Source organism: Mixophyes fleayi, chromosome 8 (genome assembly GCF_038048845.1).
Source record: "Mixophyes fleayi isolate aMixFle1 chromosome 8, aMixFle1.hap1, whole genome shotgun sequence".
Lineage (NCBI taxonomy): Eukaryota > Metazoa > Chordata > Amphibia > Anura > Limnodynastidae > Mixophyes > Mixophyes fleayi.
In genome coordinates this window covers 11321700-11381791 of record NC_134409.1, presented here as the reverse complement: position 1 = coordinate 11381791, position 60092 = coordinate 11321700, and the positions used below count along the sequence as shown (strand labels likewise).

Here is a 60092-nt window from a genome sequence, read left to right as displayed (position 1 = left end):
GGTTATTACACATTGGGACAATGATTTACGTAAGCTGGCATTGTCAGCCTAAACATGCGTATTCAGGATCTGTGAATTACTGATTCAGTGCATGGATTCTCAGGAGTATTGGTGCAGCCCTCCTTCCTCTGCGATGACCTTTTCTTTCAAATACCGGACTTCCTCCAGGTGTTCAGGAGCCTTACACTTGGTCATTGGGATGTTTGTAGTTTCACTTCAACCATGGTTGTACAATCATGAAATGTTGACAGAAAAGGAATGGGACCATGCAAAGAGCTATAACCAGAAAGATTTACCTAATGTTGATGACAAGTGATGAACAAATACAAGTGTGTACAACCGGTTAAAAACAAAATTGCAGACTGGGGTCAGTCTCATGATGCACACACCCTGACATTTTGTAGCTAAAGGGTACCAGGACAGTTCTACTCTTAGTCCAGCGGAGAGATCCCTGCACTGGTTCTAGACTCTTGTGTCTGTTTGATAACCTGTAAATTGTAATTATGTATATATTGTATTCTTTATAATTCTGTCTGCACCTATCCATTAAAATGTAAGTGGAAGGTAAAATAACAGTAAAGAACCCCCCCAAATCGGACACATGACGTGCAGAAAAACGGTGATCAACCGCGTCCAAAGGGCTCGCGAATGAAAGGCCTGAGCACTGGTTTATTTAATACTGGCTTTTTCCATCCTCCTTTATTTCCTCCTATGGGCAACTATACCACATTTGACTATGGGCATCCTATATCCCATATATGTAGCCATCAATAATTTCAAGGATGGTATGTATACATCTTTGATAACTGTCACTTATTAGTATGCGCATCTCCTTTATTTATACAAAAGGATTTGACATTTGTTTCTAATCTGGTCCTTTCCTGCAGTTGTAACCATTCTACGGTATTTAGCTATCTTTAATGGGAAAACAATCTCCACATCAGCGTGTACTACAAAGCACCGCCCATCCTAATCCCTCAAGATGTCAATCTCTTATAGGAACCAAGGATGCCATGGTTACCTCCTTTAAAAAGGACTGAGGAAACTCACTTTTTGTATATCAATTCATCCCTGATGAAGCCCACGAGGGCGAAACGTGTAGGATACATTAATTTTTTTTACTGATTGCTAGCTCATGAGCTTATTCTCTATACATCTCTATTTATCGTGCTTCTGCGCATGCGCACTGCATTCTCCATCTTCCTGCAGATGCAATCTACACATCTGCCAGGACACTGGGACGGTTGGACAGGACCTCCCTCCCCACAGAGACAGGACTGCGGGGCGGTTGTGTGCACACACGTGGACCACTTACCGCCGGACAAGGACTTCTCTGGGCATATTCTCCGGCCATCAGGTTAGTTTTGACTCTTCACCATATATATACTTTCACTAGAATGGATTTACCTCTTCTAACCATCATTTTTCTATACATTCTGAATGGACTTAGACTACACTTGATTGTTTCTCAGCAGAACTGTTTAAACATATACACACATTTATTCCAACCAAAACAGCAGTCTTCGAGTGTGTCTTCACTGGTTTTTATTCATTACACCATTTATTGAACTTGCTCACATACTATATCTACTCATTGCTGAGCCGAGACTGCATTTATTTGAAACTTTGGGTTTGTTTGCTTTTCTCTCTGTAACTCCGTTTGCATTAGAATATTGAACTTTATTTTCATCTATTTCTGGACTTATCTATGTTTACCGACATCCAGTGCACTGGGATATTTATCATTGTCTAGACATTACTTGTGACAAGAATAAATATTGGCAATAAGCCACTTTATGCAACACCAGCTATATCTATCTCGCTACATACATTTACATTTGCGTCTGGGAGCCAACCACTCTTTACAGCTATTACCTATTGGGGATTAGGACGAGCCCTGTCATACTCCTATTGGCAGCAACATACATTTAGGTAGAGAAACGCGGACCCCATAATCTCTTTTTGTGGTTTAGATGGTCCGCTTGCCAGTTCTGAATTCCTGGAATTAAGACTGCTGACAGCGCAGAAACGTATATTTTGGCCCAAGCTAAAATCTGAAATGTTACTTCCATTGCTCCTGCACTCTTGGTACCTCCTTGCCTGTTTATGTACGACACTGTTGTGGCATTGTCGGATTGAATATGAATCGGCAATCCCTGCAGGACACACTGTGCTCCCTGCAATGCCCTCACCATGGCCATCGGTTCTAGAACATTTATGTGAAGAGCACACTCCTGCACTGACCAAAGTCCCTGTAGTGTCAAGGTGAAGGGCCACTGCTCCCTACCCTCTGAGACTGGCGTCCGTGGATACTAAGATCCAAGACCACAGAGCAAAAGACCTGCCTCCCATCAGATTGTCTCACTAGCCACCATCTGAGAGTGTCGTCTCCAAGGAGAACACCACCAGCTGACGATCTAACTTCAGATGAAACCCTGTCCATTTCTACAACATGTCCCATTGAAAACACAGAGAGTGGATTCTGCCGTAAGGGAGAGTCTCGAAAAACGCCACCATCTTTCCTAACAGTTTCATGCACAGAAGGACCGACGGCCTCCTGCAGGACAGAACCCTGCTCGTCATCTCTCGCAGAGATCTTATCTTGACCTCTGGAAGAAAAACGCGGGTCTAAAATTTGTACCAGCAGCTGTAAAGACCGACTTCAAAAAGGTTTTCAACGTACGATCAGTCGGCTCCTGTAAAGAAGCTGCGCCTGGTACCGGCAATGTAGATTGGCGGACTAACCGCGCCACTGGAGTATCTACGTTCACCACCTGTTCCCAGCAAGCCATAGCCTCCTGCAGAGGATATAATGACCCATACCTTTTAGGCACAGCAAACTTTTCGTCTGGCTGTTTCCAGGAAGCCTCTGCAATCTCTCTCAACTCTGTTTAAGAAGGCTTCAAGACAGGCGATTCGTTTCCCTCCCTCTGCAGAGACCGGTCCCACAGACCTAGTCTCTTCCACGTCTACAAAACTCAAGGTCTGATGTACTGCTTTAACCAGATCATCCATACCTTGATATCTAGCACTCTCCTCTGATTCCACTAATGAGGGATCAGAGTCCTCTGACAATTCACCTTCCTCCTCAGAGGATCCCTCGGAGTCAGACAAGAGAAAAAGCGGATCTGTTGATCTATATCTTTTATTCTTAGGTAAATGGCTAGGCTTCTCTAACAAATGGTTTAACCGATCCAAACCTTTTGCCACTGCAGACCAACCAGGCTCCCCCGAAGGGGGTGATAACTGAGATGCCAAGGAAAGAACTTGTCATCTCCGTAGAAACACCTGAACTAATGGAGGCTAGCGTTCCCGAGGTAGAAGGTAACACCGCAGCTGCCGCTGGAATTTCAGTTGGCTTAGATAATAGCTTGACCAGGGTACCAACCCCCTGTGTCAAAGCAGCCACCCACTCAGGAGGATCTGCTACCGGAACGGAACTGGCCCTAGGCTGCGGCGCAACTGACGCCACAGCGCATTCACCACAAAGTACCCCTGGGTCCTGATGTTCACCAGATAATTTGGTTTTAAATTTGTAACAGGTATAAAACTTGGCACGTGTTGCTTTATTTTTCTCAGACATTTTTTTTTTTTTTTTTTACAAAAAACAGCCATCACACAGTAAAAAGTATAGTTACATACACACAAGATATTTACACAGAAAATACTAATCTATGACCTAGTAAAAAGATTGTATTTCTGCCAAATATAAGAGCTACAATCTCTAATAAATATTATGCCCTCACAAATATGTACCCAGAAAGTCTATACTTCCCTATCTTACATAGAGTATATAAAATGTACTGAGCCAGGGTGAAGCCTGGCAGCAGCAGTCTCCTTCCCCTCAACCACTATTGGCGCCACTTGGACCATCCAACTGGTCTGTCAGCAGGGAGGGGAGGGGAGGGGAGGGGGGGGTCGGTCTATTATTAACCGCCCCATTCACTGTGCTCCACATTCTCTCCGCAATGTGTCGGCAATATTCTACTTCATCAAGTAGAATAGCCTGTGCACTGTTTTCCTGGTGTCCCTTGCAAAATTATATTCTAAAATTAATTTTTTTTTGCAATGTGTTTTTGCATACATTATTTTCCTGTCTTGACTTTGTGAGACTGTACCTTTATCTTAAAGGCAATCATGAGAGGTCACGGTGCGACATATTGCATTGTTTGGCTTGGCAAGAGGAGAGGCAGCATGGGGAGTCCGGAGAGTCAAATTGAAGCAAGAAAACAAGAGCAAGAATTCCCCCTGTAAAAGTACCACAACTATCACCTGTGAGCCCACTTGTCAGCCTCACACTATTACTGTTAATATTGGTGTGTGGTCTCGCTTCAAGCCCTAAACAGCAGAATTCACTGCCAAGGATCCTGTAATACTAAGATGTTTGGATGTATGACCACATATCCTGCTGTCTCCAAGCTATTAACCAGCGGTCTGCAGATGTGTAGCTGTTGAAAAGGGGCATATCTTCTATCTTTTCTAATCCCTTTTTATTTATTTCTTTTGAAAGGCAATGCTGTTTTATGGCATAGATTTGCGAATACTTTACATTTTAAAGGCTTGCACTGATTTTCGAAAGGAGTTATTTTTAATCAACTTGACCATATTGGGTCTTCACCATCAATTCTGTAAGTCCACATTCGGTCCCCTCGGCTATGTCATCTCCACCATACCAGTTTTATTTTCTATCCACTCACCAGACATCGGAGTCTCTCACAATTTGCTTTGTGTAGCCACTGAGCAGCAAGAAACTTGTGACCATCTTCACCAATACATAGTAATGTTCCGATAGTAGAGAATATACAATGTCCAAATCAGGCCGTTCAATAAAGCTGCAGCAAACACCTGAGTTTATATATTTTATTATCAAAGTTTCTTGTAAAACAAAAAAATTCAGGAACTGTACATCGAGATGGCACAGATTGGAACCTACGTTTGCTTGTTAATTAACAAAACTGAAGCTTTGGAAATTCTGAAACTAATGCACCAACTACTCTCCATAAGACAGAATGGACTCACTATCAGATTACTACTGCACCAATAGTGAACACAAAAAGTCTGACAAGAAAAAAAAATAAAAAAGAAATATGGGACTCTCTCAAAAGCATACAAAATACCCAATTAAAATTCATTTACAAAGCAAAAAAAGGACAAAATATTCAATTGAACATTCAGACGTGAGTGTAAAAACACTAAGCAACTGGAAAAACCTGTGGTTTTTATATCATACTATCGAATATATTCTGAAGATCACAAAACAAAACAGCGAAGCAAAACGTTGAGGGATCATCACAGTTTAAAAAAAACAAAAAAAGTTAGTACATTTTTTATTGAAGTCTCAAAGCATAAACAAAACCCACAAAATATTAATCTGTACGGCTAGCAATCTACCTACAATAGGAGGATGCGCTTTGAAATGTGTATTTTCCAATTTACCGCGTAGGAGACCATTAGTTGCGGACAGCGGTGTTCTGGCTGCAGTGAACATGTAATCCGTGTATTATTCCGCTATAAGTATTGCAGCGATGACTCGGTCTAGCACACAAGGAAACTGGGCAACTAAATAGCAAATTATACAACCCATGCGAGGTGTCGGACGCATGCAACATATTCATTAAGTTGCGTCACACTATAGAGAATTGGGGGATTTTTTTTTTTCTATACCAAAATAAGACTGTCTATCCACGTCAAAGCTTTAGACGAACCCTCTAGTACGGAGCTACCGACTTATGAAAGTTTACATTCACCAATAGCTCAGTATTATGCATACAACCAAATTAGAACATTTTAAATAGAAAATGAAAATCACATAGGAAGGACCAGTTGGTCTGTAGGGGCTTCCGGCTGCTCTCAATCGCTCATATCCATGTCTTCCTCGTGGTGATCGTCCCCGTTCACTTTGGAGTCCTTTACTGAAGATTCTCCGCTCACTCTCTCGGCGGTCGCCTCGCTCTCTAGTGGGGGGCTGGCCTCCGTCACCATATATTCTTCTCTCTTGTCTTTCTCGCTGTCGTAACCTTGCTCCTCCTCATCGTAATCCCGTGTAACCTGCTTTGCACGTGGAAGAACCAGGTAAAGCTTGCAGCCAGAGACCAGTGACCACTAAGAAGTAATCTCACAGAAGCGCTGGAACGGTTTCTGTGAGTAAACTTACTTTCACATCCTTCTCGCTCTCCGATCGGCGCTCTCGCTCCTTCTCTTTGTCTTTGCTTTTCTTCTTTTTACTGGAAGATCTCTCTCTTTCATCTCTGTTCTTTTCTCTGTCTTTATCCTTCTTCTTTTCCTTTTTATGCCTAGAGAAAATTAAACTAAAGTCAGCAGCAGTCGGGACATCTATAAAAACTGGGACATCTATAACAACTGGGACATCCGCTACACCTGCACTTCTCACACAAGTTCCCAAACTTTTATTGTTTTAAACTTAAACTTTGTGTATAAATGTGACCGTATTAAACCACTGATTGTACACCTGCTACTTACTGCCGTTATTAGTAAGATAGAGAGATATATTTACCATATAAACATTTATCTAAACCTGTATTTCTTACAACGTTCTGCTACAACAGTAACGAGGTATTGTCTGGTTCCACGCTCAGTATTAGGTGATATGTTTAACCAGCTGATACAAGTAACGCACCTGTGCTGCTTTCAGAATATAACTACAGATACACGACTAATGTAACTGGTCATTTACAATGGCCGCCCCATACATACAGACCTATCATTGTGCTAATGCATACATGGAATATTGAACTGATTTTAAACAGTTGGGAGTATAATTTTCCCTTTATTTACAATAAAACATACAATGTTTATTCTTCATAAATGGTATTTCTGTATATTTGCTTTTACCAACAAATTAATACTGCTTATTAAATATAAAATTAAATATAAGCCACAGACATCAATCGTATAATATTCTCAGCAGCTCAATATGGAACACTTGGCTTTTCTAGGCAAATAACTCAACTTCCAGCAACAGGTAATCATTCACACAAAAAAATGACAAATATTCCACTATACTGTCCCTTGAAAGCCAACTGATATTACAGGTGTGTTGTCCGTAAAAATAATAAATGCAAATGATAACACATACAAAATAGATTATAACACACACTTCTGGTACCACTGTGGAGGGAGGGGAGCAGTGTGCGCGCGCACGTACATATAATGTTCAACTGCACATGCATAGTACATAAAGTGCATGGACACTCCTACTGCGCATTCGCCAAAAAAACCCCACTGTGTGAGCTGACTCAAGTCGGCGCACACACTGTGGGGAAAGACGCCAGGGGTGGTGACATCAACCCTGGCCCACACACAGCGTCTACACACACGTTGCCGCTGGGGAGGGCTGGGAGTTTCCCAATCTGGACTATAAAAGCCAGACCTGGAACTCCTCCTCCTCCTCCGCCCCCCCCCGGTTCTCTGCAGCCTTCTTGCCCCCTGGACATCGAGCACACACTACACTACAGAAAACATACACTACAGAAAAGGGTATACTATAGGAATACACTACACTACTGAAAATATATATACTACAGAAAAGGATAGGAATACTACTACAGAAAATATACATTACAGAAAATAATTGTATACTACAGGAACGTTACCTACACTGCAGACAAAGAATTGGATCCAGGATACAAGGATTTGATAAGCATCATTGATAATATATATCTATATAGCTAGGTGTTTGTAATGTTGGTTTAACTATTTATATACATATAATGGTGTAATTATTGTTTTATATCTGTGATAGTTAAAATCAATATTATAAATACTAATCCTTATTAAAGATACATATGTAAAGAAAATAGAGCAAGGACAGTGTAAGGAATAAACGTGGTGAACCTAGGGTTAAGTTTATATTGATATATTATAACATTGTTCAACATAACATAGTATATTTGTGAACTGTGAATAAAGGGTTTTCTGTGTTAATAGTAAAATACTTTAATTTGAACACATATATAGATTGTGAAGTACTGCTGAGATACAGTGGTTATTGGATAAATAATTCTGTAAAGCTTAAGTGTTATTTAGTGTGGTCAAAAGACTGAGTAAGGCAACATTGTTTAAAGAAAAGTGTGAGTTTTATAAGGGGTGTATCTGAGAACAGAATCAGAGGATAGCACAGGTCCTTTTACAACCACAATACAACTTTGTTACATAAATACCTTCTAGGTGATGGGGAGCGAGATGCTTTCCTTTTAGGCGACCGCTGTTTTTTAGTAGGGGATCGAGATGCACTTCGACTCTTCCTGCGCCTTCTGTCTCTGTTAATGTTTTTTTTTTTAAAAAAAAGTTAATAATCTGACAACCAATATACAACATAAAATATACCAAGCTGGTGTAATATAGCAGTGTTGTTGGTTAGCAGTGTTGTTGGTTAGCAGTGTTGTTGGTTAGCAGTGTTGTTGGTTAGCAGTGTTGCGTTGAGATATCCGACAAGTTTTGCGTTTCATACAGCTAAATCTTGTACCTGCTTGTGCTTCTAGACCGCCTGCTTGTGCTGTAGCTTTTGGGTGGGGTTTTAGAGCGCTTCTTTTCTTTCTCTTCCCGCTTCTTCTCTCTAAAACAAGCAACATCAGGTTGAGATTTCAGAATGCTGGAGATGGCACATTTGTGGTTTTATAAAAACACATGAAATATGTCAAAGCAAAACAGATATCTGGTGTGGATGACTGATACAAGCAGTTAGGACCATGGTGATGGCAGAGGAAGAACAAAATTACCTAGATTTAGATCGAGAACGCCGGGGTCTCTCTCTCGAATGAGATCGCCGCCTCCTGGGGCTCTTGGATCGCCGCCTGCTTCTAGACTTTGAATGAGATCTCCTACGCGATCTACTTCTAGAGCGTCTAAACACAAAATAGAGAATCATTGAGCTTTAGATCATGATCACTATTTCAGCAATAGTTTCTTACCTCCATAGGGCTCATTTGCATCAAACCATAACAACAAATCACAGACTTGCTTTCATTGTCTAACGTGCACAAGACAGAAGCACTGATTGGTTGCTCTGGTTCAGTGCAAGTTTTGCACCAATAGTAAATAAGCCCTTTTTGTTCTACACTTAGAAAAATGCAATTAGTTTAGTAAAGTACATGTATGACAATTCATACATCCACAAGACTGAAAAATGCCACCAGCTGGCACAATGATCCATCCGCCTGGTTTTCCCACTTCCTGTTAGATAATTTATGATTAAGACAACGGGAGAGTGTCTGTACCTTAATGGAGGCCCAGACAACCCTGCTGCAAAAAGTAACCCCTCGACTGAAAGAGCAACGCGAAGAGGAGAAAATGCAACCAGTGCAAACATACAAAGCAGAAACCAGGATCAGAGCTGCACTGACATTACTGAAGAACGGTACTAACTGTAAGTGGATGGTTTCTTGTTTCGCCGTTAGTCACACAGACAAGCTGGATAAGGACCAGTTAATATGCAATAAATAGCCGAGAACAATGACCTCTGCTGGAACTCTACTAGCAGTACATCAGCCGCCCATAGGACGTTTAGCATTGGTAACAGAATACCTGGGGCTGTAATAACAACCAGCAACGTATCAGCTCACAGAACTTAGGAGTAAGAGTCAAGACAGCCCAACGTGGCACAATACATTACCTCCAGGAAGGGGGGAGGACTACTCCTGACAGACTGCTATACCCTAGGCATGGACTCACGTTAAATTTCTTCATGCTGTATTGACACTCAATGGTGAAGAAACCCGTCATCCACAGCCATAGGGCCGGTCCAAAAAACTAAGTTTAACTAAACCTTAGTTAAGTGGGGGGGGGGGGGGGGGGGGAAATCACACCCATAGACATTTTATGGACTGGGATGTCTATGGGGAAGGGCGGGACTGGGCCAAGAAACATTTCTCACCTGTGCCTGGAAGATGAAGGTGTTCTCCTCCGTCTGGAACGGGAACGTGACCGTGAATGCTTTTTTGATTTCTCGTCCTTCTTATCTAAATATAAAGACATTTGGGTCAGATGACATTTCGGTTACTATTAGCAGCATTATAAAACGTATGACCAGTAATTTACCTGGCTCGATGGCAGCAGAAATCAAGGACTGGGCCTCCCGGACTCTCTTCATAGCTTCCTCGATATCTTTGTTAGAGGCATCAGACTTCAGACTTGGAGACACGAGCCCGGCGGTTACATGATTCAGTCTAGCAAACAAATCAATTATACAGTTCAGTCAATGATACAGAGACCAAATACTGTATATCTTTTATGAAGGTGAATAGACGGTTACAATGTATAATGAATATTACTTACTTTGGATCAACAGTGCTCATAAGTTTTAAAAGTTGATCTGCTGCAAGAGACTAGGGGAAAGTAAAAAAAAATAAAAAATAAATAATACATTAACCCCAGCATTACAGTAGTTATATCCAAACGCACCCATACATTAAAAGACAAGGATGACTGTCCAGAGATATCAACCACCCCCTTACTGGAGACACCCCCTCTTCTCCCAGCTTACTTTTCTGACACCTTACAAAGAAGTTCAATATAGGTTATAGTTACTTTAGAATTAACAAAAAAAAGGTCAAAAGGGATGCATGGCCAATACCAGTATACTGACGTGCTATGCTCTGTCATTTAAGCTTGTTGTCCGATACTTTTATTGACAACAGACTACAGGAATCTTAAAGTACGACACAGCCATGGACCAGGGCTGAGTTACCAGACTCACGGATAGATTTTGGCTGAAAGTTATTACAGCAATTAAAATACAACCTAGCCCAAATATTCAACTCAGACACCAGTGTTCTCTCCCAAAAAAATTGCCAGCTGGGTGGCATTAAGAAGTAGCCAGGTAGGGGCAGTCGTAAAACTTTGCAAAAATATTGGAAACTTTTGGAGGTTATTGTCCACACCTGCCAGGACTGGTCTAACACACACCAGTGGCTGTAGTGCTCACATAGTGCTTGTTCTAATTGGACAAACAATGGTCTATTGTATTATAATACAGTGTTCTTCCCAGAAAATTTTGTAAGCCTGGTGGCATTAAGAAGTAGCCAGGCGGGTGCAGATTTAATAATATTGATAAATGTTGGAGGTTATTGCCCACACCTGCCAGGACTGGTGGTCAGTGGTCTAACACACACTGAGCTGTAGTCCTCACATAGTGCCTGTTATACTAGAGGAAACAATGGTTTATTCTATTATAAAAGGAATTTGTTGGGCAGCCAGAGCCGGATGGCAAGTAAAAATAGACAGGTTAAGCACCCAGGAAATAGGTGCTGGGGAGAACACTGGAAAATCATTCCTTCTTCTTCCAGTTATTCAATCTCTTGGTTTATTATTATAAAAATATAATATCACTCCATACACCGCTTCAATTCTACAGCATATCAATACAGTTAATATCATTCACAAAGTATATCAATGCCAAGTGATAACTGGTGCACATCACTGCATCTTCACTGGACACTGCGGCTCCTATTATTCCACCTTCCATATAACCCAATGATTAGTTGGGCGTGTCTTCCCCGAGATAAATGTAATTCAGCAGTGGCACTAGCTAGCCAATAAGGTAACTGTACCTGAGAGTTGAGATTAGCTCCTGGAAGAGTTAGGGCCGCGAGAGTTGGATCAAGTGTAGGAGCTCCCAGGGCAGAGAGAGGAACAGCGCCAATCTAGTGAGAACAAGCAAAGACTTAGTAATCTACAGAAACACAACACATCAAAACTTGTATCGCTCATATGGAGACATAGAAGAGCTAAAACAGAAATGAAGGACTCGCAAAGATTTGGGAAAGAAAGCATATTGAAAATGTTACAGGTGTAACGCGATACACAGGCAGCAATAAAATACGGGGGAAAGTGCCATTCAGTTTTCATGGATGCAGTGCGTCTTTCTTCTTCCTTCCGCCTGCATCCCAAACCTGGCAATGTGCTCAGCTGGAGGTGCCGAAAAGAGGGTTGGATTTTAAAGAGCCCTGTAGCTGGTCAGGGTATAACTCTCTCTGCATTCACTATATGTCATTTCAATTATTAGCAACTATATTTTACCCAAGGTAAACGGCTGAATGAGACACATGGCTGCTTGCTCTGGTTATAGGAGTTGTTTCCAAAATTAAACTTTTTTAAACAGCCTCAACTCAAATGTGTACAGTTCTGTAACACAGCCTCTAGTGAGCCTCCTGCCTCTCAAAGGGGCCTCCAGAAGAGCAGATTGAGGCACTAGAGAAGCTTGAAATCTTCCAGACAGAACAATATGGACATAAAACAAGCAAGGTTTGAAAGTGGTGCCATTCTAAAAACTCCGAACTTATAGCAAGCTCCAAAGGCATTCTCAAATAGCCAGGCTAAACGGACAACCAACCAACATGGGAAGCTGAACATGCCCCTTCACCAATTTTGGAGTGTTTCAAGGGCAATGTCTCCCATTAGTCATATAATGAATGCCATGCTTGCTGCTACTGGCGATATTCAAGACTCCAGCATCTTCTTAACCGGTTGCTGCCTTGAGTAGCACCAAACCAGTTACTCTGCCCAATTCTGCTGCCGATCAGGAGGCAGCGGCCGTTCTGGAGGGAAGGACAGCTCCAACTACTGGCTGCCAAGAATCTTCAACACTTTTACAACAGAGTATGAGATTTATCCAAAGCTTCTCGGTACGATGTCACCCTATGGCAGGCTTGGCTAACCTGTGACACTCCAGGTGTTGTGAAACTACAAGTCAAAGCATACACTTACAGCAATAAGCTTCTATATATTGGCAAAGCATGCTGGGGTTTGTAGTTTCACAACACTTGGAGTGCCACAGGTTAGCCAAGCTTACCCTATGGTATTTATGCCCAAAATGCTAAATATCCGAGACCGTAATGTAGCCCTCAACTACTTATATCTATATACTAAGATTACTAATGACCTAAAAATTCCCTCTCAATTTACACATGCAGGGAATTTGTCAGCGCTGACTGGGAATTTTAGTCATCGTCTCCCTCCTGTAGTAGATTTGGCACAGACTTATAGGGGTTTTGCACTTTATAAAAAAATACTTACTACTAAATCCCCTACCTTCCCAATAATAGTACTTTGGTGAGCGTCACTCCCCTGTCTATTTAGCAGTCACCTCAAGCCAGGACCCCTCAAAGCTACTTTGCTCTCTACGTAGCAGGAAGATCAGACACAGGAGCGGTAAAGCTTTCACCCAGAAGCCCCTGCATCACCCAGAAGCCCCTGCTACGGAGATTCTACTGACAGACTCAGTACAGACTTTTACTCCCCATCTTTTGCATAATGTCCTTTGTAGCTATTCTCCAATACTTTCTCAACTCAAAAGGGAAATGCCAATCATTATCCCTTCTGCACTGCACGTTCTATACTCGCTTATTCAGAGGCACTGAATTCCATTCCTCCTCTGGTTACTGTAAGGTATGTGGACTGCTTATATTGGCCACAAAATCAGTCAGGAGAATCCTACTCGCATAGCCCCCTATGTTACCATGTCGCACAGAAATGTATCATACACAAGACCGTTCAGACTGAAAATCTCTCTCTCGGCTCACTATCGTCTTACCAGTCAATGCCTCTAGGATGTAAGCTCTAATGAGCAGAGCCCTTCTCCCTCCTGTCTCTCTACCTTCTCTTCTGCTCCAACCTCAATATTCTTGGAGCATCTGAAGTCTCGGTATTACTCGTTTATTGTTCTGTACTGTTATTCCCTGTACTGTCCATTGTTTGTACTGTGTTCGGCGCTGCGGAAACCTTGTGGCGCCTTATAAATAAATAATAATAATAATAATAATAATAATGCCTCAGGGCTTTCAAATATTAAATTGCTAAGTGTCTGTATGACCTTATGGGATTCTCTAGTACCAACAAACCTTAAAAAATTACCTTCTGGGCTACTTAAGAGCATTTTATTTCTTCATCACTATCATCTTCTGCAATATTTTAATAATTTGCTGGCGCTATATAAATATATGTTGATGATGATGATGAATATTTATATCTTTGAGAAAAGTTCAAAACAAGTCAGAAGATATTTCCATTATACAATGGTTGTGTTCTCATCATTCATATAGCGCAATAACTCCCATATCATTAGAGCAGCAGGTCAGTATAATACGCACATTTATCACCTTATTGTCTATGAATAAAACATCCGCGTATAAGAAAGTAAAGGATGTAGAAGAGCAATGTTTTGAATTACCATAAAGAGCTACTTATGATCTATGGGCAGCACGGTGGCTCAGTGGTTAGCACTTCTGCCTTATAGCACTGGGGTCATGAGTTCAATACCCAACCATGGCCTTATCTCTGAGGAGTTTGTATGTTCTCCCCGTGTTTGCGTGGGTTTCCTCTGGGTGCTCCAGTTTCCTCCCACACTCCAAAAACATACTGGTAGATTAATTGGCTGCTAACAAATTGACCCTAGAATGTATGTGTGTTAGCGAATTTAGACTGTAAGCCCCAATGGGGCAGGGACTGGTGTGAGTGAGTTCTCTGTACAGTGCTGCAGAATTAGTGGCGCTATATAAATAATTGGTGATAATGATTAACACTAGATTGATTTATTTTCCATCCTACCACAATATTCCCTCCATGCCTCCTTTACCTTCGGTGCTGCTATGCAGAAAATATCAGACACTAGTAGGAGTGAAAATGAACAAAACACTGTTTGGATTTAGTCCCCCTTCTTCCCTGCATGTGTAGTAGTTTTACTAAACAAGCAGAGAGTGCAGCAATTGTAACACATGGCAGTGATTTCTATACGTCTGTCTGACTGCACTGTACACCTGGTGTGTAGGACAATTCCTCAGTAGTATGATGAAACAGATGCACTATGACATAATTCCATTGTTACTATGAGTGTTCAGGTTTTATCTGAAAGTGACTATATTCATTAAATGTTACATATTATTCTAAGTAATGTTGGACACCTAGCTTTGTGGCACCAGAATGTGCATTAACAAGGGATCATGTGACATATTATACTGCCTGGCCTCTCGAAGTGCCTTGTAGAATAAGCAGTAACAAAGAGGTAAACATTGGAATATCGTTTCAGATAAACTATCGAGGTGGTGAAGGGTTAAGATTGGGTCAAGGGTATTTAAACACCAATGTAACTGACCCAATTTACTCCCCCAGTAGTTAACTCCCAAAAAAGGCAGGCTAAGTTTGCTGGTATTTGTAGTTCCGCAACAGATTGAGAGCCATAGAGGCACCTAAAGCTGATGTTCTACATATACCAAGAATGTTCTGGGACTTGTAATTCCTGGAGACACACAGTTTCCGCCAGGTCGGCACTATCCCCCCAGCGTTACTCTGCACGGACTTACCTGACTCAGTGGATTTGGAGTGGGAAGAAGTCCTCCTCCCGGCAGCAGGCCTGTGACTGCGTTAGCTGGGGCCACCAGAGACAGCGCTTTAGACTCATCAGGAATTATTCCTGTAGAAAAACACATCTGCATTAGACACCATGTCTAGTGGAGAACATTTAAAACACACACAAAACAAAAAGAAAAATTCAAAAAACAAAACAAAAAAGAAAAACACCCAGTAATGCTGCCACTGTTCCAACCACTCGAACTTGCTGATAGTACTTATTCTGGCTGCCATATTCTAAGCTCTATACAGTTTACCATTAAGCGAAAAGAAATCATTTGACTTTTTTTTTTTTGTCTCTACAAATGGTTAAAGATTCTAGAGAAAGGAAGATACTGCACAATACACACTACTTTTGTTTGGTGTTAACACTGCCGAGATTTCATCACCTGTACTCGATTTTTAATTCATGAATCAAACGTAAGCAAGCACAGTCGGTTCTCCGGGGGTGTGCTCTCAACTTTCAAAAGCTGTTTAATGAACAACGACTCGTGTCGGCTGCTTCACTATAAAGCACACAGAAAAATCAAGATACACAAGACAAAAAAAAAAGGTTGATTTAGGAGTTATTCATATGGAACAGTTCACTAGCTCTTTAGCATACCTACCATACAATGGTGTGAGAGAGTTTGTTATGTGGTGTAAGAGGATGTCTGGGGGTTTAATAAAAGCCCAGTGACATTTCCCAGCTGAAGGCAGAATAGCACTTCCCTTACCTGGAGAGCAAAGACTGTAGGCTTATGGGACCTATGAAATGCCACAATCTACTGTAGCCAGTCCATCCAAATGAGCATTATGTCTGTGCACCACTCGCCTACACACAATAAAGGCAGCCATCGTATTGGATTAACCAATCCAGAACCAGTCTATTCACTCCCTAGGGCGCTACTGCCTAATGCCCTTATCCTAGTGAACGGATAGGCTGCGATCATTGGTTCCGCCCACAATCGCTGCCTCCCCTGTGTGCGACAGGTACACGTCAAAGAAAGCTAAACCAGGACTTCAAAGATGGGTACGCTACATTATTCATAGGCTTTACAGATTGATCTGCCCCTATGCCCGTACCCCTCCCCCAAATCAGAGTGTGAGCAAAACAAAGAAATGAAAAACAAAATGTAACTAGAGAGTTTCAAATACCAGTGATTTGTCTTGGATTAACAAACTGCATGTCAGCATAAAACATACAACATGTACAGGGCACTTAAGAGAAACTGGACAAGCTGGAGAAGAAAACGGTTGAGTGGTATTTTCAGCAGGGCCTGGTAAATAGTTCAGGCTGAACCAGGGAAAAGAACTGTAAAACACAACAACAAAAAAGAAAAACCACTGTTAAATAAAGGTCATGGTTCCTTCCACCTAAGCTGCGAGCTGTAGTTCTTACACAGATTGCTATTACATGTGTCAAGATAGCTGCTCTCTGAGGAAGGGGAGAGGGGCGGAGGACTTAGTGGTCTCTGTGCGTCTCACCATACATCACACATATCTATGGTACATCTCCTGGGACAGTCATGCATATGTCCAGAGACAAACTACGTTGGTCATAATTATTAGTTAAATATAGAAAGTTCTTATCGAGACAGCATCTACCATATATCATGCACTGGATATACCAGTTAGGGTATTAAAACATTTTTTTTTCTTTTTTTTTTTTTTTATAAAAAAGCAATAAAAAAATAAAAATCTTAAACTAAAAATTAAAACAAAAAGAAAAACTAAAATTAAAAAGCAATGAGGACCCTCACCAGGTATTTTTCATGCGTCATGGTTTAAATTTTTACACTGCCGCTTTGTTAGAACCATGAAATACTGCGTGGATATGTTGAAATGAAAGAAAAAAAAGAAACAGACAAAAGAAACAAACATTAACCAGTACACCTGAAATCCTGCCAAACGTCTACTTTATATTTATGGAAAAAAGACCTACAGTGATAAGTCTATTCAATTCCCCCCTGCCAAGCAAAAACACCAAATTACCACGAGCACAGAAAGGGTGCAATGTTACCGTTTGTTTTTGTTTTAGTGTTCAGCATCATATAGGATCTTAATTAATAACATGGTGCAAAAAAGCAACGGTGGTGTAACCAAGAGCAACCAGTTTTCAGTATTCTCGCCTTCATTACTAGGACTACGGTAATATGTCCGGATGGTTGTCGTGTGTTACAGCACCTGTTCCTCCTGCACTTTTTATTAAACAAGAAGCATTGTTTCAGTAACCTGTCCTTATACTCTACCACTACCGCTTGTCTAAAATGTCAGTGTGAGTATTTACAGCTGTCCTCAAAGTAGTAAGGTCTACAGCGACTTGATGGACATAAAACACATTACCCTTGATTGTTAAAAAATTCCACAAGTGGAAACAAACGAATGCATGTTATGCAGCATTAAAGCATTCAATCAAGGGAAGGAAGAGATTATGTGCTTTTAAATCTGAATTTTCCAACCCCAAGTCCCACTGTGTGACATTGCATCTGCCCTATAAACACCCTCACACTTCCCAGAGAATTAGCTTCCACTTTTAGGGTAGTAGACTTGATTTAAAGTACATCAAGTAACATTGTAACTGAGCAGTAACTAAAGATCATTCCTACGTACAGAATGTAAACTATGTTTTGTGGTCTAACAAGCTATTTCAGTTTCAGAGATAAGGAATAAATCTTATAATCCAGCCCTAAGATTCCCCTCAGTGCTTTAGTAAGTGACCAGGACTTGATGGGAAGTGTAAAGAAAGCTAAAAACAGAAAAGCTATTTTTAATGTCACGTGAGCTCAACCAACCCAAAGAACTGCACTTCCATCCTGAACATTCCATGTTCAATGTAAACACATTTAAGACAATGGGCTGGATTATATCACATGAGAAATGTGCCTCCTAGTTTCCTTACATAACAAGACTCATAGGGGGGTATTCAATTGTTAGCGTTAACGCTCTCAAACGAGCGCTCAAAAAATCTTAGCGTTAATACGGTAATTACTCGCGGAATTTCAGCTCGCAGCCCTCTGAGCGGCGAGCTGAAATTCCGCGAGTAAACTACTGTATTAACGCTTTTCGAGCGCAATATTACCGTATAAACGGTAATATTTTTTGAGCGCTCGTTTTTTAGCTTTAACAATTGAATACCCCCCATAGTATGTATATATATATATGTATGTATGTATGATAAAGATATATATTTATATATAGATAGATATATATCTATATAAAAGGGTCCTTCCAGTAATGCTACGTTTAGAAAACATGAATTTCAGAAAGGAAAAACAATTATGCTTACATATATTTTGTGTTTTCCTTAGTTTCCCCAATACTTGTTTCTAATCATTTTCAAGAAGCTGGATATTAACAACATGGAATCAAAAGTAAACTAAATGCAACATAGATGTTTCCTTTAACGGTTAAGTGTTATTGTGCAGACCAAAGGTTTTATGTTTTGCAGTGTGTATAAAATATATTTATTAGTACTTTCCCCCCCAACTTTTGTAGAGATGGGGCGGTTATAAGGAGGAGTCTGTTCTAGTTTTTCATTCTAGTGCTCTGCCGCCTTCTAGAGGTAAAACATCACACACCTACAGTGTCCCCTACTTCTGGACAAGAAAATCCCTTTATTACACATGAAATGTTACTTTTAATTTCCTATATATTAGATTTATACAATACATCCACCTCCCAATCAGTGTTAAAGTTCCTTCCCAAAAAAACTATTATTTTTGTGAAGACAAACCATTGGGCAGAATTATACATACATTTAGTGAGTGTGTCATCCATATATTAATAGCAGCACAATCTATATTTTATGCTAGTGAATATATGATGCAGCCGTCTCTGCATAATGATTTCTGCTGCAGCACAAACAATGTCATTTGCTTGTAGTTCCATAAGTCAGAATGGATTTAATGATCTAACTCTTTTCCCCTCAATCTTCAAGTCTTTGCTCCAGCATCTCCAAGCACCATTCTTCAATGTAAGTTATAGAGGCAGGCTATCACCTCTCCGGGAAGAGGATTTAAATATAACCCATTCCCCAAATTAGCAGCGGAGTGATGGGACACCTGGCAGGCGTTAGATCTGCATTTGGCAGGCTGCAGTGTGGAGAATGTGGCAGGGGACAGCTGCGCTCTACTGGCCCATTACATTCTTAGTGAATAGAGCGGTCTAGTACAAGACTAGATGCAAACACTCATATATAATACAAGCTGAGCTGGGGAGAGCTGGTGGCCAGTGCAGAGCCCAAACATTTCTGCCATTTTGCAACATATACAAAATAAAACTCAGGTTTTATTCCCATAACAAATGATTATTTATGGCGGATTTTACCATTTAATAAAAAAAAAAAAATTAGAAACTATGTAATGCAAGAAAAAGTTCTCATTGCTGTTAATGTTACTGTAAATACAACTGGAGAAAAATTAAATCAGTGGAAAACCGTGCCCCCCCCCCATCATTTAACACAGAAATAAAAACAACTAACAGGCCAAGTTAACAATACATAAAGCCATACGCGTGAGTCGTTAACGAGTAGTTACACCATGAAAAACACTTGGGGACGCGAGAGCTTGCTGGCGTCTAGTTAATGTCTAGAATCCCCTGAAGCAGAAGAGGAACCAGTTTTTCTGCCATCAGGAAGGGCTTTGCAAATGCCTTCTCCACTACAAAAATCACACACACAAATAACAGAGAAAAGAGTTCATTATTTTGCAAATACTGTGAGGCATAGAACGATGCAAACTTGAGAGGGAGAGAAGAGAATTGAAATACCCTACGCCCATCCAGCACCTTTGAAAAGTTACTGACTTACAGGCACACCACAACTGATCCATGGTACACATGACTTTCATTTTAAGCATCAATGGTAGAATACTTTGATTGCAATGCATATATTGTAGACAGAAGAGATCGTTCTGAATTAGATGATGCCCAAGTATAGAAACGTGGCATTCACAGACAATGATTTTAAATATTCCACTGGACAACAGGGATAAGAAGGTGGCCTTTGGTTACTTCAGAATTAAACGTTCATAGTATACCAGGGATCTCAAGTAAAACAAAGCAGTTGACGCATGCAAACTGTGCTCACTTAAAACCTAACAGACACCCTCTACCCCTTGTCCTGTAGCGATGTGAATAATAAAGCCGTGTACAAACCTTCTGCATAGGGCACCACTATCAACGCTCTGTCCACGAACACTGTGTTAGTCAGGTGCTGAGCGACCACTGCCGAGTCTGGATCATGGAACTTTACAAAACAGACACGAGATGTTACAGGCAAAGGAGAATCACTAAAAAAAGGAAAAGGAAAAACCGAGGTGAAACACATGAATATTATAGCAACGCACTTCATTTGGGGAGCTAAAAAATAAAAAGATTGGAGTTCTTGTTAAATATAGTGCACCAAATTAGGCGTACATTTACTTACAGTGTGTTGTGCGGTGCAATACTCACCTCCGGACACTGCTTTGTACCTTACAGACCCCCCCCCCCACCACCTCAGTAAAGAAAAAGGCCCAATGCTGACCTCTAAGCTCACTATATAGCTGTAAATATCAGCAAATCCAGCCAGAATTGTCACGTGTGCTCAAAGTACATGGCATGCACAAAACAATTCAAACAAAAACCAAATCATTCCTTGGCATACCGTAAAACAGGTAGGCAAATGCTATTTATTTGCCTGTGTCTTTCAATCACAATAGCAGGGCCCGAAAACGTTTAAGGGATGCATTTTTTTTCTTTACCTTTTTGCTATAAAAGTCATGACGAGACAGCGCATGCGATAAGAGGCTGTCCCAGCGATGACTACGCACAGACAGCGATGAAAGAAGGATTGTCTGAGTACTCTTACTGCATGGCCATAGGTCAGTGCATTTTCAGAGATACATTAGAGAAGGGAGGGATTAGACCACCCCTCTCTGGCCATGCTACAGCTTTAGGGTAGACTTGCTAATATCATCAGATTAGCGTTCGGAGACAAGCATCCAAAAGTTAAGCTTTTCAGAACTTGATAAATAGCTCCTTTTCCCTGTCCCAATTGCGAATTAACTGTGGTATTCTGCATAAGTTCGCCTAACGCAGGAGATCTTTCTTACATACTACTATTGTTAAATAAGCCCGATACAAAGATTACAATGAACCATGTGGAAACATCATCCACATGAATTAAGGCTGGATAAAAAGGCCCAATGGTCACTTAGCTCTACAGGATACGCCAGAGAGCCAATGCCTATACTAGTAGTCAGAAGGACACACCAGTCTCTGCAAGAACTACATTGTCTTTATTGTACAAGGCTATTTTAATAGGATCTCTGCCATTAAGAAATTGGACAGAATTCATATTTCACATTTCTTTTAGTATCGTTCAAACACAACTAAGTATTCAGCACAAAACAATAGCAAACAGAGTAAGACTAAATGAAAGCCTTGCTGTCCATTGAGAGGTGCTTACTGTATTAACAAAATCTCAGCATAAGCGGATTAAAGCTTCTTCAGTGCATGGTATGTTGTAACACAGCACAAGAATCAGCAACACTGATCAGCCAGATCAAACATCACTGGAATTGTTGTTCAAAACCTGCCAGCAGCACCTGTTTAGCCATTTAATCTAAAACACTAAGGCCATGTACAAACGGGCATTTAAACATGTTGCCACTTAGTCAAAAAAAATTATGTAAGCCAATAAATCTGTATACACACACGCATCCTGACAAGCATTCATTTCATGACAATTTCAACATTGCTCCGGGAGTTTGGAAACATTAAGGGGCATATTCAATTGTTGTTTTTCCGTGCCACGGAAAAACAACTACAGTTAATACAGTAATTTGTAGCTGGATTTCAGCTCGCGGCTCAGGGAGCTGCGAGCTGAAATCCAGCGAGTAAATTACCGTATAAACTGTTTTTCTGCGCACGATTACCGTAATAACGGTAATCGTGCGCGGACCGCGGGATTTTCGGCGATCCCGCCGACAATTGAATATGCCCCTAAAGGTCCAAAAAAAATGACAGTATATTTTTACAGGAACGCCCACTAAATCCATAGAATGCCGCAGGGAAGCTTTGAGAACAGGCTTCTAAAGAGGAAAAAGTACAAGGGTCCATCTACATTTTTAACTAGCGTTTTTAATGACCGTGTGTTAATAGTCCTAATTTCGCACCACATTTCACAAAGACACCATTTATCGCAGCTAAAATACATGAAATGAAGCAACAGTTTTTTTTCATTGGTCACTGTGTCCAGAAAATAACCCAATACATCAAAATTTTTGTCGGAACCTATAAAATAAGGCCGTTCCGTTTCCAAAGCAGGAGCCTATTTTACACTTCACTAGATTCAGAACATAGTGTAAAATAATGTTTGACATTATTCACTTAAGCATAATAGAGAACAAACTCTAACCTTAACCCACTGATGACCACACAAACCCTTTACATGTCGGGCACACACGGGCTTTAAACTTATGCTCCATGTTTTCACAGTGTGTAAGAATGAAGGCCACACCAAGCTATTTACAGCCCATAGTAAAAATAGTTCTAAAAAATTAATCTAAAAAAAAAAAGAACTCCCAAAAAAAGATGCGATTTTTGTTCCTAAAACAACCCCTCTTGCTGCTGCCCTCATACCTTTCATGAAACTAGGAAAATTTACATATATTAGGTATCCAAATAAGAGAAATAGAGGAACACATTAATGGACATATTTCCAGGGGCGCTACAAGGGTACTATTTCCCACTAATTTATTATTCTAATATGGAACACCAAAAATAAGACTTTTTAAATTTAGATACACTCACATACTTAAACAAATAAGACTGTTGTTAAACCAGCACTTAGTAAAAATGCAAAGGGGTGTATGGTTATGAAGCTAGAGAGATCCTTGGGTAAAAACTATTTTTCTGGTTTTACGTATATACAATGTAATATGTTGGCATTATATAAAAAAAATATTAAAATTTGTTGAGAGATATTTCAAAATATTAAATAAAGTTAAGCAACGGTACCTCTCCAATTCAAGATTATATAGATATTGTTGATATGAGATCTTGTACCAAAATAGATAAATATTCCTATATATGTTTGTAACACATTTCAACGGAAGTGCCACACGGTCACATAGCAGATTATTTAAAGCTCAAATGGTCTTTCTTCCACATTGATAAGTACAAATCTCCACCTAATTTAACAGCAAGTGCTGTTCTGATAAACACAAACTAATTAATTTAAGAAGTGGTATTCTGCTTCCCAGAACAAATTTGCACGATAAGGAAAAAAAAAGTGACAATTATATTAAAAGTACAGAAACAAATGCAAAAAATAAAAAAAAGCACTAATCGTTTCCTAAATAGAATAAGAAAATATAAAAAAAAATTATAACACAAGTCAAAGCCACAAATGAGAAAAGCCAGTAACTATGGAGTCTGCACTGCATTATTGACAACATTTAAATCTTACAGCAGCAAGTGCTGTACAAACCCTGCTGAAAACAGATCTTATTAAGTGCAACAGTCACCTTATCCCCAATATAAATAAACTACCAGTGCAAGTTATTTAACCCTTACAAATGGCTGTGCGGCTTAATCACAAACATCCCTCTTAAGAAACACTGACATCTGTTGCCCAGAAGACATCTAAGTAATCATCTTGGCTATTTAAAAATACTTAACATGTTTAAATGCCAAGAGCTATTCCTATAACACGTACTAGGTTACTTGCACACAAAAAAAAAAATAATAATAATACAAAACAGTGGGTCTATCCCAAAAATTTATAAGAACACCGATTGATTTTCTTTCCAGACACAAGACCTAAAGGATAAATATTACACAGTATCTACAATCCTTGCAAAATAGATAACCTCTCTATTTACTACTTAGGACCTCTCTGGAGAAGAGTGTTAGCTGGGAGTTAAAGTGATGATACTCTGTAGCTCTAAAATGGTTACATAATGCCAGTGATACAGCCTACACACACAAGGCAGAGAAGACATTTGCATTGCATGTGAAACTAGCATGGTATATAGGTCACACAAGAAGGAAACATATGTTCACCTGCACTGTTCAAAACACAAACATGTCATTTATAAAAGAGCTAAAACAAAAACCTTCACAAATCAGTCAAGACAGCAAAACCTGATATGACCATAATAAAAAGTCTGCAAAAACAAAGTAAACATTGATTTTAAATAAGGCAAGATCAGAGATTAGGAACATTATTTCATCAACTGTTGTGGAGCCAGAGGGACCATAAACCTGTACTAGACGGATATTTTAATCTATACACTACTCAGACTGATTATTTTCCCAAGGAGGCTGCAGAAGCTCCAAAGGAAAACCAGGGGTTGGGAGGGGAACTCCCTCTACCATTTAAAGATGGTAAGCGTTATTGATTTTCCAGTTGTATATAGGCTCCAGATAGGCGGTCCCTTATAAAAATATTTCCCAAAGACGTTTTGCAACTTTAAATTTATTGCAGTAGTTGAAAATACTTCACTCCTAACGGTACCCCGGCTACACAAGTTTCCCTCCTTGCAATATATATATTTCCATCATTACGCTACACTGTGTATATATTTCCAGCATTACACGCGCGTGTATATATATCTCATTACGCTACACTGTAATAATAGATTTTATATATATCCAGCATTACGCTACAGTGTGTATTATATATTTACACATCCATCATTGCGCTACGCTGTACATATTTCCGCATTGCGATACGCTGTACATATGCATTTCAATCTATCATTGCGCTACGCCGCACATCCGTATTTCCGCATTGCGCTACGCCGCACATCCGTATTTCCGCATTGCGCTACGCCGCACATCCGTATTTCCGCATTGCGCTACGCCGCACATCCGTATTTCCGCATTGCGCTACGCCGCACATCCGTATTTCCGCATTGCGCTACGCCGTACATCCGTATTTCCGCATTGCGCTACGCCGTACATCCGTATTTCCGCATTGCGCTACGCCGTACATCCGTATTTCCGCATTGCGCTACGCCGTACATCCGTATTTCCGCATTGCGCTACGCCGTACATCCGTATTTCCGCATTGCGCTACGCCGTACATCCGTATTTCCGCATTGCGCTACGCCGTACATCCGTATTTCCGCATTGCGCTACGATGTACATCCGTATTTCCGCATTGCGCTACGCTGTACATCCGTATTTCCGCATTGCGCTACGCTGTACATCCGTATTTTCGCATTGCGCTACGCTGTACATCCGTATTTCCGCATTGCGCTACGCTGTACATCCGTATTTCCGCATTGCGCTACGCTGTACATACGTATTTCCGCATTGCGCTACGCTGTACATACGCATTTTTGCATTGCGCTACGCTGTACATACGCATTTTTGCATTGCGCTACGCTGTACATATGCATTTCCATCTTGCGCTACGCTGTACATATATATCCATCTTACGCTACGCTGTACATATATAACCATCTTACGCTACGCTGTACATATATATCCATCTTACGCTACGCTGTACATATATATCCATCTTACGCTACGCTGTACATATATATCCATCTTACGCTACGCTGTACATATATATCCATCTTACGCTACGCTGTACATATATATCCATCTTACGCTACCCTGTACATATATATCCATCTTACGCTACACTGTACATATATATCCATCTTACGCTACACTGTACATATATATCCATCTTACTACACTGTACATATATCTCCATCATACGCTACACTGTACATAAATATATATATCTCCATCATTACGCTACACTGTACATAAATATATATATCTCCATCATTACGCTACACTGTACATAAATATATATATCTCCATCATTACGCTACACTGTACATATAGATTTTCATACTACGCTATATAAATATATATATATATATATATATATATATATATATATATATATATCCCCATCATTACCCCATAAACATCTGAAATGGCTCTTTTTGCTCTCCACCTGATGAGGATGCTCAGGACATGCAGTTGCACAGCAGCTGGAAATCACGGGTCACCAACTATTAACTTAAATGCTACTAACAGAATATTCCAGGAGCCCACACAGGGTGTACACCGATATTTACCACCACATCTGGCGGTGATGGGGATTAGGAAGGGGCACGTGTTGAGGTAACTACCACAGAGCAATGAGCCCGGTACCCCCAGCCCCCCGCAGCCAGGGCCCCAGCCGCCATCTTGTCCCCGCCATGCTCGCCCCATACCCCCTCAGATCACTTACTCGGGCGGGAAGAGTCGCAGTTCGTCGATTTTCCCCAGGAACCCGAAGAGGGTTTTCATCTGCTCGGTGCTGGCGCTGGGGGACACGTTCGTCACCTGGATCACGTCGGTGCTGGAAGTCATTGTGGAGCCTCCTGCTTTAACACATTAAATACGGAAAGAGAAAGAGTAACACACAGAGGATTAGTAATCTGACGAGTCAGGGCCCCGGCAGGACTGGCGGGAGAGAGACCGACTACAGCGAGCAGGACGGAGCCGCCGCCATGAAACAACGACAGGAACCTGACTGGGCCGCAGTATCCCACAATGCACTGCGGGCGCCTGCGCACTGCGCGCCAGAATCCCCTTCTCCTGGAGCGCGCCACCTAGCTGCCTTCCTGTGTAATGACAGACAGCGGTTCTGACCAATGCTTGGTCATATGCAGATTCCTCTGTAATAACATAACATGGTAGGGTCTGCAGAAGTTCTCATGGAAGCCACAGGGGGCGCTGCAATTATTGCTGCATAACCATTCCTCTTCTACTATCCAGGTATCACACCAAGGGGCCTATTTATCAAAGATCTTCCCCCTGTAATTTAGAGGTAAATCCCCGAGAACTGTTTAACCGATAAATTACTATCTATTATTGAAGCATCGCAGCAGATATCTGCTGCTTTGCATTTCTTGTTTTACTGAGCACTCACCATAACAGTGTATGGCAGTGGTTCCCAAACTTTTGCAGTTCGCAGCACCCTAAGAGTCTCCATAATTTTTTCAAGGCACCCCTCCTAAATAATTACTGAGCAGTCCTGTTTTAGAAGTAGTTGTGTCAAAAAATTGTAATAAGTATTTAGGTCAGGACAAAAATACTTATTTAGTTGTATGCAAAAGAGCCCCCTCTGCATCCAGACTCTCTCACGCTGTCCCCCTCCTCTGCCCTCTCTCATGCTTCACCCTCCTCTGCCCTCTCTCACGCTGTCCCCCTCCTCTGCCCTCTCTCACGCTGTCCCCCTCCTCTGCCCTCTCTCACGCTGGTCCCCCCTCATCTGCAATCTCTCACGCTGGTCCCCCCTTCTCTGCCCTCTCTCACGCTGTCCCCCTCCTCTGCCCTCTCTCACGCTGTCCCCCTCCTCTGCCCTCTCTCACGCTGTCCCCCTCCTCTGCCCTCTCTCACGCTGGTCCCCCCTCATCTGCAATCTCTCACGCTGGTCCCCCCTTCTCTGCCCTCTCTCGCGCTGGTCCCCCCTCCTCTGCCCTCTCTCGCGCTGGTCCCCCCTCCTCTGCCCTCTCTCGCGCTGGTCCCCCCTCCTCTGCCCTCTCTCCCGCTGGTCCCCCCTCCTCTGCCAGGCTGGTCCCCCCTCCTCTGTCCCCTCTGCCACGCTGGTCCCCCCTACTCTGTCCCCTCTCTCACGCTGGTCCCCCCTCCTCTGTCCCCTCTCGTCACGCTGGTCCCCCCTTCTCTGTCCCCTCTGCCGCGCGCCAGCCATAGGAGAAACAAAACAACACAAAAACTTACCAATCCGCGCGGCGCCGGGACCCAGCATCCACCTCTCTCACGCAGCGTGTGTCATTCAGTGACAGCTGCGTGAGAGAGGTGGATGCTGAGTCCCGGCGCCGCGCGGATTGGTAGGTTTTTGTGTTGTTTTGTTTCTCCTATGGCTGCCCCACGGCACCCCTGGGAGCCGTGGTGCACACTTTGGGAACCGCCGGTGTATGGGAAGTGCCTAGTAACGCTATCTATTAAAGTCTAACTAGAGAAAATGTTCTCTTTTTCTACATGTTAATGTACGCCATCTGAAGCTGCCATACATTAACATATCTGAAATCTTTCTCAGCTGTCAGCTCTGCTCTGAAGACAGCTGGACAGCGCATGTGTGGAGGGATCATGTGATCCCTCCCTGTCACATATCGTACCTTTTGCCTTCCAGGATGTTAGTGCGCATGCACCAAGATTTCAGTCGGCGCATGCGCACTAACAAAAAGAAGAAGAAAAAGAAAGAGAAGATCACAGTAGCTTTCAAAACTGAGAAGAGACTGCAATGAACAGGCGAGTCACTTCTCAGGGACAGCAGACATCGGCACTGCTGTCCCTGAGAAGTTTTTTCATACATTGCCGTTACTTTTCAATCCTTATCAAGGAGATAAGGATTGAAAAGTTTCAATTGAAAAAAAACAAAGGTTCATAAATAGACCCCCTGTGTACACGCTACAGAAAATTTCTCCAGATGCGATATCATTAACGATTTTACCGACTGAATAAAAAAAAAATCACGATCAGCAGCCGATTCATGTGTACATACTATAAACATCTCACAAGCTTTACCTTCAAATCTGTGCTCTTCATCTGTCCTAACCATTGGCTGAAATGATCATGAATTAGTAGTGCTATATAAATAAATAAATGATGATGATGATGATCTATGGACACTGCCGGTCGTACAGAATTGGAACGACATTATTCCATTGTTGATAGATATATTTGGTCTGGTTTAAAAAAATCAAATAAAATGATACATTGTACTTTGGAACAATAATCGTTCATCGTTGGAGAATATACACATAATAATATCTGCCTGAACGGTCATTTATTGTGTGATTGGCTCGATAATCAGCTGAAAACCCTGTAAAGTGTACTCAGCCTTATTATTAACCTTTATATACAGGGGCTGGCTGGCAAATTTTAACCAGAGGGGGGGGAACTCAACAACCTACTAGCAACATTTTACAGGAAAAAAAATACAGGTAGCCCAGCCCAAAATAGCACATTTAGGGACCAGCCGGGGCCACTACCTCTGTTTGTGTACATGTTGTTATATAACACTGCACCTCTCTGTGTACAAGGTGATATAACTTATATATAAGAGCATCTCCCTGTCTGTGTACATGTGGTTATATAACACTGCACCTCTCTGTGTACAAGTTGATATAATATACCTTACATATAAGAGCATCTCCCTGTCTATGTACATGTGGTTATATAACACTGCACCTCTCTGTGTACAAGGTGATGTAATATAACTTACATATAAGAGCATCTCCCTGTCTATGTACATGTGGTTATATAACACTGCACCTCTCTGTGTACAAGGTGATGTAATATAACTTACATATAAGAGCATCTCCCTGTCTATGTACATGTGGTTATATAACACTGCACCTCTCTGTGTACAAGGTGATGTAATATAACTTACATATAAGAGCATCTCCCTGTCTGTGTACATGTGGTTATATAACACTGCACCTCTGTGTACAAGGTGATATAATATAACATATATAAGAACACCTCTATATCTGTACAGAAGGTGCTAAATAAACCCGCACATTACTCTGTCAGTGCAGGATTACAGACCCTGCACCTTGAGGACAGCACCGAGTACATATAATTGTTATCGCAGCCAGAGAGCCCGCGGCCGCCATGTTGGGACTCCGGCTCTCTGGCGCCATCTTGCGACACCCTGGGCAGCGGCAGCGTTGGGCGGGTTCCCTGAGTTTGAATTGAGACGTCTGGGTACCTGCTCGGATCCCGGATATCATGTCTCGGTTCAAGAGGGGAGGGATAGTCCCGCAGTCCCGGGCCGGCTTCATAGACCAGAGAGACAGAGAACCGGCGGTGCCACAGGGGCTGATCAAGGCGGCCAGGAAGAGTGGTCAGCTGAACCTGTCAGCCAGAGGCCTGACCGAAGGTGACAACACGGGGGAAGGGGGGGTGTCTGTGGGTGACAGGAGGGGGACTGGGGGTCTGTGGGTGACAGCAGGGGGACTGTGGGTGACAGGAGGGGACGGGGAGGAGTCTGTGGGTGACAGGAGGGGGATGGGGGGGATGTCTGTGGGTGACAGGAGGGGGATGGGGGGGATGTCTGTGGGTGACAGGAGGGGGATGGGGGGGGGGTCTGTGGGTTACAGGAGGGGGACGGGGGGGGTCTGTGGGGGACGGGGGATGTCTGTGGGGGACGGGGGGATGTCTGTGGGTGACAGGTGGGGGACGGGGGGATGTCTGTGGGTGACAGGAGGGGGATGGGGGGATGTCTGTGGGTGACAGGAGGGGGATGGGGGGGGTGTCTGTGGGTGACAGGAGGGGGATGGGGGGGATGTCTGTGGGTGACAGGAGGGGGATGGGGGGATGTCTGGGTGACAGGAGGGGGATGGGGGGGGGTCTGTGGGTGACAGGAGGGGGTCTGGGGGTCTGTGGGTGACAGGAGGGGGACGGGGAGGGTCTGTGTGTGACAGGAGGGGGACTGGGGGGGGGTCTGTGGGTGACAGGAGGGGATGGGGGGGTCTGTGGGTGACAGGAGGGGAACTGGGGGGGGGGGTCTGTGTGTGACAGGAGGGGGACTGGGGATCTGTGTGTATGACATTATCATCCAACTGCAGCAAATGTTTTTATTTTTCTCTTTTTTTTCTTTCTAATTTTCGGAACTTTTTGGAAAATGGGGCTCATGTATGTGTGATTATTCATGAAGAAAAAGAGAGACAGTATTGAAAAAAAAAAAGAGTATTATTTACATAAAAACCATTAAACCAACACATTGTTACATTTATCTGGAATACAACAATATTTAGATAATTTTATTAGGTACATATATCGGCAACTTGTAAGACCTTCTTTTGCGTTTGGCCATTATTGTGTATTATCCCCATTATGGTTGCTCAAGGGTTATTCTAATGGTGTAGTAAAGGAAACACAATATTATTCACCATAATATTTGCTACAAACTTTTTATATAGTGCCAGTATCCCTTATTGCTTTACAATGGGTAGTCCAACAAATGGGAAAACACAACACATGCAAGTTAGAAAAATATAACATGTTTTAATGTGTAATTTGGCACCATTGAGGCTGGTATAAATCTGCTTGAACATGGGCAGATGTAGCCGTAGCGACTGCACACGTCCAATACAGTCGCACGCTTGTGACATTCATCATCATCACCAGTTATTTATATAGCGCCACTAATCCCGCAGCGCTGTACAGAGAACTGAATCACATCTGCCCCTGTCCCATTGGAGCTTACTGTCTAAATTTCCTAACACACACACACACACACACACACACACACACACACACACACACACACACACACTAGGGTCAATTTAATAACGGCTAATTAACCTAGTATGTTTTTGGAGTGTGGGAGGAAACCAGAGCACCCGGAGGAATCCCACGTAAACACAGGGAGAACATACAAACTCCACACAGACATTTGATTGGTCCATCGATTCTGCATATATTCATAGCGAGCAGATCCTATGGATCCCCGTTAGTACAGCCAGACAATTACTGCAAACACAGTCAGGTGGTAGTCCTCACCTGTCTGCGCATTCCACCAGTCTGGATCAATGTGATCAATACCGATTTGATATTCAGGATTGGTGGTGATTTTGGGCCTTTACACGCAGTGATTTGCATTTGGTTTAAAATGACCAAATTGGCCGTCAAGATGCCTGTACATTGTTTGGCATCGGCTGTTCTAGACGGGTTTCTCTGCTTTCAGTTTTCATGATTTATTTTTCATGTCATCCTCTCTAGTCCCCGTCAGTGTTTGGAGAATCAATTTAGACACCCCAGACGAGGCACGGACAAGCGTACAGTTCGATGGATCTGACCGATGGTGGGAGCAGACTGATCTGACAAAGCTGATCCTGGCTTCAAATAAATTGCAGTTACTCTCAGAAGAGATCAGACTTCTTCCTGCTCTTGTGGTATTAGATGTAAGTCTGAGCTGGTGCTCTCAGCTGCTGGGAATACCGGCTGATACATAAAGATTGTGCTGTTAGCATTTTCATTGGAATTATTTTTCATAAATTAAACTGTTCTACCTGGTTGTAATCTGCTTTATCCACAGTAAAATATTTGAGGGAAAAAATGTAATTTTTATAAAGGTGTTTGGTCTTGTCATGATATAATAAAAACAATTGTGTATTAAAAGTATATTTTCAGTCCCCCTTATTTTGTTAGACTCATCTGACAGGGTTATGATCAGGGGGTACAGGAGATCGTCAGTGGAAAAGGGTATAAACTTTGTTGTGCCAAGCCCCAATTTCTCGTCAATCCGAGGGGACACCTCCGGGAGCTGTGAATAAAATATAGCCGCTGACTCCAGCACAGTGATTTGTGTAAATAGCTTCCTGTCCGGCCAACGTTTACAAATTGGCGCAAGCTAGGAGATGTCGTGCTGTACACTAGTCACCAGTTTGAAATCTCTACGCTAGCCACCGGATTGAGGTCCTCTTTGTGTATTAGCCACCTGTGAGGACTGTATTGTAATTATAGGAGGTAATTGGTAGAACATATGTAACCCTGCTTTGCAGTTTGTAGGAGGCCCTAGATTTCTGATGGCTGCCCTGTTCAAAAGCCTGTAGCTTATCAACTCGCTAGGAACCTGTGCCCCAGTGATGTCATTGATTGCGAGCGTATTGCTAAGCTACATACTGGTTCAGTCCACATAATAGATTCCCCCACTAAAGCTGGGTACACAATTATGCAGTCTTCAGATGTAATTTCTGTAACGATTTCACCAACGTCTGAAACTGCCGATGAGCGTGACGAGTTACGTGTACACACCTACACCATTTACCTTCAGTTTGTGATCTTTGTGATAACTATTGAACATTTACCTGACATCGTTTCATCGTTGAGTGTGATTTCTAGGAAGTTTAGAAAACCAAATCAACAGATGCCATGTGCTTTGGTATGATTGTGGGAGCGTACACACTTGCAATATCTGATCAAACGGTTTATCATGCACAATAATTGTGTAAGTGTGTACCTAGCTAATGTGTAGGTCACAGGTTCACTTTAAAGCATATCTGTCCCCTACACACATAGTAGGCAGCTTTTTGTGAGCCTAACCAATAGTCTCAATTCACGAGACATGATGAGTTCTCTCTCCAGACAGTTTGAGTCTAGATACGGACGGGGGGGGGGGGGTGAAGCACGTCAGGTACTAGGCAGCTCGTCACAATGTAGCAGATATTTGAGATGCTGACCTTATTACCACTGAAATGAAGTAGAGATTAAGACTGATTAATAAACATTGTCGATAACTCCAGTAGGAAGTAAAACTCCGAAGGCACAGACATATCCAGAATAACGTGCAGATTTGTATCCCTAGGTCCATGACAATCTGCTGACTGAGCTTCCCAGCGCAATCAGAGAGCTGATTAACCTGCAGAAGTTGAATATTAGGTACATTCTGTTCCAGTGTTTTTGGCAGTCTATTGTGTTATTAATTCTGTAGTCAAAATATATCATCTAAATCTTTTAGTGTTAATGCCAAGACATTCTCCTGCTTTATTCGTTGTTTACCTTTCTCTTTTGGAGTTGGCATTTTGCTATATTTGTGCTTATAATAATTGTGTTTTTCTATACAAGCTCTTAATTTTAAACTGAATGGTCTCCTTGTTTCCACGTCTCTCGGACGGCCAGTCACAATAAGCTGAAGGCACTTCCCGTAGAGCTGGCTCAGCTGCAGAATCTTCAGAGCCTTCTCGTCCAGCACAATCAGTTGGAGGTAACGCCGGACGCCCTCGGACAGCTGGCTGCTTTGGAGGAATTGGTAAGTTGTTCACAATGATACAATGCTAATTTAAAGAATTAATACTGACCAATCGTTTGCATGGTTATATTTGTTTCAAGTGCATACATTAATTTATAAAAGGATGCTAAACGCTAACATTTTAACATTTAAATGTACATATAGCCAAACCTTTATTTAATGCTATCGGGTCATTTCCTTTATTTTACACCACCTTGTACAAAATTTTAAAAAAGGGTTGTTTCTTTTTTGTTTAGTTGTAAAGCATCCATTGCACTAACACACATAGAGAACAAGATCACAGCGTACTGTACGCGCGTTAGAAGTAAACCCCTTGAGTTGTCTGCTGGTGGTAAGAGCTTTTCAATCGGGTTCACTTGTGTGAATGGTTAGAGACTGCCAGCTTCCCATTGGCTGATGAACAGCGTTTATTTCTGATTGGCCCAGGAATCGGAGATGGATGTTGCTCTTTGGCCAATGGGAAGCTGGCACTCTGACCAATCGGCACACAGCACTCGAGGTTAAGTCCCATTGGCCAGCGAATGGCTGTCTGTTTTGTTGCTCAGCAAAGCAAAATTGTTAATTAGAAGAACAACCCTGGGATTCCTGCTGGGAGGTTCATCGTTTAAATATGTTTTATTTCCTCCCTCACCTTTGACTTGGGAAAGAGGGCTGAACAGTGGAGATTAGACTACATGTAGGGGGGTATTCAATTGTTGCTTTTAACGCGCTAAAACAAAAAAAAACGAGCACTCGAAAAATATTAGTTTATACGGTAATATGCGCGTAAATACCGTTAATACGGTAGTTTACTCGCTGAATTTCACTGCGAGATGAAATTTTGCGAGTAATTACCGTATTAACGCTAATATTTTTAGAGTGCTCGTTTGAGAGCGTTAACGGCAACAATTGAATACCCCCCGTAGGGTGTAAACATCCCTGGGGAAAATGTGAGGACCACACTGAGTAGAGTGAGGTAATTGCATAGAAGTACTTACAAATAATGTAGCTATTTCATGTTACAGATGTATGAGTGGACTATTATGAAAGGTAAGTTGAGGCTGGGAGAAGAATCATAGAAATACGAGTATTCCAAAAATAACAAAACAAAAAACAGTTCACAGAGCAACACTGAGAGTGATGAGCATTGATGAATACACACAATGGGATGGTTGTTCTGGATATTGTAGGAGCGTGTGAGTCCATATAATAGGTGAGGTCTTGAATCTCCTGGACCAACAGGATTGGTCACTATTTTGGCTTCATAAAACTGTACCCATTGATTGGCTGCTTTCACAGGACATTGACACCAATCTAACATATCTTGCTGTTATTAATGAATGATCATATAGTATTGTTTCAGGTTATAGGTTATATTTATTAGGTAGTAAGAATCGCTCACAAAATTAGACCCCAACTCACGTGAGTTTTGCTGGAATGGTAAAACTGTACTGCAGTACTATTTCTGCGTTACCAGGTAAATTAATTAAGGAAATTTCCCTCCAATTACAGGACCTTTCCAATAATAGTCTCCAGAACCTCTCCAGCTGCCTGGGCGGTCTGACCAACCTTGTACGGCTCAACTTATCCAACAACAAACTGAAGGTGCTTCCTGCGGAGATCAGCTACATGAAGAGTAAGAGACGGGTGCCTCCCAGCAGAGATAGACCACCTGAGGCTCTCCAGCTGTTGTGGGACTAAGACCCTAGAGAATGGCATGCTGGAACTTGTAGTTCCACACCTTTGCCTTGCAAATATATGATGTTGAAGCACAGCTGGAGAGCCACGAAGCTTAGGCCTATGTTAAAGCATAATATAACTATATATATTTTGCAGCATTGCTCAAATGTTATTTCACAGAAAGGCTTAGCAGATATTGTGCCGTTTCCCAAGATCATTTAGTCTTTATAATCGGTGTGTTCTCCCCAGGACGTATTTCCCGGGTGCTCCACCCCCCGGCTGTGTTTAATTGCTGCTCAGCTGTCGGAGTCTGACGGAGTCCTGTTATAATCGGCATTGTGTTAGTCCACTGACCAGCAGTCTGGACAGGCATAGACTTAGCAGACAGGAATAAAATACACAAAAAAATCTAAAAAAATATGTGAGTCTTTTTAAATTGCCTTAGTGTGGACAATAACCGTCAACATTTACCATTATTATTACACTGCCCCCACCTGGCTGCTTCTTACTGGCACCCGGCTGGCAAAAGCTTCTGGGGAGAACACTGATAACTGTAATAATTTAATAACGTTAGTTTAAATAAAGATTTTAAATAATTATCTGTTGGTTTCCAGAAACCAGACTAGCGCTGGTAGAGCACGAGCGCGGCCATTTCTTGTCCGTATCATTGTCTGTGAATACTTCCTGCAGGTCTCAGACAGCTGGACCTTACGTCGAACCTGCTGGAGGATATACCGGCCACCCTGGCCGGTATGGAGTCTCTGGAGCAGCTGTACTTGAGACAGAACAAACTCACTTTTCTGCCGGAGTTTCCCAACTGCAAGCTTCTCAAGGTGGTGATTGCCGGTGTCTTAATATGTTAATTACATAAGGATTTAGGAAAAGAGTTGGATATAGAAGGAAGATAGCTGTGTGAAAAGTAATTAATACCAGAATTTTAAATCTGTCTGCCGGCTCTTTGCCAGTAAATGTTTGCCAAATGCCCTTTATGTCAGTAACTGTTTGCCAAGTGTCCCAGTTAGTAGGGTAAATGTTTAATGAATTTTTGATTTTTATACATATAGAATATCTTTATCTGTTACAGAAAAGGTTTTTTGTAAATTTGAATAGGCCGAAGTACCCTATGCAATGATCTAGTGTATCCAAGATTTCTCCTGGCCGCTCCCCTCCATTGGAACAAGCTCCCCCGCTCCATCAGAACTTCCCCTAATTTGTCCTCTTTCAAACGAACGTTAAAAACCCACCTTTTCCTTAAAGCCTTCCAGTCACCCGCCTAACCTCCCACCTGTCGCCTACCTCTCCCTCTCTTCCCTTCTCCCCCCCCTCCTCGACTCCGTCTCCGTTTCACCCGTCTCTCTGTCTCATACTTGTATCTGTCTGTCTTCCACTCCCTTTAGAATGTAAGTTCCTTTGAGCAAGGTTTTCCTACCTCCTGTTTCCATCACTTTTAACTGCGCTCTCCAGCTACTCAGTCCACCTCCTCTCGGACCTTCTGACTCCTCTCGCTTCTCTCTGCTCCTCTCAGTGGCCCTTGTCCTGTCATCCGCGCCACCCTCTTGGGCTCTAGTTACCTGCCTGTACTGACTTCTCCCACCCTCTCTCTCTAGCTGTGCTTTGAGCTCCCAGAGTTATAGTGCTCACTGTTACTTGTACTGTGCTGTTTCACCTTGTACTGTGCCATTGTTTGTCCTTGTACGGCGCTACGGACACTTTGTGGCGCTCTATAAATAAAAATTAATAATAATAATACCCTAGGGGGTAATTGTACCACATTTGATAAAAGGAGTTTAATTCTCCAATCTCTGTAAGAGGCTCTTACCCTCTGCTGCATTATATGCGATTTTCGTTCATAGTGACCTATTCCAGTGCAGACGTTATTGTTAATCATTGTGTTATTTAACTATTATTCTTCAGGAGTTGCACGTTGGTAACAATCAAATAAACATCCTGAGCCCCCAGCACTGACACATCTCAGTTCTCTCGTCATTCTGGAGCTTCGGGAAAACAAACTGAAGAGTCTGCCGGAGGAAATCATTCTGTTAAAGGGACTGGAGCGTCTAGATCTCACCAACAATGACCTCGGCAGGTGAGATGTACCAAGAGAAACAACACGCTGGCTTTCATGTACAATTATAAATGCCCAATAATGGCTGCTTTAAGTTGACCGAAAGGAAAACCACACCAGAAACCTATAGATCAGACGTTATGAGACAGGTAGTGGATTAAAAAATGGAAAAGCGTGGGTAAATGAGGGGCACCAGGCATATTGAAAGCAAGACCCTCAACACTGTTGTGGCTCATGTATTAAGCAAATAACATCCCAGTAGGGTCATGTATAAAATGCGTCAGTGCTCTGGTTGGCTGTGACTCTGGCTTGCTTGACGGCAAGAAGAGACTCTTGTGACTTTGAAACAGGTGATTGTTGCATTTGACAGAAGCTTTAGTGGCCGAGAGAGTGAAACTTTCTAATATTTCATGAGCATCGGTGTCTAAGGTGATGTCAGCATTGAACAGGGAAGAACGTCATCAGCAAAGGGCAACAGTGGGCGGATGCGCATACGCCAGGACCATAGTATTAATTCGTAGTGGTGCAAATACCCAGTGTGATGAACACAGTCTGACGAGCTCCGCAGAGCAGGAGATCAGTCGGGTTGCTGTGCATTAAGCGCTCATCACACCTGACAGTGCAGGTTGTGAGTTCAGTGCTGCACAGTGCACAGACAATGGACTGCTGACTACCAGAGTAAGGGGCTCTGATCAGATGAATCATCCTGCACCATGTCCTTGACAAAAGGAGAATTGCACTCTATAGTCCTGAGCAGCACTGTGGCTCAGTGATTAGCATTTCTGCCTTATAGCACTGGGGTCGTGAATTTGATTCCCGACCATGGCCTTATCTGTGTGGAGTTTATATGTTCTCCCCATGTGGATTTCTTCCCACCCCCTAAAAACATACTAGTAGGTTAATTGGCTGCTATCAAAATTGACCCTAGTCTGTGTGTATGTTAGGGAATTTGGACTGTAAGCTCTATTGGGGCAGGGACTGATGTTAGTGAGTTCTCTGTACAGCGCTGTGGAATTAGTGGCGCTATATAAATAGGTGATTATAACGATGATACCCCTGTGTGCTTGATTCCAACAGAGAAGGGTTCTGTTGGATCCATAATGGGCATGGTTTGGTGCAGTTGATCCTTCAGTAGGTCAGTACTAAATTCTACTTAATAGTTCTGAGTGGTCTCCTTCACCCTGTGTTGCAGTATTTCTCTCCTATCAGGAGGGGTGTCTCTCAGGGTTACAGCACCGTCATCCACAGATATTTTTGCATCTCCGTCAACAGATCTGAACCATTCGTGCCTTTGTGATATATCGTGGAACGACGCTTAAGGCAGCATTTTCTACCTCCATCAACCAGACGTCAGTTGAGCGACTTTCTTTAGGAATAACTTTGCTGGGTCCCCCTTGCACAGTCCCAGACATTGGTAGCCACTCCGCACATTGTGGTTCAACTCCCTGATGAATCACTTTATATAAAGTGTTTCCATTTTTTTGTCCACTACCTATATTAAATATAGAATGTGTAGCAATTCTCATGTATTCAAAGAATTTAAATATTGTTAATTAGTGGAGTGAAGACAACATTCCTCTGTACTGCTAACTTTAGCTTTTCTTATTGTAAGACTCTTAGCTCTGCATAACGGGATATCAGGGATGTAGATGAATATTGCTTCTTCAGAGAGCAAATGCAATACAAAATATTGAATTTCAGGTGAGATATGTTTCACACATTTGTGATTGTTACAAACGGGTTGGGTACGGATTTCTGCCGACAATAAATCCGACGTTCTTCAGTCCTACAAAAAAAAACGATTGCAGAAAAAACGAAGATGCTAAAAAGAGACTTACCTGCAATGCGAATATCCAGATGTCTGATGGCACCGGCAGTCTGACAGGCAGTGATTCCTAATATACAGCACATCACACTTCAGTCTGACTTTTAAACACTTGGGGCTAGATTTACTAAGCTGCGGGTTTGAAAAAGTGGGGATGTTGCCTATAGCAATCAATCAGATTCTAGCTTTCATTTATTTAGTACATTCTACACAATGACAACTAGAATCTGATTGGTTGCTATAGGCAACATCCCCACTTTTTCAAACCCGCAGCTTAGTAAATCTAGCCCTTAGCCTGAAATGTCTGGACCCCGCAGGCTAAGTGTTTAAACACTTAGCCTGCGGGGTCCAGACATTGCCGCTTTAAATGAACATTCATCTCGCGCAGACGTCAGACTGAAGTGCCGACGCGCTGTCCATTCGGTGCCATCGGACATCTGGATCTTCGTATTTCAGGTAAGCCTGTTTCTAGTTTCTTCGTTTTTTTTCTGCAGTCATTTTTTTTTTTTTTTGTAGGACTGATGAATGTCGGAATAGTGGTAATCGTTAATACGATTGCCACCGACAAATAGCCCTATAGAAGAGATATATTGTATTTTCATGTTTCTTGTTACCACACGTGATCGCCCCCTTTTAAAGGCCATTGTTTTCTTTCCTTTCAGTCTACCCAATAGCCTAGGAAGCCTTCAGAATCTAAAATCCCTTCAGTTAGAAGGTAATTCCCTGAGAGGGATTCGAAGGGATCTTCTAAGTGTAAGTAAAGCTGGGGACTGTGTAAAATGTACTGTGTGTATCTCAGGTATCACTGTCTATTGTACTTGTGAGCGGTAGAACGTACAGATCAGCTGTCATTGGCCACGATCAGTGAGAACAGCAATGGCCTATAGGAAACATTAATATCTATCTGTAGGTGGCATGACTCGCTGCAGACGGTTCATATTAAAATACGTATGTAAATAGTGCATATCGTCATCATCACCATTTATTTATATAACGCCACTGGTTCCACAGCACTGTAAAGAGAACTTACTCACATCAGTCCCTGCCCCATTGGAGTTTACAGTCTAAATTCCCTAACACACGGACAGACGACAGAGAGAGAGAGAGAGACTAGGGTCAATTTTGTTAGCAGACAATTAACCTACTAGTATGTTTTTGGAGTGTGGGAGGAAACCGGAGCACCCGGAGGAAACCCACGCAAACACGGGGAGAACATACAAACTCCTCACAGATAAGGCCATGGTCGGGAATTGAACTCATGACCCCAGTGCTGTAAGGGCAGAAGTACTAACCACTGAGCCACTGTGCTGCCTGTAGACATCAAGATAGATGTAAGGAATGGGCAGCCAATAGTAGAACAAATTATAAGTGTGTGTGTCATATTATATTACTGGATTTTTCACTTTTCAATATCATGCTTGGTACTTTTGTAATACAATAAGTGTAATTAAGTTGTAATTAAAATGTAATAACTTTGTATTTGTCCCTTTAGAAAGGTACCCAAGAACTACTGAAGTATTTAAGGAGTAGGATTCAAGTACCAGGTAATTAATGGTATAATGAAGAGCGCATTCCTTACTATAACAAACCCCAACACTGTTGGCTTTGTAACTAATGCTTGTGGATTATCTATGAATGGGGTGTATATATACTGTACACATGGGCATATGCAAGATTTGTAGAGGGGGGGTTTCCACACGCCAGTGGGCGTGACAAGCATGAATGGGGGCGTGGCTATAATTTTAGACAGTGCTTGGCTGCTCTCTAACTCTTCCTATTCCCATAATATACATGGGCAATGCTGCATGCACTACCGTTGGGTACACGCAGCTCTCCCTTTACAAGCAGAGCCACGGGGACAGGGTCCAGCCACCACAGTGCCCCAGGCTTGGAGGGGAGTTTCCAGGCACTAGGAACCCCCCCCCCCCCCTCAGTTTGCCGATGATACACTAGGGGAGTAGAGCTGTTTTTGTATTTTTCTGATTTGTCCTCTCACTGTCCCAGGGCAGATATAGGATTACAGTTTATTTCATTTATTGCGAACAAACATTATTGCAATATTTCCAAATTTGCGTTATAAATGTGTATTACTCAAATGTTTGCTTTATTTTTTATCTCTGATTTTAATGTCTGATTTTAGTGTTTGCAGTGTGACATCTCCTCCTCCATCCGACACCTCTATAGACTGTTGTTTCTTTTGTAGATCCGAAGACTGAACAGAACGAGGGTCCCGTGTCTACAGCCATGACACTGCCGAGTGATTCTCTTGTTAATACACACACAATCACCACATTGAAGACCTTAGAATACAGGTACAGGATGTGCATATTCGTTTTCAGTCGTTCACAATTCTTCTCTAGCATCTTTTATTTTTGCAGGTCATAGCTGTGATAAAACAAGCACTGTGTGTTTTCTTAGAAGTATAAAGCTGAAGTGAAAACACAGCCATCAGTTTAATAATGGCCTCTATAGGTATCTGTACCTTTGTGTGTTTGGAACACCTGGAAAACCGATCAAATCTGCACAAAAAATAAAACGCATTGTACCTCCCAAAAGTTCAGGATCTTGCAGGACAGTCGCCCTTTAGTCTTGTTGAATTCTCCATAAAATCCTTGTCTGGCACCGAGCGATACTGTGTGATGTTTTCTGCTTTCTAACTTTCCTTAGTTTGTGCTTATTACACGTTAGGTCACATGATTGTAAATAAAATGTCCCATTTTCATTCTTTTTGCCTCTCTACCCCTAGTGATAAACAAGCTCCTGTAATTCCTGAAGCTGTTTTCAATGTGGTCGGGACTTCCCCCATCACAATAGTAAACTTCAGCAAAAATCAGCTCACCGAGGTTCCTTTCAGGTAAGAATTGTTTATTCAGCAGCATGTGGGTTACAAACAAAATCACAGGACACGTTTTTATTTCTTTATTAGCTCATTTCTAGTATTGCAGTCTCTAATTGAATTGCAAAATAATTTACAGCATAATGTTAGTACTGTGTATTTAATTCGTATAACTGCTTAGAAAGCATATCATGAAAAGATCCCGCAGGCCAGTAAGCTGCGTCTGCAGTCATTTGAGCTGCTGTGACATCACGACCCCTGCCCTTGTGTAAGAATCCATCAATCCACACAGCGCATTAGTGGAGAGAAAGTCTTTGAATCACTAGGTCTTTTCCATACTACAAACAATGCGGTCCCTCAATGATTCTCTTTTTCGGAAAGTACACCTTATTGGCCACAACGAAATTTGAGTTGAACATCCTTGTAAAAAGAGGGTTGTGTCTACATTTGCAGGTTTCTGCACATGAATTGCAAAAGACCTATGGACTTGCACCTTGTAAATGTCCCGTAGATTCTTCCTGTTTAGAGACTCTCCTGCCCCCTAACGTGGTAGCCAGAGCAGAGGTGTGTAGGAGCACACTGGACATACGGTACTTAATTGCGTATAAACACTCTAGTTATTTCATATATAGTATTCTGCTCAGAAATTTACTAATGTCATATAGTTGCTTTATTTATTCTTTAACCAAGATATCATAAAATATAAATTAACGTGTTAAAGTTTCTCCTTGCTTGTTAGCCATTCTAAGATCATGAGACATAGGACCTGATTCATTAAGGATCTTAACTTGAGAAACTTCTTATTTCAGTCTCCTGGACTAAACCATGTTACAATGCAAGGGGTGCAAATTAGTATTCTGTTTTGCACATAAGTTAAATACTGTCTGTTTTTTCATGTAGCACACAAATATCAACTTTAAATTTCAGTGTACAAATAAGCTATCAAGTATTTGTGTGTTACATGACAAAACAGTCAGTATTTAACGTATGTGCAAAATAGAATACTAATTTGCACCCCTTGCATTGTAACATGGTTTTGTCTAAGGAGACTGAAATAAGAAGTTTCTCAAGTTAAGATCCTTAATGAATCAGGCCCATAGATTCTACAGGTGAGCAATGTAAATTGGCACTCCAGAATAGTATACCATTTGTTTTATGTTTAAAATTCACTGAATGTATCACCTATAAAGTGTGCGTAGACCTCCCCCGCCCCCCCTAGACAGCAAGAGGCATCAGACTTTCTATTTAATCACATTTACTACGCAACGTTTTTTAAGTGTCTTCTCCAGATGTCTACATAAAATCTCACATGTACATAGACCTATAGTGCAATCGTAGATAAAGGAATAGAAATACACAGTGATAATGGCACTATTAATAAAAAAAAATCAACACCGTTATCCGTAAATTGTTCATAATGTAAAATCGCATGTACTGTCCACGGATACAGGTTATGAAACTGCTCTGCAATAGTTCAGTGTATGCCGGTTTATTAATAACCTTTAAAAATAAGCGGCCAGTGGGGCAGGAATGGAAAACTTTGTAAGAGATATTTTAAATAAGTCACAAAGGATAACTCAGCTGTAGGAATAGGGTACAAAGAGCCTGCACCTGTTCTTAGTAATATACCCAAGTGTAATATGTCCTTTTTATGTGCTGTAGTTCACCAGTCTAAGCTACGTTTCATGAATTTGTAAAACATGGAGAAAAGCAGCAGAATGATATTCTAGAAGCTTTACAAGCGCCGGGGGAAGTGAGGGATAATTTCCCAGCACTTTCAGAGTCAAGTATCTGCCTTTAGAAGAGCCCTTGACATGAATTTTAAAACCTTCCACTTACTGTAAGAGCTTTTCACCGGCTCTCCCCAGTTGTGTGTGTGCAGCTGGGAGGGCTTCATAGGTCGCAATGGTGACATTTTTAGCTACGTTGTGATTATGACTTTTGCCATTTGACAATATTCAGGTTTTTAGCTGTAACCATATTTTTTACTTTTTTTTTTTTTTAATTATTATTTTATTTTATATTTATAAATTTTTCTTTTATAACTGTGCACCACAAAACTAGTAGATGGAGTTCCGCAATACTGGTCAACTTCGACAGGTAATTCACCTAACTAGAGCGCCAACTTTTGATTTAGCTCAGGTGCGACGAAGGATATTGGAAGTGGGGTACGGAAAAGTGTGACCATTACTCTGTAGGGTATGGAAAGGGTGACCAATGGGACAATGACAGGGCGACTGCGACCCCAGTCCATCATTACAACCACTGTGGAGACTGCGCTGGGAAAGTTGCTGTCAGGGATGGATTTAACAAATCTTTAATCAACTCCAAAATCAAATCTGTTTGATTTATTTCCAGGATGGTAGAATTGAAAGATACAGCGTGTGATGTCAACCTCGGCTTCAATAAAATCTCCGAGATTTCCCTGAATCTTTGCATGTTGCAAAAGTTGCTACACCTAGACATGAGGTAAGTACTTCCTCTATAAATACATCCGTTATGTACTACCTCGTGCCTCATGCATGCTACCCAGTCCGTTACACGTGTGTAAATCGTACACACTGCATGGATGAATCGTATGCGGAGACTGTAACTGAGACTGTAATCTGACTTACAGCAGAACCTATAAAATACCCGACTAGACAGATCACAAGCATTGATTTTGAATTGGCAAATTTCAGGTATTGATGGGATACAAAACTTTAGTGTCCTAAAATTGCATTTACTGTTGTCACTGATCTATTATTACAGACGAGTGTCAGAGAATTCCATCCCCTGTGCCCATAGCGTGTTCTGTGTGGTCTCTTCACAATCCGCTTCTAGTTTAGCTTGTTACAGTAGCAGGGAAATAGTTGAAGACGACCACTTATAACATGAGCGATATGGAACCTAATGAAACACAGAGGCACAAAACGTCATCTATAAACAAACTGTATTTTGTAAGTACAGAGACGTAACAACTTCCTGCTCTTACCCAGTGGGTCCTTCTCTGTGTCCTCCAGATTTATTTAAAATCAGAATGATCTGATATCAATTTTTTTTATTGTTCTCACATATTTTATTAAATATTTTATCAGCATTCACAAAATCAGGAAAATACAGGAGAACAAACTGCAAAATGAGATATGTAAAGAAAGACCTGGCCAGAAAGTGACACAAATAATCCATTTATTATATATTAATTAGCAAAGCGTAACGAGGCTTCCTGGTAAATGGCTGTGTCCTATCCTCAGGGCCGCCGAGAGGGGGGGGGAGCGGGTACTAATTACCCGGGCCCGGCATGTCAGGGGGCCCGGCCCGGGCCCTTGCGCTGCTGATTTTTTTTAATTTTTTAATTTTTTTTTTCCAAACGTTTTTTTTCCTTTCCTTTTTTTTTTTTTTTGGCGGGGGGGGGGGGGGGGGTGGGGGGGGGGCTCGGTCGTTGGTGGGGGGAGCAGGCTAGTTTAAAAAAAAAAAAAAACATACTCACCTGATCGCGGAGCCGGCATCCCTCCTCTCTGCTGCTCTGTGCTCTATTCAGACTGTCTGAATGCTGGGTGTGATGTCATCATGTCATGCCCAGCATTCAGTCAGTCTGGAGCAATGGAGCACAGAGCAGCAGAGAAGACCAAGAGAGGAGAAAAGGTAAGTGAAGGGAGGAAAACGAGGGGGGCACAGAGGGGTTAAAAAACGGGGGGGGGGGCAGCATGACAGAGGGGTTAAAAAATGAGGGGGAGCACAAGGGTTAAAAAACGGGGGGGCAGCATGACAGAGGGGTTAAAAAATAAGGGGGGGCACAGAGGGGTTAAAAAACGGGAAAGCAGCATGTCAAAGGGGTTAAAAACGGGGAAGCAGCATGTCAGAGGGGTTAAAAAATGAGGGGGAGCACAGAGGGGTTAAAAAACGGGAAAGCAGCATGTCAAAGGGGTTAAAAACGGGGAAGCAGCATGTCAGAGGGGTTAAAAAATGAGGGGGGGCACAGAGGGGTTAAAAAATGGGAAAGCAGCATGTCAGAGGGGTTAAAAAATGAGTGGGGGCACAGAGGGGTTAAAAAATGGGAAAGCAGCATGTCAGAGGGGTTAAAAATTGAGGGGGGAGCACAGAGGGGTTAAAAAATGGGAAAGCAGCATGACAGAGGGGGTGAAAAAATGAGAGGGGCACAGATGGGTTAAAAAACGGGGCAGTATGGCACAGTGGGGTTAATAAACAGGGGTCAGCATGGCACAGTGGGGTTAAAAAATGGTGGGCAGCATGACACAGTGGGGTTACAAAGGGGGGGGGGAGGCATGGCACAGTGGGATTGAAAAAGGGGGGGAGCAGCATAGTATAGTCTGATGAAGGGGAGCCAGATGAAGGGGGCAAAAACAGCATGGAGGGCACAGTGTGATCATAAGGCATGGCGATGATGAAGGGGCACATTATTGTAATATTGGAGCTGGAGGAAGGCCTAATTATTAATCGTGGGTGCTATTGATTTAACGCTGGGGCTGGCTGTAATTTTCTAAATGTAGCCATTTTTTTTTCAAAATAGGTCCTTCAACATTTCTGGATCCGGACAAGCCACAACTAAAGAAAGCAGCAGCCACAGGTGGAGAAAGTGAGAAGAACAGGTAGGAGAGAGCAGCACAGTGTGTGAAATGTTGTGATTCTAGTAGGGACAATACCAATTTTTGGTGAATGTTGTGTCCAATGTAAGGTGTAGGCCAAGACTGAACTGTTTGTGTACACACTGCATTGTTTGTATACTACCCTGTGGTGGTAGATGTCCTGAAAGTCAGGAGTGCTTAAACATATGTGACGCTCCGGCGAATTGAGAGCCTAGTGGTTTTTATGTTAGCCACGCCCCAATGGCACGTTTGCCACGCCCCCAAATGCATGACCGCACCTCCCAAAATTTTTGCACTGCCGTTTGGCTAGCCACGCCCCTGAATATATGACCATATACCTAATCTTTTTTGCGCCGCCGCAAGGCGGCGCAAAAAAATTTTGGGGCTTACTTCACTATGAGGGAGGCCCCATGAATTTGTTGTACCCGGGCCCTGAATTCTTCTTGGCAGCCCTGCCTATCCTAGAGAGACATAAAGATTGGTTTGTTAATTCACTGTATAAGAAGGTGTCTGCGCAGTAATACAGCTCTCCATCGAGAGGTAGAGGTCGCATCGCTGTAGAAGTACGTACTATAAGGTTTGAATATTGCACGATTGATAGCTGAAAGTTTCCTCTTTATAAAATAATGAAACCCATGACACCCTGTTCTCATAGGCTGCTCTATCATGGATATGGGTTCAGCATTAAATGCCTTTCTTTACTGTAGGTGACTGGCATGATTAATCAGCCATAGATTGGCCAACGCCAACTTATCTTGACCATGCAATGATTTTTGTTTTTGTTTTAAGAAAGCATTTTTATCATACTTGGAAGCCCCTGCGTTACATTAAACAAGAAGAACCTTATAAAAGCCTGTATTATCTATGGAGTACGTACCAGTCTCCACGTAAGGTCCATTTCACTATAGAGGTTGAATGCACTCACTGTTCTGATGACCTCTTACATTGCAGGAACAACCAGCTTGTCCATCTCCCCGATGAGCTGGAAGCGATGATGCGGCTGCAGACCATTATCCTTTCTTTTAACAGGTTTGTAAAACTTGTCGCCTTCCCCCCGTTAGCAGGACTATATACTACCGCCAGTGGTAGAGGCACCTTCAGATGACTTTAATTTATTAGCTTGGACATGCCTGCTTGAGTTTGTTTTACTAAACAAGTTGCTTTATCTTGCTGGCTTCCTTCTGTGCTTTCCATCCATGTCATTGTATTAACAGGTGGAGTTGGTTACTTTTGTTGCCTGTGGATACGACACAGCTAAGCTGGATACAGCTGTATTTTATAGTTGCAATTAGTTTAAATGGTCAGAATGCTGTCTGTCCCAGAACAGATTCTCCCGTCCCCAATTCCTCCGGTGTTACCCTACAAGGCTGTAAGATGGTCCGACGTTTAGACCACTCAGTGCGGCTATTACATACCTCTGACTGAGTGATCATACAACTTGTCTGAAGACCCTACCTTTATTATTGGTTTATATAAAGCTGTGTGTGTCTAAGTGCTTTGTTTGGTTTAATGTTTATATACATTATAGTTTATACTAATGCAAACAAGCTTCCTACACCGGCCTCTGCCTCATGCATTCTATGTTACAAACTTGTGATTCCATAACGATTGTGTTCACAAAGATTCTGTCCCTGCTCTGACATTCTATAAAATGTCTTATCTATAAGTTGCCAGATTGTTATCTGATATTTGCATTTATATTTCCAGGTTTAAAATATTCCCTGACGTTCTCTATCGGATCCCCACCTTGGAGACTATTCTCATTAGCACCAATCAGATTGGATCCATAGATCCTCTCCAGCTAGTAAAACTAACCAAACTTTCTACCCTGGACCTCCAGAATAACGACCTTCTGCAAGTCCCTCCAGCCTTGGGGAACTGTGAAAGTCTAAGGTACGGGACAGTGTTTAAAGTTATAACTAGACATCATAATGTTGTAACAAATACATATTTATTTTTTATTATTTTACCTTTCACGCGCCTCAACATCTTTTTCTCTAGGCTAAACACTTCCCAAATCATGATCTTCCAGAGGCCTACACCTGTCATCCTCCCTTCTTAACATTTCCCAATCCCATTACTATGGAATGCAATATCTTCATACAATTATATTTTTACCTTCACATTTTCTACTGTACTCTGAGAACACACCTAGATAGTTACCCCTGCTTTTATACACCTTACAGCCCTCTTCACAACATAATCTTTATTTATTGTTTATAAGATTGAACCCAACTCCTCCACCTTCTATTAATGATTCAAATGTCTGTTCTTTGACACACTGTGTTTCTTGAATGAAGATGAATCATTTGTTTCTTAAAAGTTTGCCCTTTCTATGTCATTAGCTATGCATTAAACTGTAAGATCTATTTAGAGGTGACCTTATCCTCGATAACACTATTCGCACTAATGGGCGATGTGTGTGGCATGAGTGGCTGGTGGCACTGCTAACCACTTGTGTCGTTCTGACATCTGTGAGGTCACAAAATCCTCCTCTGCTATGAATACAACAGCATTATGGCCAACTACACATCACTGGACAGCCCACGTACTGTATATGTCGGTGGTCCACGGTACAAAACAAATACAGTCATGGACAAAGGTTTTGAGAATGACACAAGTATTGGTTTTCACAAAGTTTGCTGCTTCAATGTTTTTAGACCTTGTTGTCAGATGTAACTATGGTATACTGAAGTAACATTACAAGCATTTCAGAAGTGTCAAAGCTTTTATTGACAATTACATTAAGTTTATATAAAGAGTCAATATTTGCAGTGTTGACCCTTCTTTTTGAAAACCTCTGCAATTCACCCTGGCAGCTGTCAATCAACTTCTGGGTCACATACTGACTGATTGCCGCCCATTCTTGCCTAAGCAGTGCTTGGAGATTGTCAGAATTTGTGGGTTTTTGTTTGTCCACCCACCTCTTGAGGATTGACCACAAGTTCTCAATGGGATTAAGGTCTGGGGAGTTTCCTGGCCTTTGACCCAACATTTTAACGTTTTGATCCCTGAGCCACTTAGTTATCACTTTTGCTTTATAGAAAGGTGCTTCATCATGCTGGAAGAGGCATTGTTCATCACCAAACTGTGCTTGGATGGTTGGGAGAAGTTGCTCTTGGAGGATGTTTTGGTGCCATTCTTTATTCATGGCTGTGTTCTTAGGCAGAATTGGAAGTGAGCCCACTCCTTTGGCTGAGAAGCAACCCCACACATGAATGGTCTCAGGATGCTTTACTGTTGGCATGACACAGGACTGATGGCAGCGCTCACCTTTCCTTCGGACAAGCGTTTTTCCAGATGCCTCAAACAATCTGAAAGGGGATTCATCAGAGAAAATGACTTTACCCCAGTCCTCAGCAGTCCATTCTCTGTACCGTTTGCATAATATCAGTCTGTCCCTGATGTTTTTCCTGGAGAGAAGTGGCTTCTTTGCTGCCCTTCTTGACACCAGGCCATCCTCCAAAAGTCTTCGCCTCACTGTGCATGCAGATGCACTAACACCTGCCTGCTGCCATTCCTGAGCAAGCTCTGCACTGGTGGTGCCCTGATCCCGCAGCTGAATCAACTTTAGGAGACGGTTCTGGCACTTGCTTGGACGTTCTTGGGCGCCCTGAAGCCGTCTTCACAACTATTGAACCTCTCTCCTTGAAGTTCTTGATGATTCGATAAATGGTTAATTTAGGTGCAATCTTCCTAGCAGCAATATTCTTGCCTGTGAAGCCCTTTTTGTGCAAAGCAATGATGACTGCACATATTTCCTTGCAGGTAACCATGGTTAACAGAAGGAGAACAATGATTTTGAGCACCACCCTCCTTTTAAAGCTTCCAGTCTGTTATTCTAATTCAATCAGTATAACAGAGTGATCTCCAGCCTTGTCCTCGTCAACACTCTCACCTGTATTAACGAGAGAATCACTGACATGATGTCAGCTGGTCCTTTTGTGGCAGGACTGAAATGCAGTGGAAATGTTGTTATTGGGATAAAGTTCATTGTCATGGCAAAGAGGGACTTTGAAATTAATTGCAATTCATCTGATCACTCCATGACATTCTGGAGTATATGCAATTTGCCATCATAAAAACTAAGGCAGCAGACTGTGAAAAATAATTTTTGTGTCGTTCTCAAAACTTTTGGCTATGACTGTACTTGTGTTTCCTCCCCTTCATTCCCTTTAGATTATCCGATATTGTTATCGTGGTATGCCGTACAACAGTGTGTGTAAACAACCACAAATCGGGAAATAATGGTCAAATAATGTTTAAATTCTCTAAAATATAGGTATGATATAAGTATAGCAACTTAGTGTGTTAATCAAGCCTGGTTGAGAGCTCACAATGCTAGTGAATGGGATATGTACATATAAACTAGGGAGCAATCAATCAAAGGGGCGCAGCCTAATAATATGTTCCATGTCCACAGAGCTCTCAACCTGGAGGGAAACCCTTTTCGAAACCCACGGGCGGCTATTTTAGCAAAAGGCACCGCAGCCGTTCTGGAGTATCTCCGGAGCCGTATTCCCACCTGAATACCGGGAACACTGCTGGAAGCGGTCGGGAGTCATTCAGCAACAGGATTATAATGCAGGTGCCCAATGGGACGAGATCGGGACATTTGGATCACTTCTGTCTCCATTGCAGCCGGTCAGTGCGGTCATCTCTCGCGATCACATATTCCTCTGTTTGCAATAACGTTCCTCTTGAGACGATCATTATCATGGATTGCACACACGCTCTGGCTGCAATATGGCAGTGTGTGGGCATCTTAACTGTGATGTACAAATAGCTTCGGTGCCAACATTGTTACTTCCATTGCATGTACATTATTTATGCCATAGGCAGCCATTACCAAACACTATTGGCCCAGACTACCGGGTTCAGCTGGCTTTTTGTAAACGTCCTACACTGAAATTTCTGTTTCACTGACAACTGACTTTAAACAATGGTAAATAAAGCTGAATTTCCAAAAATCTAACATTTTTCTGTAAAAATAATGTGAAAATTGTCCAAATATTTATTATGTTAATAGGAAGATAATTTTTTTCCAATATTATCAACATTTCATGTAGTAATGTTCGTTAAGAACCACATTTTCGCAACCACCTTTTTTGAATTTGTTGTTCAATTAATTCAACAACTCTTTGGGTGCTTATTTCAGGTGTGTCTGAGAATTCCGCTTTTCATCCAAGTTTTATTTTTAAATTCATATTATACAATTGATAAACTAATGATCTGCAAATCATTATTTTTTTCTTCTGCTGCTTAATGGTTGGAAGGCTACACTTGAAAATATTTGGTGGTGAAAACATATGGTATTGCCCATAGCAACCAGCTGTCATTTTTTTGGTAGTGCAGTTCAGATAATGAAAGTAAGCGTCTCATTGGTTGTTATGGGCAACACCACAGTTTTCCTGTGCGCTGGTTTACATAAATGTCACAGAATTAGTATGTGCTCTATTTCTACCATAATGCAGCCGGACAGTCATCCATTCACCGACAGGTCATGCTGTCACTATTTCTTTAGTCAGACCCAGGCAGAGCCTGGTTATATTCAAATGTATTCAGGCTATTACAGCAGAGGTCTCTGTTTTTATATTAAAGTGATCACCAGGAATACATTTTTTTTTGTATGAGCTTCTCTGAATCCCAATGGCAGTTTTGTTTAAGTTTAAATATACATTTTAGTTGGAGAGGCAGCCTACGGTGATATCACAGCACTGCACGTGGTTTTTCTTACTCTTGTGATATTGTCACCAAGCTGTTGGTATTGTAGTTGCATTAGCTAGTGTTTGCATTGAGAAAGGTAACACGTGTTGGCGTTAGAAGTGGGATGTTAAAGGTAATATAGTAGTGACTGTGACACAGTGTATCCAAAGTAAACAATATTACTCCACAGGTGCCATGCAGTATTAGCAATTATATGTCACTTGTTTGCAAGTGGAAAATTCCATTTAAGAAATGAGAAAAGGTTTGATTTTTTTAAAGGTGTTACCAATGCTGTTTTTTTTTTTTTAAAAAAACTCCCTACAAACAATGATTTATAGTTCATAAAAGTTGTCCTCAGTACCGGGAGGGATGCACTAGATCTTGTCAAACTTTTGTTTTTATATTTCTCACTTGTGTTGTCACGAAAACCGAAGCCTGGTTTGTATGCTAAATTGTTGCAATGGTTACTCAAGAATTAAGACCCTTGCTCATACGTTGCCTTTTTCTGTATATTGGTTCTGCTCACATATACAGTGCACTGTATCTACAAACTAACTTAGAAGACACAACAGACTCTCAGAACATAGTCAGACATAATATAATACTGGTATATTTATCCTACACATAACTTTTAAATAAGACTCTTCATACAACCTTTTGTTTCTGCTTCTCTTCTTGATCTTGTTTCATCTGCTTTGTATTTTCCTCGTCTGTTTACTTGGTTTCCAGTTTTCTCCACACTTTTAATAGTCTTATTCTTATGCCTCCCACCAACTTGCCTTCTCCATGAAACTACTGGATCATTTTAAAGGAGCACCCTGTACAAATATTTAATGGTAAACATACCCCTAAATATCAGAAGGAGATGGGCATCCACAAAGCTCCTCACTAAGGGGTAATTTATCTGCGGACTTAAGAGTATATCTACTAAACTGAGGGTTTGTCAAAAGTGGAGATGTTGCCTGTAGCAACCAATCAGATCCTACCTGTCATTTTGTAGAATGTACTAAATAAATGATAACTAGAATCTGGTTGCTATAGGCAACATCTCCACATGTGCAAACCCGCAGTTTTACTAAATATACCCCTTAGTCTCTCCTTTATACCTCTCTGAGCGTCACCTACTGCCCCAGCATTTTTGGGATGAATAAGTGACTGCTATAGGGGTGCAGAAGTAATTTTCAGGCATTAGCGGTAACGTGTGGCCCATTTGACGGTTACAGGCTGTCCATTGTTGCCGTACATCATAGGTTTATTGTTTTTGTAATAATTGTTTTTATGCAGTATCATTTAAACCTAGGTACAACTGAAACGTATACGACTATATACATGCAATAGAATACAAATGACAACCAACTTGTACAATAAGCTGACATTTTATTTTTGTACAATAGATTTTTTTTTTTATTTTTTTTTTTGTATACGTTATTTAAAACACTTGAATACTGAAAAAGAGTTGGTACTTCTAAGCCATAAAAATGGGCCTGCTGTACACTGCACAGCATTGCTCTAGTCCCTGTATTTTTATATACAGAAAGCATCTGCAAAATGTCTTCTAAACACAGCGTCACCCTATTACCGACTCAATAGTTCCTTACTTAAGTCAGCTGGAAGTATCAACTTTGCCAGTGCAAAATAACTGAACGAGAAAATTGATTGCACAGAATCAATAAGTGTAAAATATAATACGTACCCCCTCTGCAAGTACATTAAAAGCAGCTTTCAAGTTCGATAAATCTTTAGACTTCAAAAACGTGTAATACATTCACAATATTTCTGAATTAAGCAGCACAGTCACTGCCTCAACATTATTTACATCCATCTTTTAAATAAAATGAAAAGTACATCTTTATTTTTATAATATAGCATTTTAAACACTTACAAAATGACAAATCTTCATATGTAATTTTTAAGCTCAAAACCACAACTTTATTTTTTTTTCCCCCTTTTTAAAAAAAAATACTTGTACCTGCATCAATTGAAGCATTCTTTACACATTTCTTTTGTATCAATCTATTTATATATCATTATATATGTGTATAAAAGTTTGGCTGATTTTTCTAATAAAGCCCCCGTGAACTGAATTAGCTCCCAGGTAGAAAAAAGAAAAAAAAAAAATATTTTTGTTTTTTATTTTTGCACAATTTTCTAAAAAGTTCACCAGTCATAACTCACGGATTAAAGTACCCCATTGATCGATGTGTTTTTAAAAAAAAAAAAAAAAAAAAAAGAAGATTGATTTTAACATATTGGCGGAACATTAGAAGCATAATCTTGTAAATATTCACATTTTAACCATGGAGGCAAAAATACCAAGGTCGTGTCTGTACGACGAGAGCCACAAGGCTCTCTGTCAACCCGTCCACCATATGGTAATTACTGGAGGTTGTTAACTAACAAAGCACAATATTGCATCCATTCAGGAGTTAGCTTTGACTAATCTAGTGCAAGTTAGACGTTAAAAGTCATTTAAAAATATACAAAGCTATACATGCACAAACGCAGCGGATTTGACTGTGAAAAGCATGGATTTCTGGGCCAGCAGAGTGTAGCGCCTCTGCATGGGAGAAGCTGCGGACTTCACTTGTGCACCTACATGCAGAAATGCAGGGTGAGATTATTTAAATGAAATTCAAAAGGGGCTATTAGGAGGTGTTCCCTGTTTAGTGAGGGGTTGCCCAATTTGTACACGTTCTCACCGATGGTGGAAACCAGACATTGAAGTATTTACTTGCTAGGTGCACTTAACACCAATTCTAGAAACAATGAAACACACAAAAGTGACACATGTAACAGACAGCCGCAATGTCCCCTCCCTTTTAGGATTAATTTAAGATCTAAATGACGCTAATCCAAGCAGTATTTTATGAAAAACCAAAACATTTAAATGAATTGGGGGAGGGGGTTCCTAACGTGGTAGGAGGACATTTTCACTCTGTATAACGTCCACTTTTCCCGTGAGACCCGCAAAAATTGGTACAGATTAATTTTTCCTGAGACAGCTCCCAAAACGAGTACATGTGCTAGGCAGTCGAATAGGCGCATGTGTAGAAACCGTAACGCTCTCTGTGACCCATTTTTTCTGCACTTTTGTAATTGATCTTTAATAAAAGCAATTGTCTGATTGTGATTACTGCAAATTTGCAGATTTGCACTTTGTCAGTAAAAAATAAAATAATCTGACAGTCTAGGAATGTATTTTTGACCATAGGAGAGACCAGTAAACTCCCCTTCCTCCAATAAATTGCAGTGCTCGAAGATTGTCACAGAAAACCTTTGTGGTGTCTATAGGAATACATTACTGAACCCCTTGCATGGTATGGTTAGCCGCATAGTACAGATAATGAGATGTTCCTGTCTGTTGCTATTGGTGTCTGCAGAGACTAAAGGCTAGACTTACTAAACGGTGGGTTTGAAAAAGTGGAGATGTTGCCTATAGCAACCAATCAGATTCTAGGTTTTATTTTGTATAATGCACTAAATAAATGACAGCTAGAATCTGATTGGTTGCTATAGGCAACATCTCCACTTTTTCAAACCCGCAGTTTAGTAAATATACCCCTTAAGTGCTTATCCTGGTCATAGGATCTCCTGTGTGCGTTGTGATGACCTGAGTCAGCCAATGAGCTAATCTAATGATCTTCATGTACTTCGATTATGTCTCTTCAGTAGGTGTCCTTCTGAGCTAATGTCATCGGATGAGTATCGGAGTCAGGAAACATGGTTGGCAGACGGGGGTATATGGAATTACTTCTTTCTCCAGCTACCTGTTAGAATGGTTACGACATAACCTCCCTCCCCCTGAAATTCTGCACAAATCCACAGACCGTGTGTACTGGCAGAGGATGACGTGGGAAATACATGTTCTGGGAAGGGGGGGGCGGCGGGCCTCGGAGTTATAATTTTGTACCCATGTAAGTTTCTTAATATACAAAGGCAGAGGTAGGCAGCCTATGTCTCTCCGCCTCTTGTGGGACTACAAAACAAGCTAGTTTCTCAACGGCTAGCAGGGCCGGCCAAACTGTGGCTCTCCGGGTGTTGTGAAACTACAAGCCCCAGTATGCCCTGCCAGTGGATAGCCAGCCGATAACTGGCAAGGGATGCTGGGACTTGTAGTTTCACAACACCTGGAGAAATAATACTTACCTCCTCTGCAAATACAGTGAAAGCAGCTTTCAAGTTGGATAAACCTTTAGACTGAAGCATTTTTATGTAGTGTTTATTGGACTTTGATGCACTTTTTTATATATTTTATATCTTGGTAATGTTTTTTTTCCAAAAATATGTGTTTTGGTTCTCCATTCACAGTACAGAAGAATATTGCCAGAAGGTGATGATGATTGCACAGTTTGTACACATGCACCTGGGTGTCTTCACTCCCCGGTACGCTGCCTGTTGTGTTCTGGGCATAGTGAATGCAGCTTGAGAGTAGATAAAAAATAGGGAACATTGATCCCTATGCTAAATGCTTTGGGCTGAATTTACAGAAGTGCTATAACGGTGCTGTCACCAAAAAAACCTAATGGCAGTGAAATTCACAAACTGACAATTTATTTTTTTTTGACTAATTTTCCTCTTTTTAAAAGGTTGAGAATAAAATTCGGTTTTATGTCATGGAATATGTGAGAATTTGCTGTATAGTAATTTTCAAGATAACATTTGCCTGTTTCTTAATCCGCCATAAAACATCAATTGTTTTAACTGTTTTTCTTTCTTAAACTATCATTTAAAAGTCATGTGTCCTCAAAAACCCTAATTAGGTCGATACGAAGCCACGTCAGCATAATCGGACGGAATTCAAATCTACTATTACTATCAAGAAGTATAATATTTAGAACACTTCTTATATTTGTATGCAGTTGTTAGGTGCATTTGAATACCTATTTTTGTCATTCTTCAAACAGGACAGCCTGTAGCCATTCAGATCATAAAAAAAACCCCACAACTATTAACAGCAGCACAAAGTGTTTCAGCACATATAGGCACGTTTGTAGTGGGAGGAGCTAGGCTGACGGCCTATCCAGATATTTAAATATTAACAGCAGCACAAGGTAGTTATGCTAAGCATCTGTCAAACTGGGGGGAAGATGGTAGGATTATATACATGAAATAAACGTTAAAATCTAAGTTAATGCAGCGTTGGCATTTTCCTGAGCATTTATTATGCAAGCAAGTCATAATACCCTGCATTGTGGTCATCTCCTTATCTAGGAGAAACCTTGGTCTCGAATTACAATTTTTAGGAGAAAAGCTCTGCAGTAAAATCGGAGAAAAAAAACTAAATGCAAAGTCATCTCTTTGTCTTCTGATCGTTACCATGGTGACCGCTGCAGAGATAATGGGAGCGGCAGTGACTGCAATTAACGAACACTTCTACCTGTCAGTAGTATCTGATGTCCATCGTCAGCTGTGTGTAAGATGTGTGGGTCACTACTGATGAGAAGTTTCCATGATGTGAAATACAACAGTGGGTCTAAACTTATATGATACATAAAAATGATTAATAGAAATTAATAAAAATAATAATAATAAAAATGATAATATTCCATAAAAAACACTATTTTAAAAATAAATTTAACTTCAGAAATATTTTTGGGGATGTTTTGTGTACTGCCACATACCTATGTAAAACTATCTAGTATTTTCTAAGTGTGTCTGTCATCTACATATTGAGGATATCGCAAAGCGCATGACAGAGAGCCGCAAATCACTGTTGTTGTACTGTTGAGCCTATATGATGGGCAAAGGTGCCGCCGACTCTCCACTCTCGGGATTTGCTTATGAAGTGCGTCTAGGTTGGCAGATATGTGAAAAAAATCTGAAGACTGGGACTGTGCAAAAGTTTAAATGGAGAACAGCAGATGTATCCTTGTTATTGGCTTTAGTGAATCATGATGGTGATTACTACATTGTGTCACTTTGATGTGTTTGATAGTTATTTTTTTACACTGGGCAAAGTGTATTGAGTTGAACACTGAAATGCGCACAAAATGCGTTTAGACCCGATCTCTCAAAATTGAAGTGGGTTTGCCTGTGCGCTGCTACAAAATGCACCATCTAAACCCTTTTATCTGGTTGCAATAATATTGCTCCGCAAAAAAGGAATCTCGATTTTCCACTGTTCCACAAAACAAGGCGCACCAGCTCGCCCAATCCGTACTTGGCAAAGAACGCGCTCACTCAGCTCCTCCAATCGGCTAGTGCGTACTCCTGCTCCTCCACGTATTCCCCACCATGCTCTGCCAATCTACACACTGAATTTTGCTCTGCGCTTTTGCAAATGTGACCTTGTGAAGACTGGACAATTTTTGGGCTGAAGAAATCCTCTAGTGAATGCTGCCACGGTGATGCTCCTGGTGAATTGGTAGGCTGCGGTTAATATATTGATATAACTAAGCATGATGGGCAGCACGGTGACTCAGTGGTTAGCACTTCTGCCTCCCAGCACTGGGGTCATGAGTTCGATTCCCGACCTTGGCCTTATCTGTGTGGAGTTTGTATGTTCTCCCCGTGTTTGCGTGGGTTTCCTCCGGGTGCTCCAGTTTCCTCCCACACTCCAAAAACATACTGGTAGGTTAATTGGCTGCTAACAAATTGACCCTAGTCTGTGTGTGTGTGTGTGTGTGTATGTTAGGGAATTTAGACTGTAAGCTCCAATGGGGCAGGGACTGATGTGAGTGAGTTCTCTGTACAGCGCTGCGGAATTAGTTGCGCTATATAAATAAATGGTAATAATAAAATAATAATACCTAGTAGATGAGGGCTCTGGATCACATATGGACAGCTAAGACACCCCTAACTGTACATCTCGATTACAAAGGGCCCGGGGACACATTTGTTTTGTGCCAGTCCCCTACTAGATAGTCTGTCCGGACTCCAGATCAAGGTGCCGGCAACACTATATCATCATCATTATCTATTTATATAGCGCCACTAATTCCGCAGCGCTGTACAGAGAACTCGCTCACACCAGTCCCTGCCCCATTGGAGCTTACAATCTAAATCCCCTAACATACACACACACAGTCCGAGAGAGACTAAGGGCAATTTAATATCAGCCAATTAACCTACCAGTATGTTTTTGGAGTGTGGGAGGAAACTGGAGTACCCGGAGGAAACCCACGTAAACACGGGGAGAACATACAAACTCCACACAGATAAGGCCATGGTCGGGAATTGAACTCATGACCCCAGTGCTGTAAGGCAGAAGTGCTAACCACTGAGCCACCGTGCTGCCCAAACTATAAAGATAATTTCTATTTGTATTTTTAAATACTGCTTGGTTTGACTTT

The 60092-nt window shown here is 41.6% G+C and overlaps 2 protein-coding genes across 3 annotated transcripts; one reads left to right on the top strand and one right to left on the bottom strand.

Annotated features, from left to right (window-relative positions):
* Positions 1–4846: 4846 nt before the first annotated feature.
* Positions 4847–26901, bottom strand: SRSF11 (serine and arginine rich splicing factor 11). 2 transcript variants are annotated; one of them, XM_075181898.1, is made up of 12 exons: positions 26588–26901; positions 20497–20630; positions 15315–15424; positions 11568–11660; positions 10294–10343; positions 10057–10184; positions 9893–9977; positions 8739–8864; positions 8486–8575; positions 8181–8279; positions 6155–6293; positions 4847–6051 (listed from the first exon to the last, which is right to left on the bottom strand). In XM_075181898.1, exons 1-12 carry the CDS (start codon positions 26707–26709, stop codon positions 5851–5853), a joined length of 1377 nt encoding a protein of 458 aa, XP_075037999.1. In that variant the 5' UTR covers positions 26710–26901; the 3' UTR covers positions 4847–5850. The 2 variants fall into 2 exon arrangements, with proteins under 2 accessions (XP_075037999.1, XP_075038000.1); XM_075181899.1 differs by lacking the exon at positions 8739–8864.
* Positions 26902–30000: 3099 nt separating this feature from the next.
* LRRC40 (leucine rich repeat containing 40) lies at positions 30001–52069 on the top strand. Its single transcript, XM_075181897.1, is given in 16 exon segments — positions 30001–30250; positions 32095–32276; positions 33680–33753; positions 33994–34123; positions 35615–35738; positions 36473–36615; positions 37697–37742; positions 37745–37868; positions 40335–40425; positions 41165–41216; positions 41876–41984; positions 42419–42526; positions 44867–44977; positions 48046–48123; positions 48802–48987; positions 51518–52069. Coding segments are annotated over 16 exon segments (1815 nt in total). The 5' UTR covers positions 30001–30099; the 3' UTR covers positions 51624–52069.
* The last annotated feature ends 8023 nt before the right edge of the window (positions 52070–60092 follow it).

Coding starts and splice junctions, on each gene's coding strand:
- SRSF11 (XM_075181898.1), bottom strand. CDS start 26,709: ATGACTTCCAGCACCGACGTGATCCAGGTGACGAACGTGTCCCCCAGC. Junction 11,661..15,314: donor CTCCAAATCCACTGAGTCAG/GTAAGTCCGTGC, acceptor TGTTCTCACTAG/ATTGGCGCTGTTCCTCTCTC. Junction 8,865..9,892: donor CCTTCATCTTCCAGGCACAG/GTGAGAAATGTT, acceptor TTTTGTGTTTAG/ACGCTCTAGAAGTAGATCGC.